General features: G+C 32.6%; 4 protein-coding genes and 3 long non-coding RNA genes across 15 annotated transcripts; 2 read left to right on the forward strand and 5 right to left on the reverse strand.

Annotated features, from left to right (window-relative positions):
- The first annotated feature begins 955 nt into the window (after nt 1-955).
- LOC144555430 (uncharacterized) lies at nt 956-2,319 on the forward strand. The gene is made up of 2 exons (XR_013512045.1): nt 956-1,319; nt 1,379-2,319. It is a non-coding gene; the product is annotated as an uncharacterized LOC144555430 (long non-coding RNA).
- Nucleotides 1,502-3,444, reverse strand: LOC144555429 (putative protein phosphatase 2C 32). Its single transcript, XM_078303751.1, has 3 exons — nt 2,957-3,444; nt 2,200-2,547; nt 1,502-2,102 (listed from the first exon to the last, which is right to left on the reverse strand). The coding sequence occupies exons 1-3, from the start codon at nt 3,344-3,346 to the stop codon at nt 1,755-1,757; spliced, it is 1,086 nt and encodes a 361-aa protein (XP_078159877.1). The 5' UTR covers nt 3,347-3,444; the 3' UTR covers nt 1,502-1,754.
- A 19,344-nt stretch (nt 3,445-22,788) lies between these two features.
- LOC144556135 (protein SYM1-like) lies at nt 22,789-27,055 on the reverse strand. The gene is made up of 8 exons (XM_078304626.1): nt 26,982-27,055; nt 25,517-26,775; nt 25,314-25,401; nt 24,805-24,899; nt 24,539-24,611; nt 24,361-24,453; nt 24,146-24,232; nt 22,789-23,262 (listed from the first exon to the last, which is right to left on the reverse strand). Exons 2-8 carry the CDS (start codon nt 25,867-25,869, stop codon nt 23,182-23,184), a joined length of 870 nt encoding a protein of 289 aa, XP_078160752.1. The 5' UTR covers nt 25,870-26,775; nt 26,982-27,055; the 3' UTR covers nt 22,789-23,181.
- A 267-nt stretch (nt 27,056-27,322) lies between these two features.
- LOC144556136 (uncharacterized) lies at nt 27,323-29,551 on the reverse strand. The gene is made up of 3 exons (XR_013512217.1): nt 29,133-29,551; nt 28,895-28,985; nt 27,323-28,110 (listed from the first exon to the last, which is right to left on the reverse strand). It is a non-coding gene; the product is annotated as an uncharacterized LOC144556136 (long non-coding RNA).
- Nucleotides 29,552-29,668: 117 nt separating this feature from the next.
- On the reverse strand, nt 29,669-33,982 carry LOC144555076 (uncharacterized). 7 transcript variants are annotated; one of them, XR_013511963.1, is made up of 4 exons: nt 33,801-33,982; nt 31,073-31,183; nt 30,596-30,684; nt 29,669-30,431 (listed from the first exon to the last, which is right to left on the reverse strand). It is a non-coding gene; the product is annotated as an uncharacterized LOC144555076 (long non-coding RNA). The 7 variants fall into 7 exon arrangements; XR_013511960.1 differs by having other exon boundaries at nt 31,073-33,729; XR_013511964.1 differs by having other exon boundaries at nt 33,577-33,982.
- Nucleotides 33,983-37,089: 3,107 nt separating this feature from the next.
- Nucleotides 37,090-45,792, forward strand: LOC144555445 (putative AMP deaminase). 3 transcript variants are annotated; one of them, XM_078303776.1, is made up of 21 exons: nt 37,090-37,691; nt 38,238-38,285; nt 38,418-38,596; nt 38,828-39,050; nt 39,144-39,322; nt 39,406-39,457; nt 39,725-39,852; nt 39,939-40,118; nt 40,199-40,266; nt 41,625-41,767; nt 41,851-41,912; nt 42,032-42,145; nt 42,227-42,367; nt 42,431-42,583; nt 42,680-42,733; nt 42,817-42,927; nt 44,172-44,345; nt 44,818-44,898; nt 45,028-45,126; nt 45,238-45,357; nt 45,456-45,792. In XM_078303776.1, exons 1-20 carry the CDS (start codon nt 37,385-37,387, stop codon nt 45,304-45,306), a joined length of 2,565 nt encoding a protein of 854 aa, XP_078159902.1. In that variant the 5' UTR covers nt 37,090-37,384; the 3' UTR covers nt 45,307-45,357; nt 45,456-45,792. The 3 variants fall into 3 exon arrangements, with proteins under 3 accessions (XP_078159902.1, XP_078159904.1, XP_078159903.1); XM_078303778.1 differs by having other exon boundaries at nt 37,273-37,691; nt 42,817-42,874; XM_078303777.1 differs by lacking the exon at nt 38,238-38,285 and having other exon boundaries at nt 37,281-37,691.
- Nucleotides 45,793-54,184: 8,392 nt separating this feature from the next.
- LOC144555537 (xylan O-acetyltransferase 6-like) lies at nt 54,185-59,021 on the reverse strand. The gene is made up of 6 exons (XM_078303916.1): nt 57,811-59,021; nt 57,598-57,677; nt 57,286-57,466; nt 56,659-56,858; nt 56,329-56,487; nt 54,185-54,672 (listed from the first exon to the last, which is right to left on the reverse strand). Exons 1-6 carry the CDS (start codon nt 58,726-58,728, stop codon nt 54,312-54,314), a joined length of 1,899 nt encoding a protein of 632 aa, XP_078160042.1. The 5' UTR covers nt 58,729-59,021; the 3' UTR covers nt 54,185-54,311.
- Nucleotides 59,022-72,089: the final 13,068 nt, after the last annotated feature.

A 72,089-nucleotide genomic window follows, 5' to 3' on the forward strand; every position in this document is an offset into this window, starting at 1 on the left:
GATTCGAGTCAAGTTAATTCGTTGAAATTTTTTAATTATCACTCTAAAAATTCATAATTCTAACATTCTCATCACTTTTTTTTTTTTTAATTCAAAAATTGTCACGCGCGCAAACTGGATATGTACATTATTTTTGACACATGCGCAGACTTGATCTGCATACCAAAAATATGTTGTTATGTGCAAACAAAGAATAGGACAAAAAAAACACCAAAATGGTGCGCAGCTCTGCGCACGCACAAAAAATGATGCGTATATTCAGGATGCGTTTATGTCAATTTATAAATTATTTCTAAAGCGGTGGTATTGTTAAAATTTTGAACTTTTAGGTGGTAACTACAAAAATATCGTGTTGATTCGTATTTGTGCCATAATGTCTTGGTTAGCCTCCAATTTCGAGTCAGTTGGATTGAAGAATAGTGTTGCATCGCAATCTAAAAGCATTTGTAAAGCATCCCACTAGATTCGTCTGCTTTGAGAATTTGAACTGTAATAGATTATAAATATTTTCCAAATAAATCAAGGACTGAGTCTAAGATTCGCATCAGGCTGACTTCGTCAGACCCAACTCGTGCTAACAGGGATCCGTATCCTCCCAGGTACCTCACTCAAGACAATTGAAAAGGACAGTCCAGATTTACTTTCAACGGTGCGTGTTCGGGATGACTGAGGGGGGCGGTATTATTTGTGCTTTGAGATTCATGCCAAGTTAAAAAGAATAAATTTGGGCTGTCCGATTCAATTGTACTCAGACCGGTAACATAATCCTTCTGCTAACAGAGCCCAGTTCCTGCTGGATGCACCCTGGTTGGGAAGGATTATGGGACCCTCTGTGGGGCTATGCGTAGAATATAACGAGGTGAACCGTTCTACCGAATAGAGAAAGAACAGTCTAGATTTAATTCCAGCCGGACCAAAAGAATTCGATGCGTATTTAAACATATGGGGGCGCTTTAAGATTCGTACTAGAGTAAAAGGAACGGTCTGATTTTCTTTATTTCACCTTAGGTAATCTCAGGGGATACGGATTCTGCTACCAGTGAATGACTGCTTTCCAGTCTTATTATATGCAGTGGCATTCTTTTTGTTTTAATTAGCTAACACAAAATTTGTTATCAGAGGAAAAAATTTGGATACTAATACCGTTAGCTAAAATTTTGATTCCTGTGCAGAGGCAAAATGGTATCCATTCATAATCTTACAGTAGATTTTCAGAGAAGAGAGATAGAGAAATGGAAAGAGGCAACTTGATCTATATTAATAAATTTGCTACAACATATTAAGGAATCATATTCCCCAGTATAGCATACAACAAATTAGTCTGACAAGGAACCAAAGAATGCTTAGTTAAATGAAGAATTAATTATAAGAATCACAGATAAATAGATCCTAATTAGTCTGATGATGAACCAAAGAATGTTTAGTTCCAAATGAATGAAGAATTAATTATAAGAACCCTAGATAATATATCCTAATTAGTCTGATGATGAACCAAAAAATGTTTAGTTACAAATGAATGAAGAATTAATTATAAGAATCATAAATAATTTTAGACAAAATGAATCAAAGAATCAGTAAAACCCTATACCCTCAATCTAATCAGACATAAACCCGACGCTTCAATCTATCACCCAACACTAAGCATCGCAAGCATGCTAAAAAGACCATTTGCGAAACCAGATCAGCATCTCAAGTCAGTGATCATGTCAGTAGGCAGTTGCTCCAAAATCAAGATTAAAGTAATTATAATAAGGTCAGGAAATAAAATGCTGAAGCTGAATTATCATAACGCTGATGTCATCCACCGATCCCCTTGCAATAGACAGTTCAACCAGCTTTTTACAGGCAGATGCAATGCTTCCTGTCTTGTGATTCTCAGTGAAAAAGGGATGCACTGTATCAACTGCTTCTTGATTGGTAACTTTGTCCCATAACCCGTCTGAGGCCAAAATTACAAATTCAGATTTGGAGCCGATTTGGAGTGTTTGGGTTTCGGGTTCTGGTATTACCCACTGTTTAAAATGTGAGTCTCCAATTCCTCTTGAGACAGCGAGAGAGCCTTGTACTCTCCATGTTCCATGGCAGTAGTGCACAAAACCACCCTGAAAAGCATTTTAAAGAAAAATATAAGCTGCTGTTTGTAAAACTTGTGGTTTGTAAAACAGCAAGTTACCATATATTGTGGTTTGTAAAACTTACAAGGTTCTCAATTCGGTCTCTTTCATCCTCTCTACTCGGCCGATGGTCTGACGTGATTGCCTCAGCCTTGCCATCTCTGCTCAAAACTGCACGGCAATCACCGGCATTTGAAATAAACAGATCACCATTTCGAATTACCGCGGTGACACAACAAGTGCCTCCACTGATATTTTCGCTTAAAAATTGTTCGTCAGTTCTCATGTAACCATATTTTATTGCCTCTTCTATTTCAACTGTGGTGGTTTCTTCTTGTTTTCTAATTTCTTCTGATAATAGCTCTCCCATTTTCACAGAGGTAAATTCAGCTGCTTGTTTTCCATTGTGGCCGTCAAATACACCAAAAAATGCCTGCAATTATGGAAAATTCATGAGTTTCGTGTGTTCGGATTTGGCTCAGGGCTAGTTAGCCAGGCAAAGTAGTCTACTTTGAGGTTTATTTTTTTAGTTTGGTACAGGCTTTAAAATCTATTCTTTCAATTGAAAACTTCTTTTTCTGTGAATTTCAACCATGTAACTTGGTTAGAGGCTTTCACTTACTTTATCTTTTCTATGCATTAAAGGATCTTTATTCTAGAAAAGTGACCCGGTCATGCTAAGAACATAATTGCTAATTAGTAAGTAAATTCATAAATTTAAGTTCTAATTAGTTCCTAAAATAACTTGCAACTCAGACATTTTAACTGGCTGCCCCGAAAAAAGTACTGCACTAATTAGACCAGAAAGAAAAAAAATCAACAGAAGTTACATCATATCATACCGTTTTAGAATCGCCACACAGATCAATTTTCGCCACATATCTATCTTCCATCTCTACCCGCTTCCTCCCTCTCTTGCAATAGACTGCGAATCCCTCTCTCTCCTCCTCTAATTCCTTACATCCATCTGATCCAGGCAAGTCCACAAACACCGTATCTGGTAAAGGTATATCGATTCGAACGGGTCGTTTTCTCTTCAAAAGTGACCCGCCAAGCCTTGACCCAAACCCGTTACTCGACAGTACTGGTCGATACGAAGGCGAAGAAGGAGCTGGTGAAGTAGAGGCCTCGGTAAGAGCTAGGGTTAGAGCTTCGGAGGAAGCCTTGCATGAGAGAGGAACCCTCGACGGGGAGAAAACGGGAGAATTCGCTATTGCGACGGAGCAAGACATTTTTTTCTCTTCTCTGTTCTTTCCTTTTCTTTCTTTTGTGTTCACTTGTTAGATTTGATCTATTCAGACTTGGGACTTTGGGATAGTAGCTTTATGAAAGTGTATTTATATCGCAGGGATCAAGTAGCGTGATTTAAGTTGTTCCCTCAGTACTAGTTTAACAAACACGGGAACAATAATGGGACAAAAGCTGAGGAAGTTGCTTGGAAGCAACTAGCTAGAGACAATATTAGCAAAGTGATCTGGACCTTTTATAATCTTATTAAATATTTATGTAAAATTAGTTATATTTTGTCTCAAGAATTATTGTGTAATAAAATTAGCAAAGTTATGATGTTTTATCTCGAGAATTTATAATCAGTGAAATTTATTTTACACAATATTTCAAGAACGGCAAATTATTTATATATAACTCCCCATTTTGTATAATGTGAAATTACTATCTTGCAAAAATTAAAAAATAAAATAACTACCAATGAAGAAAAGATAGAAGATAAGAATTTACACTCTTACACTCTTGCTTTTGGAAAAAATAAAGTTAGTTAAAAATATATAACGACAAAACTAAATACATAGTTTGTATCATTTGTCGCCAAAAGTTGTGTCGCACCATGAATACAAAACGATCCGAAATTCTCTCGCCTCAAAATTTTAATTTTAATAATAAATTTGGACCCCGGACATGTGATCTATATTTTTGAATATTAGGACTGAAATGTGTCTTCAATACACAATATAAATCGAGCTTTTATTTTGCAAAAAATGTGAATAAATTAATTTAATTATCAACTAACTTGCATTTCAAAATTAATTAGTTTAAATATAATTTTTTGGCAGATAAAAAATAAAAATAATTTAAATTGAAATAAAAAGTAAAAAAATCTTTTAATATTGAGATTACTAAAATTTAAAGAAGCCTATTATTTTGTTTGAAAGATGGTGATAATAATTTAATTGCGAAGGTACATCATATCATAGAGTACAAGATGACAGTCCGCTACACATGTAAGAATGAATTATTTTATATAACACAATCTTCGAAATAAAAGCAGCGTCATTTGTGTTTCCATCACCACTCAGGCCCCATGCTTTACCGTTCGGAAACCTGTGCGGTTGCATGGCGCGGCAACTGTTGCGTGGGTGTTTCTTTCCTGAGAAAAAATTGAGTCCGATGACTGTAGGAAACAAAATTGGGTCCAACGGACTTGGTATCCGTCGATGCACTTTAATATTTGCGGACACGAATATCAGACAAAGATCGTACGAATTTCAAAGTATAGCGCATGAATCATAAAGCACATCGGACGGATATCAAACCCGTTGGACCCAAATTGGGTTTTTTTTTTTTACTTCAAAATCTGTATAATCTAGAACGCTAGACCAACTTGATACGACTCCAGCGAGACAACCGTTGTGCGGCGTATTTTTTATTATTATTATTATTATTATTAAAGTATAAAATCCCGTAGGCAACTCTAACATTGCAACAGTGGATCCAAGGTTCCGGAATTTAAGTACAGGAAAGATTAAAGAACCTTAGAGAACTTTGTATATTAATTATTAAAACCCCGTTGTCAGAATCCACTCCATCCATTTCAAACCGACCGTTGGGCGACCGAATTATATGAACTAGCCGTTGGAGTGGAGCCGGTTCTTCAGTAGCCCGCTATCAGTAGCAACCGTGTAAACAATTGGCGGCGACCGTGGGAGGGGTGGGGACAACAAAACAGAGGGAATTTATAAGGAATAAAATGCTGTAGGCGACAAGGACCCGCTCCACGTGTAATCTTATCAGACGAATCTTAATATAAAAATTGTGACTTCCTAATGACCCGCCCCACGTGTCATCTTATTAGACGAATCCTAATATGAAAACTGTGACTTCCTAAGTTTTGGTACCAATTACCAAAAGAAGAAATTGTAACTTTCATTACCAAATGTCATACATATTTTTCGTTTTCTATTTTTAATAGTTTATTTATAAATATTATATATTTTAAAACATTTTATCAAACATTTACTACCAAATTTTAAGTTGAGCGTAAAAGAAATATGTGGACTAAATCAAAATGGGCTTTAACTCCGGGAACCTTTTATAATTTTATTTAAAACGAACATGCAACCCGGTTGGTGGCCGTGATCAATTTTTAATAAAAATGCGAATAGTTATATGTATAAAATTGAAAGCACCATAAACGAAAGCATGTCGACTTTCAAACGTTCACACGAAGAATATCATGTGGGTTTTCGACCAATAATTATACGCGTGCAGGGCTGTTGACTGGATAAAGCTGTCAAGTTCTAAGCCTAAAATATTTGTTTCAACGCGCAACTTGTTACCCAAACATTGGGAAGATTTCATTGGACAACAGTAGACATTCGGTCGGCTGAGATCATTTAAATCTTGACCCAATCCATAGTATTAACTGAGGAAAGCAATTGCAATTTGCCAATTTGTTAAACTTTCTGTAACTATATTATATATGTATAAGCATATTAAGTGGAGTTGAACTCTCAAGTTATGAGATTTTTAAATTATGAGATCAAATATAAATAAAAATTTATGTTGTTTATGAAAACAATTTTACAGTATTTTTATTCTAAATTTTATGAAAAATTAATCATATTAAACAAAAAAAATTGAAAAAAAATGATCCTCAATTGATCTTCATTATCTCTCACTAATCCGTTTCGGACTCTTTGAGCATATAAAAAAAAATTCAGACTTAGGTCGTGAAAACTTTTTGCTCTTTGCTTTATGACATATGCAATTAATTAACCCTCACAAACTTAATTTAGTAGTTAGTTATTTTTAAGAGTGTGGTTGCCCAGTGAAATAGTAGTAATTTAAGTATTTTAAAATTTAAATTATCAAACAAAAATTTGAAGGGATTTAAGATGAAGTTAAATTAACTTTATAGGTGTGTAGTTAAAGATTATCAAATTTGTTTAATTTTAATGCTTTTATTCTACTACTTCACTTGCTAACATTATTTATATAATTAAGGACAGTATAATTTTTTTATTCAAATTTTATTATTTCTTTACTAATATATTAAAGTTATTTCATATTTATTTATCAATTAAACACTTTATGTTCATTCTTAGCAGAACTGTCACAAACAGCCAAGCTTTGCACAGTTTATTTCATTATAAACTAAAACCGACGTCACAACTACGTAAAAAAGGGTCTTGATTCCAAACTGATTTATAAACATTGGTAGGAAAGGAAAGTCTTGAGAAGAGCTCAATAATGTGGCTTCCTTTTCGTTGATTTCTTCCTCCGACTTCTAGTTGACCTAGTCAGTTAATTATGATTTTGATTGATGTATACTTTAAGACAATTAGATAAATGATTAGAGTTTTTGCTTGTTCGGTAGATGTCCACGCGTCAATCCCTTGTGGATCCTAAGAAAATTGTTGATGTTGCTATCGATGGTGACACCGCTTTTGACTAGATATACTAATTCAAGCCTTAAAAATAAAAAATAAAAAATGATTTAATCAAGGAACGTTGGTTTGCCTGGTTTGAGTAGGAAAGTAGAATCTATAATGACTTGGGAATTAATTATTTACAAGTAATTAGAAAGCTCCCTTCGCTTTCAATCTTCATAGCAAGGAAATTGCAGTCAAGGATTGCAACGACCCCCTTCACATTTCTCTTTCAAAAAAGGATTGCAACGACCCGAACTAAATTGACTGACAGGAAGGAGCGGAACTAGAAATTTTCAACTGAGGAGTTAAAATTAAAAATGTATAATGTATGACGATATAAGCTATCATATTTTGAGAAGTAAAATCCATATTTTACTTTCCAACTGTTTTTTTATTTTATAATTTTAAATAGTCAATTTTAATATTTTAATATAATTTTCATATTAAAATATATTTGGAGATCAAATTTTATATATTTTTTTGAAAAAAAATTACTATATTTTTAGAATTTATAGAAATTTCTTTTTATTATAATTTTTTACTATTTTTTAATCATCTTAAAACAATGATTTCTAAAATTTCCAAAAAAAAGTATCATCTAAAAAAAAATATCAAATTAGATCTCCAAATACATTTTAATATGGAGATTATGCTCAATATTTCGGATCGACTATTTGAATTTTCAAAGTGAAAATATGGAAAGAAAGTAAAATATGGACTTTATTTTTAAAATTATGATATCCCACCTCAATATATGACTGAAACTTAAATTCAAATCTCCACAATAACAAAATAAAATTATAATTACTTGACTTTAAAAAAAAAAAACTCAATATATCTGATTAAAAGTTTTGAATTAATAAAGATGTCTAAGCATTCTAGACTATATGTAGACTTGCTCTCTATCTTTAAAGCCTATACAATGGAACTCTAGGCCTATGCAGGTTTGGAAAGGCTGCGGCCAGCACCGACCTTCCCTACCCACTGCCAACCCCCTATGAATAAAAAACTTAGATGCCTCCACCTTTGTATTGATGGTCGACTGATGCAACGGAGAGCAAGAAGGTGCAAGAAGAGAGTGATGACTGCTTGAAGATGATCTATTAAATGTTGTGTTTTTAGCGGATGTATTATGTTATTTAGATGTTAAAGTGTGTTTTAGATTTGTTATGCTGTTTGAATAAAGATGTGATGATATTGTGATGTTGGAATGTGAAATGATGGATGTAATTTTATTTTTATTTAATAAATAATTATACTTGATAATCACAGTTAAAGTTAAAAAAAAATCTTATTTTTTATTATCATTTTTGTATCATCTTATTTAGCGAATTGATTATTTTTCTTATCATCAAGCATGTTGCTCGTTACGAACTTGATTAATCAATTGGCATTTTGACCATATGTCTCTTTTTTGGTGTTTGATGATTAATTTAGGCGCTTTCTTCCCTATGCTCGATGATAATTTGATAAGTAAATTGGTTTAGTAGAGGTATATTAATTGAGCCGATTTTTTTATTTATATTAAAAAAATAAATAAAATTTAAAAAAATATCCCAATCCAGATTGAAATTCGAAATTTACCCAAACCGGTTATCCAATAATCGGATTTGGGACAAATGTCCGGTTAGTGGATTCCCGAACTCAAGAAATAAAACCGTTAACCACTAACTGGAAAGTTGTGTTTTTTTTTTTTTTTTTAACCGGTTAATCACTAACAGGAATTTTTTTTTTTTTAAAAACAGAAATTTCTAATTTTTTTATTTTTTGTATTAAAATATTAGAAATGTTGAATATATTTCTTTGAAAATAGATGGAATACAATATAATTTGATTTATTAGAAAGACTGCAATAAATAACCCGAATCAATATTTTTCAGGCCGAATTTTTCGCGGATGTAAGAAAAATTAATATATTTTTTTATGTGTTATTGGAAAAAAATAAAAATGTTTAGATTCTGAGTTATTGATCCCGGTTCAAAAGTCACTTCTAGGTAATCCAGAAAATATTGTGATCTTTCTATGACATTTAATTTATGAAAAGTTGTATCTATTTTTGAAAAAAAACAAAAACTTTAATTTATTTAATGATTGTTTTTCAAAAAGAATTCTCAAAATAGATACAACATTTCATAAATTAAATGTCCTAGAAAGATTACAATATTTTTTGGATTACCTAGAAGTGACTTTTGAACCGGGATCAATAACACAGAACCTAAACATTTTTATTTTTTTCCAATAACACATAAAGAAATATATTAATTTTTCTTACAGCAGCGAAAAATTCGGCCTGAAAAATATTGATCCGGATTATTTGTTGCAGTCTTTCTAATAAATCAAATTATATTGTATTGCATCTATTTTTAAAGAAATATATTCAACATTTCTAATATTTTAATACAAAAAATAAAAAATTTCTGTTTAAAAAAAAAAAATGCACAAATGCACAAATCCGATTAACCAATAACCGGACTCAAATCAAATTTCCGGTTAATGGTTAACCGGACTATTTCAACAGGTCCGGAAAATGGTTAACCGGAAATTTGATTTGAGTCCGGTTACTAGTTAACCGGTTTGGGTAGTTTTGCAATTTTAATAGCTAGTTGGTTATTTTTTAAAATTTTATTTATTTTTTGGATATATATAAAAAAATCGGCACATATTGTTAGAAAAATTAATAGAACATGGGCAATTGAGAAATTGAACTTTAGTAGTAGTTTTATAAATTGTTTTAAATTAAGTATATGTTGTTGACTTAATTTTTAAAACCAATGAGAGATGAAATATTTTTTTTCACTTTCGCGAAAGATTGAATGGAACCAGTAGAAAACTATACGGTCTTGGATTTTATGCGGTCGTGTTTTTAGGATTCATATCACCGATTTTTTTATTTATATCCAAAAATTAAATAAAATTAAAAAAAATATTCCAATCCCGACTGAAATTCGAAATTTACCCAAACCGGTTATCCAATAATCGGATTTGGGACAAATGTCCGGTTAGTGGATTCCCGAACTCAAGAAATAAAACCGGTTAACCACTAACCGGAAAGTTGTATTTTTGTTTTTTTTTTGTTTAACCGGTTAATCACTAACCGGAATTTTTTTTTTAAAAAAAAACAGAAATTTCTAATTTTTTTTATTTTTTGTATTAAAATATTAGAAATGTTGAATATATTTCTTTGAAAATAGATGGAATACAATATAATTTGATTTATTAGAAAGACTGCAACAAATAACCCAGACCAATATTTTTCAAGCCGAATCAATAACTCAGAACCTAAACATTTTTATTTTTTTCCAATAACACATAAAGAAATATATTGATCCGGGTTATTTGTTGCAGTCTTTCTAATAAATCAAATTATATTGTATTCCATCTATTTTCAAAGAATTATATTCAACATTTCTAATATTTTAATACAAAAAATAAAAAATTAGAAATTTCTGTTTTTTTTAAAAAAAAAATTCCGGTTAATGATTAACCGGTTAAATAAAAAAAAAAACACAACTTTTCGGTTAGTGGTTAACCGGTTTTATTTCTTGAGTTCGGGAATCCACTAACCGGACATTTGTCCCAAATCCAGTTATTGGATAACCGGTTTGGGTAAATTTCGAATTTCAGTCGGGATTGGGATATTTATTTAAATTTTATTTATTTTTTGAATACAAATAAAAAAATCGGGAATTGAGCCAATCAAGAAGATTCCAGAAATCCCTCTTGGTCTCCTTTTGTCTTTGACCAACTAATAAGAATTTCAGTAATTTGATTTCGAGATTTCTAAGGTCTAAAATACCCTTGTACTCAATGACGGTGATTAATTAGTCGAAAATTAACGACCGTGATTCAATTACAGTATCAGTATCACGGAGCGCGATGTGTTTCCTCTCCAGTTCTCTTGCAAATGAATCGCACACAGAAAGGAGAAATTACTGGAATTCACATCCTCTCAGGCACCTGACGAGAGAATCTTTCGCAATTAGTGGATCCCGGCCGTTCTTCTAAACTTTGCACGATCTCAAAGCCCAATAATATTGCCCCTGCGCTAGCCCGAATCCCAAAGCAACAGAGAGTGAATCACAAACTATAAATTATTTAGAGATAAAGCATGAATTCTAGAATATTTATGGGATAAGAACTGAGATAGGAACTGAGGCACAACGGAGATGAGAGTAGAAAGAATATGGTGTGAAATTCCAAGGAAACTCAGAACCGACGAGAAGCCGATTTTTTTAAAAATACCCAAAAACTTAAATATTTTATTAAAAATAACCAGGTTCTGAGTGAAATTTTAAAAATACCCAGGCCGCAGATTTTTTCTGTGCTCCGGAATTTTTGCGCCCCGAAATTTTTTTTTTTTTTTTTTTTTTTTTTAGAATTTTTAATCCCGATCGCAGATTTACATATATTATACATATACATATACATATATTACATATACATATACATATATTATATTATAGATACATATATTATACATATACATATACCAAACCATGGATTTTTCTCTCTCCAAACTCTAAAAAAAAAAAAAAAAAAAAAAAAAAAAAAAAAAATCCGGGCCGCAGAAAAAATCTGCGCTCGAAATTAAAAATTCTAAGAAAAAAAAATTTCGGGGCGCAAATTTTTTCTGCGCTCCGGAATAAAAATTCCGGAGCGCAGAAAAAATCTGCAGCCTGGGTATTTTTAAAATTTCAATCAAAACCTGGTTATTTTTAATAAAATATTTATTTTTTTGGATATTTTTAAAAAAATCGGGACGAGAAGCTCACAGATGTGGCAGAAAAAGGCGAGAGAAGAAAGTCGCGCACAGTGGCAGGTGAAAAAAGAAATTCATAGGGACAGAAAGAAAATAACTGAAATGGGCTCAACACGGAAATAATAGACACGATATGTTGATATAGGTGGTTACAGACTTTGACCGGGGGAATTTGATGGAGAATATAATATTTTTCTATTTATTAAAAAAGAGGAGTGATAGCTACATAAACATAATACATTTTTTTTAAGGTTAACATAATACATTTTTACACCCTGCTTGTATTTAAGATATATTTATGTTTTTTTCTGAAAAAATATTTATACCTTGCATTACTAACATCAATTTTTTTTTGAATATATGTTTATTTATCTAACAGAGTCTTTAATTTTTTTTTATTGATTAGTTAAATTTTTTTTACAAATAGTTTATATATAGGAGGAATCTAATTACACCTTTATTTGGTGACACATCTTGATACCATATTTTTACAAATTATTTTCACGATTTCAAAATTCAAATAGTCGATCCGAACCGTTCAACGTGATGTCCGTATTAAAATGTGCTTGGAGACCAAATTTTACATTTTTTTAAATTTTTTTAAATTTTTTTAGTATTTATTAAGATGTGTACAGTATTGTTGTTTTTAGGCAATTTTGGATCATTGAAAAACAACAATTTAAAAAATTCTAAATAAATTTTCAAAAAAATATAAAATTTGGTCTTCAAGCACATTTTAATATGGACATCACGTTGAACTGCTCGGATCGACTATTTTAATTTTGAAATTGCAAAAATGACTTATAAAAATATGATGTCAAGTTGTGTCACCCAAAAATGGTGTAATTGGATCCCTCCTCATCAAATATAAGTATGTTAGAATTATAAATAATTTTAACAATTAGTATATATACTCTTGAGATTCACATAACAAAAGTACAGAATATAAGATGCAAACTAATTTTTTATCAAATTATTGCTCGAAGTTTAAAGAAGCAAATTTTTTGTGAATATTAAATAATTAGATGACTTAACCTTCAACTTTAACTTAAAATAATGCTCAAAATCTAAATAAACCACTGAACCAGAAACTTTTTTTTTTTTGCCATCTTTAAAAAATAAACAAGTTAATCGCTTTTTTATTTTCGATTTTTATCCTGATCGTGATCTTATGTTATTCCTTCGGAATCAGTATAGTGGTTTCGCAAGTATAAACTAAGGGACCAAAAATATTTTGTAGGTTATAGCTGCGAGATCACTTTGTGGGTTCCACAGGTTATCCGGGATTCAAATTTGCTGAAATCCGAGGTCAGTACTGTTCACCCTGAAATCCCTACAATCTGAATCCAACCGTCGAACTGTTTCGAGATACGTGCAAGGAAAAACCAGTTGTTTTGAGATGCGTTCTCGAAAAAATTAAATGGCTGGATTTCGGATTGCAGGAATTTCAAGGTGAACAATACCCGATTTCAGAATTTCAGCTGATTTATTTCCAGTTATACGTGCGGAACTAATGAAAATCAATTTTCATCGTGATGTGGATCCCACTTTTATATATTAGAATTAAAACATACAAAAAAAAAATTTAGTTATTTTAGAGTTTGGACCGGAATCAATGATTTAGATCTAAACATTTTTAAGTTTTTCAACAACATATCATACCAAGTAACAATATGATAAATAAAAAATTCAGCCTAGAAAATATTTGAATTCAGATCATTTATTCCGGTTCAAATTTTGAATTTGAATCATTTATGGATGACCTTCTAGTACATTCAAATTCTAAAGGACTCTATCTATTGTTTTATAATATTTAATAGAGAAGGGTTTCACTACCTTATGCTTTTCATACCTCATCATGCCTCATATTTTATACCAAACGCTTTGGACAAAATTCCAAATTTACCCAATTCAGTTACCAAAAATAAGCCCTATGTTTGATAAATTATTCACTGGATTTGAAATTCTATTTCCGGTGAATAATTTTACCAGAAATCATCTTGTCGATAATTTATCGAAAATATAGTTTTCTGATTTTGCATTTTTATTAAATATAAGATGTTATTGAATTTATTAGAAATATTAGAAATATTATTTCATTGAAAATAGATGGAATACTATGCAATTGAATTTATTAGAAAGGCTGCGATAAATAACCCGGATCAACATTTTTCAGACTGGAATGTTTACGTCTGTAAGAAAAATTAAAATATTTCTTAGTGCGTTACTGTAATAAAATAAAAAAATTGGATCTAAGTTATTAATCCTGGTTCAAAAGTCACTTCTTGGTAAATAAAGAAATTATCGTGGTCCTTCTAGTACATTCAAATTCTGAGATACTCCATTTCGAAAAAAAAATTGATTTTGACATTTCGGCTCTATCGAATGATGTCAATTTTGTTTTTCAAAATAGATAGAGTACCTTAGAATTTGAATGTACTCGAAGGACCACGCTAATTTCTTTATTTATCCAGAAATAATTTTTGAACCGGAATCAATAACTCAGATCAAAAATATTTTCATTTCTTTTCCACTAACACATAAAGAAAAACTTTAATTTTTCTTACAGCCACAAAAAATCCAGCCTGAAAAATATTGATCCGGATTATTTTAGTTATATAGTATTCCATTTATTTTCAAAGAAATATAAAAATATTTCTAATATTTTAATAGAAAAAATAAAAAACTCATAGCAGCTTATATTTAATTAAAATAAAAAATCAGAAAATTCTATTTCTGGTGAATAATTCATCAAATATAAGGTTTCTTTCCTTATAATTTCGTTAAAACGGTGTAGATTTGAAAATTTGGTATTTTTTATTTTAATACAAATTTCCGTATTTTATTTCTTTGTTTTTAGAGTTCAAATTGTCAATCCGAACTGCTCAACATGATATCCATATTAAAATATAGTTGGCGACCAAATTTTATATTTTTTGAAAATCTTTTATATTTTTTAGATAGGTACAAAATCAATGTTTTTTTGAACGGCCCAGAAACAATGATTTAGTACCTATTTTAAAAAATAGTAAACTATTTTAAAAAATTATAAAATTTCGTCTCTAAGCATATTTTAGTATGGATATCATGTTGAGCTGTTCGGATCGGCATTTTGGACTCTGAAAACAAATATATTAAATACGAGGCATAATGAAGTATAAAAGGCATGACGTATTGGAACCCTCCTCTATTTAATAATAATTTTTAAAATTAAATGAATTTTTTATAGTACATTCAAATTGTAAGATATTACATCTATTTTTTTATATTATCTAATAATAATTTCTATAAATAAATGAAAATTTGGTTTATTTTGAAAGTTTTTTTTATCGAAGAGAGACTGTAGAACCAAAAAAATAAATGAAACTAGAAAACAGCCTCGCTGTTGAGTATTTTGGAGTTATGGAATTGTACTTGGATTATACTCTTTATGCCTTTAAATTTATTACATTTAATGCCCAAAGAAAGGTTTGTTGTAAGCGCACAACCGATCAATGTAATACTTAGGGTGTCGAATCACAAAGAGTATGGTATATACTTAGCTTAAACTTTATCCATTAATTTCAGAAAAATAAGAGAAAGTAAAGTGCAATAAAGTAGAATTGGGGGGGGGGGGGGGGGGGGTGTTCTAATAATCCTAATTTTGGGTTCAATACCCGAAAGTAAGGAGTTTTAAACAATAAATGAAAATAAAACAAAGAAAATAAAGATTGATTTGCTTTCAAATTGAGGAGATCTAGGGGCATTAAGTCTACAATTCCTTGCTAATTCTATCTATTCGTTTGATTATGACGAGGTTTCTAACTTGTGTCTTCCTTGGAATAAATATTGATGTCATTATCTTGGGTGGATGGTTTAATGTTTCTCAAATTCTAGGAGTTTTACCTTGCCTAGCGGGATATTTAATACACATGCTCCAAAACAAACATCAATATTTATTTTAAGAAAGCTTAAAAAATGGTTTATAACTTGTGTTAGCCTTTGGCACAAATATTGATACAAATACTTTGAGTGGATGGATTAATGTTCCTCGAATTCTAGGGCCGTCACTAACCTAGAGGGTTATTTAATACACATGCTCCAAAGTATATATCAATATTTGTTCTAAGGTGTCCTAATTAGGTTTTGACTTCAATTTAATACTTCACCAAACCCTAACCTTAATTTCTGAAAATCAGATTTAGATATCAAATTGGTCCTGAGATAAACAAAATCCTAAGATATATGTTTATGATTTCAATTAGTACTATCCTTACCTTGACCGATGCTAGAATTTAATAAACTAAAGAGGAAAGACATGATATAACATGATTTCAAGCTACTTCAATTCACTAAACCTAACCAGGTGAACTACAATTCAAGTACTAATGAAATTCATAAAGAATAAATCACATAAATTAACATCAAATCAAACAATCATCATAAAAACTAAAATCCGAATAAAATAGAATTAAACAAGTTATGCATTGACCTAAACACCTAGAGAGATTCATTATAAAGTTTGACAAAAATAAGAAGAAATGAAATAAAAAAATGATTACACCCTTTATCAAATCAAAAAGTCTCAATCTTACCAAAATATTGCTTGGATCTTCTTCTTCTCCTTCCTAGAAAAGCCTCCAGAACTTCGAGAATTTCTGCAGATTTTCCGCTGTATTTAATGGAAATAGACATGCACCAATGGGTGATGAGAGAGATGAGAATGATGCTTTGAATGGGAATGAACCCCCTCTTTTATAGCCAAATACCATGCCCAATTTAGAGGCCAGAATGTGGAGTTAGTGGGTGCTATCTTTGCATTATTTCCCAGACTGTCTTGTCTAAATTTGGCTCTTAAAACACGTCCCTGGTGTGCTAAAAATAGAAAACCTGTCGAAAATATGTATTTCTGGCTGTCTACGAGTCCAGTGCGGATGCTTTAGGCCGCACTGGAGGTGAGTGCGTCCGCATTAGGCTCGGACTTTTATTCTGTGAAGTGCTGAAATGGTGGAAATTTATCTAAGTACTGAGTGCGTCCACACTGGTACCCAAATTTCTATTTTTAGTTTCTCATGTTGTAGATCTTCTTGCTAACTTTCCGAAAGGTGTTCATATGCCCAAAACGGAGTTACGAGTCAAAATCTATAGTCGTTTTAAGTTCAAACTCCAGTTCTACGTTCTGCTACAGTGCGTCCGCACTAGGGCATTTTTCTTCGTTTTTCTTCATTTCGTGCAAAATAAAACTAAACAAACGTAGCAATTTGATTCTAAGTGTATTATATTCACTTTATATTCAAGAGAAATTTAGATATATACCCATCATAACTTCTTCAATTAGATATTTTCTCGTCAAAACTTCAAAATTAGTTATTTCCCCATCTAAATATAACTATATTATAAATATACCCATTATTCAATTAAATCAATTAAAAGCACTAATTAATAGTAATAGAGAAAAAAAGAACAATTATACCCTTACATTAAAAACATCTTGTTGATGAATCAAGGGTTACAGAGGTTCAGTAACGACAAAACAGTTCAGCCAAACAATGTTAATAAGAAAAGACACAAAGAAAATATGAGAAAAAAAGATAAAACAGAAACAAAATTCTAAGGAGTGGCCATCCTTGCGCTTGCTGTAGCCTGTATACGTAGCTTCTTCAGTTCGTATCTGACATAGAACTTCGTCTACCTGTTGCCTCATAACCTTTGATTCTTCTCAGAAAATTCACCACATCTCTCCCTCCAAACGGCGAATTGGGACGTTAGCAATATCCAGGGGCGGATTCAGGATTCTCGTCAAGGGGGGGCAAAAAATTATCGAATCGGGTTTAAATAGCTAATCGGGTTTAAATCCATTAACTACTTGAGTACTTGATAAAAAATAATACTTTGACTTATATTTTCTAATAATCTGACTTGTAATTTCTGATCGTCTAACTTATAATTCTAATTACCAATCATAATTTAAGAAAATTATTTTGATTTTAACCCTATATTTAACCCGAATTAGAAATTAAACGTCCAGAGAGGGGCAAAAAAATTTTCAGGGAGGGGCAGATTCGATCGAAATCGACAAATCACCACATAAATGTTTTGCTATGAAAGGACTTGATTTGTACAACGGGTAACCGATTCGAAATCCATTTTGCACATGATACTTCTATTGGGCAAGTATGAACCCCTTTTGCTAAGTTATCGATTGGTAATATTCTATTTAATAACAACCACCAGCCAAACACCTTCATTCGTGGCGGGGCATTGAGTGCCCATATTCTGTTGACAGTAAATGTTAATATTTGGTCCATTTTTTATAGCCGTGTATGCCGATTTCACCTTAAACTTCCTGTCTTGCTCCACCGCCACTGGATGACATCCTTGGCTTGTGTGGACAACGTTATCTGGGAGAGATTCATTAGAAGGAAAGCACGGAAATTGACCAATTTCTTCAGCTAGGCATTTCAACGAACACTTGAAGTGCATGGATATGTGTAGTTAACAAAATAAGAACGTATGGAGGGAGAAAAAAACCGGAAGGGTATTCTCTGTGGAGCCGTTATGTGCGGAGCTTTTAATCTGGTCCGTTCGTTTCAGTTCGGACGGATCAGATTAAAGGCTTCGCAATTTTTGAGAATTTTTTTTTTTGTTTCAATTTGGGCAAGATCTGATCTGTTCCGTCCGATCCAAAATGAACGGGCCAAATTAAAAGTTTAGCACGGAACGACTCCGCAGATGATAGCATCTCGAAAAAAACCAGCACCTTCAATTGCACAGTAAACAAAACCTTTACCGGTGCATGCTAACCATCTCTGACATTGTAATTTCTCTGTTAGATTCATTTCAACATTTTGCGTTTTTCTTAAATATTTGGAACACCAGTAACCTCGAGGACCATGTAATTTCTCAGAACACCAAGGACACAAGAAAAAGTAATGATACTACAAAAAAATCTAATATAACAAATTTGTTACAAATTCGATAGAGGACCAATCATTTTATATTGCAAATTCGATACAGGTCAAGCATAAAGACCATATAAGATCAAACATACATGATGTGTTTTTAATGTAAGGGTATAATTGTCCTTTTATTTCTCTATTACTATTAATTAGTGTTTTTAATTGATTTAATTAAATAATGGGTATATTTATAATATAGTTATATTTAGATGGGGAAATAACTCATTTTGAAGTTTTGATGGAGAAATATCTAATTGAAGAAGTTATGATAGGTATATATCTAAATTTCTCTAAAATACAAGATATTTAGTGTTATTTCATGATAAAAACTAGATCGAATGTATATATAATTTATGCCTATCTAATTCTCCCAAGCTTAAACATTGCTTGTTCCTAAGCAACATCTAAACTCGGACTACAATTCGATCTCAAATTCAACCATATATCAAGTATATTTCTCAATTGAAAAATTTGTATGATGTCAAAATTTAAAAATCTCAACGTAAATTTTTACAAATCTAAAATTCAACCCTTGGCTAATCATGCTTCACTCCATAATTTGATTACTCTAATTTTCATTTCCTTAAAGGCTTAGAATTTGTAAACTTCGGATATCTAAATTTGTTACAAAAAATGCATTTTTATTTGTGGAAATTCTTTTAAAAATCTCCCAAGCTTGGATCCAACTTAGGTTAGAAAGTCGCGGATTTCGTGTGTTGATATATGCAAAATTCTATTTTTCTTTTGTTGTTTTTATTTTATGCCAAATTTTTTATAAATACCCAAAAAAAAAAATTAAATTATCAAATCTACTCACCTTTTGAAAGTATTTTGATTTATACCCCTTCCGGTTACGGAGTAACCGGATTTGGAATAATTTTCTGGTCACTAAGTACTCGGATGAATGTAAATTGTTAGGTTACTGGGTAACCGGAAAGGCAGCATTTGTTGGGTTACTGAGTAACCGGAAATAGAGTTGGATTACTCAGTAACCGGAAAGGTAATTTTTTTTAATGATGATGCTAAGATGGCCCAATTTTTTATGAGATTTGAGTTGCGTCTTATGAAAATGGAAAAAATGTTTCCTCATCTATGAACTTAGTTTATTCAATAGGATCAAAAACATCCAATTACTAACTATTACCGAGTAACTTGCGCCAATTTACTTTTTATTGCAATGGTCTAACGTGATGTATTTCTATCATGTTTGATTTATATATGTTATGGATTTATTTTAATTTTTTGTTTGTTTGTATGTCTATTTTTAGTTCATAAGCAATATATGTTTTTAAATGATGCAAAAATTATAAATTACTTTTACTTGCATTTAATTATATGAACTTCTTATTTGAAAAATAAAACACACTGTTTTTTCATATCATTATGGACCATCTAAAAATTAGTAAAAAATTATAGAAATATAAATTTTGCTCTCCAAACACATTTTAAAATATAGATTACGTTGAGCGGTTCAGATCGACTGTTTGGACTATAAAATAAGAATGTGAGATATGATTAGAGCCTAACAACAATGGGACATTTTAACTTTAAAATTAAAATTATTAAATCATTAAATGAGGTATAGCTTATGAAAATTATAATATAAATAATTAGTTTAGGACAATTCAAAAAGATATAACCTTAATGAACAAAATCTTCTAATACTGAAGGAACAAAAATTATATAATTAATGAAGAGAGAGAATGTGTTATTTGAGAAACAATTAATTAAGCAGGGTATAATCGCCCACCTCCCAAAAAAATTGATTATTATTGTGTTCATAACACAAAATGTTCTATGAATATTAGCTTAAGTAATTTAGATACGAAAAAAAAAATTGCATGCATCCGGTTACCGAGTAACCCAACTCTATTTCCGATTACTCAGTAACCCAACAAATGCTGCCTTTTCGGTTACCCAGTAATCCAACAATTTGCATGCATCCAGATACCTAGTGACCGGAAAATTATTCCAAATTCGGTTACTCAGTAACCGGAAGGGGTATAAATCGAAATACTTTCAAAAGGTGAGTAGATTTGATAATTTTAATTTTTTTTTGGGTATTTATAAATTTTTTGGTATTTTATGACATTATAATTTTTTATCCTTAAAACAAAACCAATTAGTTATAGGTAACTAATCCATATTCAAGCGTTTTAATTCATATGCATTTACATGCTCTTGATTCAACCCTTCCATGTAGGGATGGCAAAAAAATTCGAGGTTCGTGATTCGATTCGGGTTTGATTCGAGTTTGATTCGAGTTTAATTCGATTCGAAATGGGTTCGAATTGAAACGAACCAAACCAGGTTCGGTTCGGAATTAATTCAAACCAAACCCAAACCTAGCCTGGTTCGATCATTTTTATGGTTCGAATCTCATAATAACATCGGCCGTCCATTTACCTGATGAAATTAAAATCCAAGATAGAGAGTCATAATTTAACGTAGCCGACACTCACTCGCTCTCAAATCTCAATAACCTAGTTCTCTCTCCACCTCTCCCTAACTCACTCTCCCTCTAGCTCTAAAATCTAGCTGACGCTCTCGGCGACTGGCTGTCTCTTCGGCTGTCACTCCTCTCTTCGGCCTAGATGACTGTCTCTCCTCTCTCTTTGGTCATCTCTCATAGTTCATACCAGGAAAGCCGTCTCTGATGTATTTTTTCATGAACAATTTTTTAACTTAAAAACACTCATTTAGTTTATACCGGTAAAAGGAAGCCATGTGAATTGTCCCGCGAGAAAAAATTAATGTATAAACTACCGGTATAACTAGGACTGCTAAAAAATAATTTAGTTCGTGATTTGATTCGGGTTCGATTCGAAAAATGTGTAGTTCGAAATGGGTTCGGTTCGAAATGGGTTCGGTTCGAAACGAATCAAACCAGGTTCAGTTCGAAATTAATTCAAACCTAAGGTAAGTTCGGTTCGGTTCGGTTCGTTGCCACCCCTACTTCCATGACACGAAAACACATGCACTTGATTCAAAAGTAATAGTTACACATTAAACAACAAAAACAAAAACAAAAACACATGTCAAGCAAGCGAGCTTACGTATGGAAACAAAATAAAGTACAACAACAATTAAGTTAGGAATACCTATGAGAGTTTCAATTTTCACGGTCCAAGTACAATAAATGTTGTATAATATTTATTGGTTGTTTTTTGAAGGTAGAATAAGCAAACATAGTTATTATATAGACATAGCTTTATCAAAATGATTTCAATTGTTCTCCACATGGAGACAATAAACAAAATATTGTTTACATGGATTAGCTTCATGACACAAATTACTATTTTTTTTTTTTTTTTGCTTTGTTGTCCTTATCACTGGAGGAATGAGGATACGACAAGTTCATCAGAAATAGAAACAAAGCACATGAGCATTATGCATATTTTTTGTTTATGATTTGGCAGCCAGCTATCATGTCTTTAAATTTTTTATATCTCGATGATAATAGGTTGTAAAATTGTGAGAAATTATTCAACAAGGATATCAATTCAGTTTTTCCATTAGACATCTATATAGTAGAAAACTGCAAAATGTTGTACAAAAAAACTTCATTAAAAAGTATCTCACATACCCATCCTCAATTTCATTCCTAAAACATAGTAGCCCCCATCACGCTTCAGTACTTCTACAAAATTTATAGAGAATTGGGAGACATTTTCGTTTTAAAGAAACTAAGAGTTGAGGCCAAATGACAATCAAATGGTTTAAAAGGGTGCACAATAATCCTTTAGTTTGTATGTACATGTCATTCTGATATATTGTAGGGGTATGTATGGAATCTAAAAGAAAACTGAGAAAGAAAAATAGATAATTAAGGTAATGGTACAATTATACGCCAAATGGTAAAATTTTAAATTAAGATAATTCTTGTTCAATACGGATCTACTAGTACGTCTAATCATTGGTATGATTATGAGGATCCTAATAATCACGGAGAAAATTTCACATATTTCTACATGACTTTCTTAGAACGAACAAAAATAAATCATGTACTGAACGAAATTTAAGCAATTTTCTCCATATGAACAGAATTATTACCCTATAATTGTTACTCTTCTAAAACAAGAAAAAAAATTTGGAAAAAAATAATGCATATATACCATTTGGCGTACAAGTGAACCTTGTCGGGCCCAAAATAACTTTTCTGGACTTATTTGTATTACATTATTAGTGCATTGGCATTGTACATTTTACAAAAATATTATTACTAGTTCTATTAGAAGTTTACTTCAAAACCAAAATTATAATACACTTAATATGCTGAGGATTACATGAACGTACAATCAAATTAAAAATATACATGAAAATTAAATTACCACAAAGAAATCCCTTTACAACAACATGAAAATTACAGTAATCTCTAGCAAGATATTACACACCGTACCAGTACAACACTAGCCAAAATTGGTACAGAGATGCATAACCTACAGAGGTGATAATTTACTACCCTTGCAGCACACATACAAATGTGGTCAATAGTTGCCCCAAGCCATGACTGATTCAATTTCAGTTCTACAAGAAAATTACAATTTAGCTATATGGAGAATGTTAATCCCAAAATGCTACATAGCCACACTAGAAGGGAAACAATATTACTCATCTGATGAGGTGCTTTTACTACAAGAAAATGAAGATATACCCCCATAAAATATCATATATAACGAGTTTTGAGCAGCAGCAAACTATACCTATTTTATAATTACTTCTTTGTGGGCTTTAAATGACAGTATCACATTCCAAGCAAGTGCAACAAAGTTAGCTGCAAGTACCTGGCAATAAATTTAAGTGTATAGTTTCAAGATATAATGGGAAATGTTCTCATACTGCCTTTGTCAACCCAAAGATACTAAAGAATCTGAAGAACAACCCAAGTATTCTTAATTTGGCTATATAAAACAATAAAACACAAAAATAAATGAAATGTATATCCTGCGAAATAATTAACTGCACCAACTGTTACCAACTGGCAACTGCTACACAGCATTATCGGACTTGACCTATGCAGTATAGCGGTACAACCCATTTCATTTTAATCAAATAGTTATTGGTAGGGGTGTAAACGGTCGGATACGGATCGGATAGTGGTCTTACCGTATCCGTATCCGTTATAATTTTTCGGATACGGATACGGATTCGGATAGTCTCGGATACGGATACGGATCGGATATTAAATGTTACGGATACGGATCGGATATCGGACGGATACGGATATTTTTCATAATTAGCTTGTTAGTTACAAAACATCTATTATATTATTAAAATATTAGTCACTAATTATGTCATAGTGTTATATTGTTCATCAAAATATATATCTATATGCAATTTAATAAATTATTCGTACAATATGCAATTTAATAAATCAATTTAAAAAACATATATCACATTTGTTGTGGTTTAAAATATAAACGGTCGGATACGGATAGTAAAATGTCTTACCGTATCCGTATCCGTTATAATTTTTCGGATACGGATACGGATACGGATAGTCTCGGATACGGATACGGATCGGATAATTTAAGTACTTTTCCGGATTCGGATTCGGACGAAATCGGATATTATCCGATCCGTTTACACCCCTAGTTATTGGTATACAGTACAGTATTGATTTGTAGTCACATTGTTTTTCTCATTGAACAATCGAATGAAAGGTACCTGGAATTTCTGTGGGACAAAGTAAAAGTTAAGAAACTGAAAGGGAACCCACAGCTGCCAATTCGCAATCACTGATGGAAACCATTCCTGGAATAGTATGACAGATAATTCAATAAATTAAAAGCATAAAAACAATTCCTTTTCACCATAAAATCAAAGCAACATCCCAGATGTAAAAACAAAAAAGAAAAGAAAAGGGAGAAGATGGGCATCACCTGTTTAAGCTTTGGCATGACAAGAGAAGGCTTCCCCTCTAAGGTAACGAGTAAACCCATGAAAACACCTATGAATACAGGGGAGAATAAGAACTGCACCCAATAAAATTGAGTTAAATTGCATGCATACAGCGTACCAAACACATTTAAAAAATAACAGATATTTCAAATTTGATACCTGATCAAGACAAAGGCGAACAACAGCACCAGATGCACCTTGCATTGTAACTAGCTTACTCAAATACAAGTACCTAAATATAAAGTATTACATTAGATAAAATACAACATATAACAAACACAAAGGCTGCAGGCAAAATCTGGCATTGTCATCCTTAGTTATCAATCCATTAATGAAATGAATATTTTGTTTTATACAATCAAATTCACAGGATAGAATGGTTGTGTGCGCGCGTGTAAAAAAGAAGAAAAAGGTATAGTAATTACCAAACATGTAGTGTTGGGCCAACAAGTGCAAGTCCCAAGAAAGTAAACACAAAAGTACGCTTCAAATCTAGCTTTGTCACCTTGTCGATCACAAACTGCCCAAATCACAAACAACAATCAATTAATTAATTATCTTCTGATCAACTAGTTAAATGGACAGCTAAAATATTAACCGAGTAAGTTTACCTTTGTATTATTTAAAAAGGGAAAAAAAATACTACTCTTCTAAGATTTGTGCTTATCTACCATAATGTAAAGAGTACACTAAATTCGAACACTACTCAGTTTGAAATTTGTAACAAATCACAGGTTCAGAAGAATTTCATCTCATATAACATATGTGCCAAGAAAGAAGCATTGATATAAATTTGCAATAATATTTGACTATAAGAATTGCAATTATTGTCTGTGAACTATTAGACATCCAACTTCCCATTAGCATATGGAAAAATCTACCAATTTCAGGCATGCGTTGGGATAATAAAGTGTCAAATAGATAGTGAAAGAACCTGGCATATTAGGTCTCCAATAAGAGTTAGAATGGCAGATGTTATGGCTTTAGTGATTATTGGATATTTATCCAGAGCCGACAGATACCTATACAAATATACATTATCAATCTGTTAGTACTTCTTCTAAATTGACAATAAAAATTGGGAGTCGTGTAAGGACTGACAGAAAGAGAGAGAAAAAAAATAATAGGGCATATTACCAGGAGAAAAATGATTCATCCTTCCCACTCTCTTCACCTCCACTTCCACTTCCACCTCCACCACCGCCGCCGCCGCTACCTCCTCCGCCAGTGCCGCTTCCACCTCCTCCAGAAGCACCATCAGATAGAGCTCCAAACCGAAAGTGATTCAAATTTCTCAGACCCCTATTATCGGATCCAGAGCTCAAAGAGGTGTTGGAGAAGTAGCGGGAAGAAGCTGGAAGCTGCATTTCAGGAAGGCATTTTCGCATGAGAGCTGGTCGGAAGGAACTTGTGCGGAATTGGGTTGTCTTTGGAGGAAATCGAAGAGACTCTATGGCTGTCATAGGAAGCTTGCTGAGGATTGACGCCATGACAGCGATGCCCCTGTCCAATGCGTTGATAGGGTTTTTCTGAGGGTTTAGGCCTTCCCAAAAAGAGAAAGGGTCTGAGACTGAGATAGGATGGGATGCTTCAGTTTGTTTTTACCCGAATCAAACTTATTTTTATAGAACAGTTTAGATGTCTGATTTATTTAATTCAATTCAAATATTAGCTTATAAATTTGTTTTTATCGTCTAACTTTATATTAAACTAGAAAACAGCCTCGCTTTGCTTCGGCAGTGGTTTAAGAACATATTATGCAAGTAATAGTTTACACATGAAACAAAAAAAACAAAAACACATGTCAAGCAAGCGAGCTTACGCATGGAAACAAAATAAAGTACAACAACAATTAAGTTAGGAATACCTTTGAGAGTTTCAATTTTCACGGTCCAAGTACAATAAATGTTGTATAATATTTATTGGTTGTTTTTTGAAGGTAGAATAAGCAAACATAGTTATTATATAGACATAGCTTTATCAAAATGATTTCAATTGTTCTCCACATGGAGACAATAAACAAAATATTGTTTACATGGATTAGCTTCATGACACAAATTACTATTTTTTTTTTGCTTTGTTGTCCTTATCACTGGAGGAATGAGGATACGACAAGTTCATCAGAAATAGAAACAAAGCACATGAGCATTATGCATATTTTTTGTTTATGATTTGGCCAGCTATCATGTCTTGCAATTTTTTATATCTCGATGATAATAGGTTGTAAAATTGTGAGAAATTATTCAACAAAGATATCAATTCAGTTTTTCCATTAGACATCTATATAGTAGAAAACTGCAAAATGTTGTACAAAAAACTTCATTAAAAAGTCTCTCACATACCCATCCTCAATTTCATTCCTAAAACATAGTAGCCCCCATCACGCTTCAGTACTTCTACAAAATTTATAGAGAATTGGGAGACATTTTCGTTTTAAAGAAACTAAGAGTTGAGGCCAAATGACAATCAAATGGTTTAAAAGGGTGCACAATAATCCTTTAGTTTGTATGTACATGTCATTCTGATATATTGTAGGGGTATGTATGGAATCTAAAAGAAAACTGAGAAAGAAAAATAGAGAGAGAGATAGAGAGAGGCAGACCTTGCTATCAGATGAAGCACTCTTTTTAGGTCGGAATATATTTTTTTGTTCCTTCAAGAAAAACACTCATAAGTAGGGGTGCAAACGGATCGGATATATATTAGATGGATACTTACGGATACGGATCAGATAGCGGATATCCGTAGATATACACATAAATATTTTCATAATTTATGGTAAACTATATGGTATATATCTACTATTTGGATATGGATAATTAAAATTCAAAACCATATCCGTATCCGTATCCGCACGGATATTCGGATATCGGATATCCGTATCTAATTTTCGAATACGGATATGCGGATACAGTCGGATAATATCCAACCCGTTTGCACCCCTACAGTCATAAGTGACACTTGATTTGAATCAATAATTGATTAATCAGGTGAAGATATTTTCATTTACTGGAAATTATTTAGCTAATAATTGGCGATTTCATATATTCATTTACATACATCTGACTTATTTTTACCAGCAATAAACAATGATACGAAACATCAGAAACCCAGAACAATATAGAAATTAAAACAATAAAGATCCTAAGTCAATACAAGGTCGCTTGGTGGGCACATATTTGTTAGGTGCAAAAAATGTAATACTTAAAAAGCACTGAACTTTGTAGAAATCAACATTCCTTAATCTTTCCTCGAAAAAAAAAAAACATTTCCTAATGGTATGAGACTGACAGCACTCTTAAAGCAGGGCTGGGGTTATGCAAGGAAAGTCAAATTAAGAAGAGATTGTATAATTGTGCAGGCAATGTTTTTTCATTTTCAAAGAGCATAAACTTCATGAGTATGAGCCTTTTGTAGCGACCAAGACTATTATACATAGATTGTGTAAGAAAATTAAGGTTTCATGACCTAATGAGATTAATGTGGTGACCTCTAACACTTTTCTAACTGAATTGTGCAAGAGTGGTGAAACATAGAGGCTGTTAAACTTTGTAGAAATCATAATTTCCAAATGACATAAGCCTGATATAGTAATGAGCCTATTGTAGTGATCTGTAATTGATGAGTATTTTAGAGATATGGAATTGTGCTTGATCTATACTCGTTTTGCCTTTAAATTTGTGTATTTCCGAAAAGAATCTTGTTACTGAGACCACGGTTACAACTCAAATCTGTGTACAAAAATAAGAGTAAATGGTTAGAAAGCTAAAATCCAAAGATTGCTTTGGAGGTGAATCAAAGAGTGTATCCGTATGCAAGTTATATATCCAAAAATTAGCAAGTTGTATAAGAATATTACAGTATTATAATATCAAGAAGGATTGGTAATAATCTAAATAATCACCAACTAAAATTGAGAAAAATAAGAAACTATTTCCGATAATAATAATAGCTAATTAAATATCTAGTTGAAGAGAGTGACAATGTCTACTGTTAGTTAGAAAGGCCAAAGTTTTTACAGTACTATAATATCAAGAAAGATTGGTAATAACCTAAATCATCATCAACTAAAATAGAGAAAAATAAGAAATTATTTTCAATAATGATAATAGCTGATTAAATATCTACTTCAAGAGAGTGACATTGTCTACTGTTAGAAAGGCTGAAGTTATTCCTTTGTTATTGATGTAAATATTGAAAAGTGTAAATCGAAACGTGACATATAGAACTGCTGTAATTTATTTTTCCCAAAGATATGAATTTGAATTGTGAATTTCTCATTGAAAGCATAACCGTGGAGGAAAAAAGAAAATAAAAGAATGAAAAAGGACATGACGAAAAATATTGAATGTCACTCAGAATGGAGCACAAAAAAAAATAAGAAGATAAATATTGAAACTCATAGAAGAACTAATAGAAGTTTCTTATCAACCTGTAACTCACTTGTCATGCATTGGGAAAAAAAATTGTAACTGCATAAGAACATCACAACCAGAGGAAAGAGAAGAATAATACCTCAATTTCTGTCAATGATGAAGGAAAGGTTCAAGTTCTTTTGCAGAAAGTCATCCTTCTGTGCATTTTCATAGCAATATCAATTTTCAAACTGCAAAAGGAAAAATAAAATAAAAAACGAACATGGAAGTATCAGTATGTGAACAATTATTGATAATTACTTAATTAGTGGTACAGATTAACCTACAATATAGTGTAAGAAGAGAAATTATTGAAATAATATCAAAACCTCCATTACCTACACTCTCCTTCTACTATCGATACCTACCCATTCAAACCTCCATTACCTACACTCTCCTTCTAGTATCGATACCTACCCATTCAAATCAGTCTACTATTGATACCTATCCACTCAGTCGTGTCAACGTCCGGTGCCTCAAACATACCCTTCATATCTATTCCATATTCTCTTCTTATCTTTCCTAGTTCTGAGCTAGAACAGAAATAGTTTTATTAAATAGTTTGATCGATGAATAAAATAGAAACTTTTGGGTGCATCGGGGTTTTGCAGAGGAAGTACAAATTAGCTAGGTTTAATGTAGACAAAATTGAATTATACTGAGTGGCATAGTTACGGGGTTTATTAATTTATTTAGAGTTAATTGCATAATTTGGGTTACATCATCAGCAATCCAAACTTTAAGGACTCCCCAACTCTCAAGCAGATCTGAACCACATAAAAGCATCACCTTGAGTGAACCTATAAAGGAATACTAGTATCGAGCCCGTGCGTTGCAACGGGAACATATTATAAAAGAACAATGAAAAAAAAAGTTATTAGAGGATAATTATTTTCATAAATAACATATCACTTTAAAAAAATAGATCAGAGAAGCACCTTTCTCTCTCAATCCCGTTCTCTTGTTTATTTTTCGTAATTGACAATTATTGTATCAACAGTATCAAATCAAACTCAAGTGCCTACCTATACAAGGACTCGGACAATAACATCAAATCAAAGTACTGTACCAGCCAAAGCCAAAGGAATAATACAATTTCAAGTTTCTCCATCTCACGTCTCGTAACCAACAACTATTTACAATTTTTATGTACATTGTTGTATCCAACCACAACTATTACAGCCCCACCTGACAAGTCAACCCTTCTTATACCAGCTAGAGTGGTACGGTTCTTGTTGTTGCCTTTGGTGGCTCCGCTCTTAGAAGTGGAGGTCTGACAGCTGGAGCTGTCAACGTCCTCTAATTATGATAAAACCTATTGAGAGTGTATTAAAAATCTTGTTACCAAGCATCAACTATATATGGATCTGAGTTGAGTCTCTGGCTCTCTAATTATCTCACTCAACTTCGCAATCTATAAAGCAACCACATTGAAAGAATATACATAATAAACATCACGAAACAAATCACGCAATTCATATACAGAACAAATACCTGAAACGCAATAAAATCAGTAAATCTATAAGCAGGTAGCAAGTTTATTAAATTAGTCAATTGAAATTATATTAGAAGACAAAACATATATCTACCCTTTTTGTTTCCATAGAGTGGAGATCAGCAATAGTCTTCTGCCTCGACTGTGTATAAGAAGAAAAAAAGAAGTCAATGGGGCTGTTTTAATAATCTATTCTATAAACACCCGAAATTTTTTAAATGATTAATTTTGACTGAAGGATACATGCACAAGTACATTTGTACCAGAAATACATTTTATGACTAAATCCTTAATTAAGAAACATACAACTGATTTGAGGCCTAGCGCTCCTAATAATGCATGTATCTTTCAAGGGAGTTATTCGCCATCTCTCTCCTTTTCTCAGTCTCATCATACTGCAAAAGGCAGAGTAAAATTATTTGTTTCCAAAATACCCCTTGTTCCTACAACTAATGTTTCTTTTTCAAAACAATAATATAGAAAGGAAAGTAGCATGTTTGATGAATGTTGCCACATTGGTAGGTGGACTTAGGATTGTCTCAACTTGGTTTCTGATTACCTGTGTTGCAACTTGATTGGATTTCAGATTGTTGAGTTGAAAAAGAGAATTGCCTTATATCAGGTCTGTTCAAGAGGCATGGGTCATGACAGATTGTTGTCATCTTTAATAGTAATATGTCTTGGACTCAAATATGTACAAAGTCCAATCCAACAATTAACAATAGATTAAGAACAAACAATCTATTCTTCTATCCAAAATTGTATAATTGATAATAAAGTTACCAGTAACAGTTCCCTGTCAACTACGGTCTCCTTCTCCTTCTCTGACGAAGAGTTTACTTCATTGGATAATGTTTTCTGAATGGCCTTCTTAGCATGGCTCTCCGGGAAATTCTAAGGCATCATCATATTAAGAATAAATGTTATATAATGCCAACAATGATTAATTATATTCCAAAGAACATATTAAGAATAAATGTTATATAATGCCAAAAATGATTAATTATATTCCAAAGAATACATAAAGCAAGAAATGTATTGTATATTAATCCTTACCGGTGGTTATTCTTGTGTCCAGATTCATTGCCAAATATTATATTAAAAATTTAAAACAAAAAATATATCAGATAAATGGAAGGATGAAGAAGTTGCTTGCTTGTCAAATCTCTTCAACTGTACACTCCAAAATCAGACCATTAATTAGTTAAAAAAGGGTCTCCTAATATCATACATTAAAGATTTTTAACTTGCAAGTATATAATTTCAATAGCTAAGGAAAAGATAGTAACAACAAAATATAACTTGGTTGGTTTATCGAAACTTCCACACATTGACCAAATCATACTCTTATGAAGTTGAAAATGAAAATTATAATTAGAAACTGGCCTCTACCAATTATTTCAAAAAAAAAGAAAATTATTAGAAACTGTAGCAAGGTTATCGAGATTAATTTAAGAGAAATCAAATTAACCAAAACTGAACTACCTTATGGTCTACCTTATCCTCTGACTCAGCTTACTCAGAACGACCGGAACTACAGACTCTTATATAAACACATAAGTGTTAAAGCACTGCGCAGATACAAATCTAATCATAAGACTACGAAAAGAAATGAAAAATGAAAAAGAAACAAAATCAAATATGAAATACATAAAGAAAAAAAAAACATAAAAAGAGACTACAAAAGTTCAAATATATATCATGACTAAATCGAACAGGACTATATTTTTCCTGAAAGTACAGTAAAATATACATATTCGTTCAGACATTTCAGTACTCATTTGTTTCAGTATTCCTCCATTGGTGTTCATGATGCTCGATTTTTTTTTCCTTTATGACATAAACAAAATTCTCTACAATTTCCCAAGTTTAAAACAATTTTGAATATGAATATATGGGTCATTCTACATTTATCAACAAAGGTATAAACCAAAATCACATAGAGACAACTATCACTAATAAATCAAATGGATACAGAATAGTAAAATTCATTCCCTGTGAATTTTGGCTTTCGTAAGAGAGAAGAAAATATCATAGAGGGAATAAGAATAAGAATAAATTCTAAGAAAAATTAGGAATTATAATGTCACATAACCGTTTTATAAACTGATAGCATTCATGCAATCGATTTCCTAGGTTAATATATTAAAAAATATGGTAAAGTTTTCTACTGATCAGTCTGAGCAGTCAAGCATTGTTCGTGAATTGATTGTGCCAATGATCAATCTACCAATATTTTGTGGATTTGGGTTACAACTAACTACAAGGAAGTCATTCTAGTAAAATCATCGGTATCTAGAAAATAAATAACAAAAAGTAACCATGGATCGGTATCTAGAGCAATGTGCAGAGCTTGATTTACGGTGGTGAAGAGATTAACTGACTTCCCATCCCTTGAGCTGGACGACTCCAGTTCGCCCGTACTGGAGACACCTCGCCTCCAGATTGAAACCCCACCCTCCCGATTTTTCTTAGAACCATGGCCATCTTCTCTGACCAGAACGGAGAGAGAGAGAGAGAGAGAGAGAGATGGCGGAGAGCTTTCAGGGATGGGAGAGAGGGAGAGATGGTAGGGCGCGGGTCCTAGGCGAGAGGGCTCGGAGAGAGATGGTTGGGCGTGGCGAGGCGATTAGGGTTTAGTTTTTCTTTGGAAGAAGGGATCGATCGGGGAGAGGACTGGGAGATGCGCCTCTAACGAGCTCTCCAGCGCGAAAAAATTGATTTCATCTACGCGATTTTTGATTCAGATCTAACAGTGCAGAATAAAAATATTTGTGACAATATGTGTGACAATACGTGTGGCGGGTATAATTTTCACTAAATTTAGACTTCTACACAGAAAAAGGGTGTATTTAATCAAAAGAAGGCAGATTATTTGTTTAGATGGTCCAGATTTAAATCCGAATTCTGTTGGATAAATCCCAGCCGCACGACTTTCTGTCATCCAAAGTAATTTAAGGTGCTTAATATAGAGGAGAGATATATAAATAGGTTACCCATACAAAAAAAAAGGAAAAGAATAAGCTATTACTGTGTTACTTCTAAAAAACCTCTACTAACAAAATGAGCAATAGAGAAAGTCTTAAATTAACTAAAGTTGAAGTAAGTTAAAATTACATGTTTTTATGCTAAATATATGAATGTTGGTTGATTTTCAATATATCGGTTTGATATCTGTGCATAATTCAATATTTTCAGAATTTCAAGGTAATCAGGTATCAATCAACATTCATTGAATAACGGTTAAGGTTACATCTTATCAGCATTTCTTAAAGTTCTCGATATACCTTGGAAAATATTATTGTTCCAACGGATTGTCTCCAGTGAACACCACATGCCTCTGAGTCTCACACCATTGTGTGTAGATCTCATGCATGACAAAAGAGAGACGATCTTGACACGAAAATTCAAGTTGGTACCCAACAATGGTACACCACAACCTGAACAACCCAACAATTAATGGTACCCATCTGATCTGATACGGCTTTGATATAACGGAGAAGAAAATTACCTGGAGAGAGGAGATAGGCAACGGAACAGCGGAGGAGGAGGGAGGCTGAGCAGAGAGGCGACGGCGGAGAGGCAACGCGACTAGGTTAGAGGCGATATCGCTAGGCTGAGTAGAGAGGCGACGGCGACTAGGTTAGAGGCGAAGGAAGAAAGAGAGAGAGAGATCGGACTCCATTAGAGACGATATCGCTAGGGTCTGTGACGCTGCTAATTCGATCTGTTCAAAACCTACTCAAACGGGCTGGCTCGAAACTGTCCAAATGGGCCGCTAAATGAACATAACCAAACTTTATTCAGGTCTCAGTGATTAAATTTATATTGAACCTGAACTGAACATTGAGTCCGTTCGTATTATAATTCGTCCGAACTTTGTTCAGCAATTGTTCAGTCCAGTTTGTTCATGGACAGCCTGTCCAATTAGCAACCCTAATGACAAGTGAGTTACTTATGCATAGTACCATAGGCTCACTCAAAAATAAATTCGGCTACTTAACTGCAATAAGTTGGGCCCAAACAAATACTATCAAAAAGCTGGTGGTGTCACGGCGTGAGTCGGCTCACTAAAGTTTCTTCTAGAAGGCCCAAAATCAATCTCTTCTCTCTTCCCTTTCATCGACTGAGCTTTCTCTCGCTTAATTCAATAGGGCCTTAGGAATTCGTATCCTCTGCATTAACTCAAAAGGAATCTTTCGAGTTATTGAATCTCAACCGTCCGATTTTTTTTAAGAGTCGTGCGAACTAGATCCGCACTAATATTATAGAGATCCTATATTATAGACAGAAATCAGATGAAATCCGTTTAAAATCAGATGGTTGAAATTTATTAACTCAAAATATTCCTATTTGAGTTAATGCAGATTATTCCTTAGTAGATAGGTTTCCATTCGGACAACTCGACCGCTTAAATCCGCTACACAACAGAATTCAACAAATGCAACCCTACCAAGTACTGACATGAAACCCTTTGGATTTATATTTCTCACATGGGCAGGCAAGATGCCACAGAGGTTATTTTGCTCCTGCATTTTCTATTCCCAAGTTGCAAATTGCAATTGTATCTTACCAAATAGGGGATGGGCCGGATGACTCTTGTTTAATTATCATTTTCCTTCAGTGCTAAGTACAGATGTGTGAAGTTAATGAGCCAACCAAATAGAATATTACATTATTACTAATCCCATGGCTTGGTAAGGAAAAGGTTTTGTTATCATGGGTTGTGATGTTGCTTTCTTTATATCTGCTCCAGAATAGTACTTAACAGACACCCCTTTGTGTTATCCAACAAAATGCATGATTTGTGTGTGAGGAGTGTTCTATGCGGGCCACACTTTTATTATTAAGGATACGACTACTATCCTATTTTGTTGCTGGTGCATTTTTTTTTATTATTATCTAATATTCTGAGCACGTTATATGTCAATCCTATTTCGGTTATGTATTAGTTTTGTATAAATTTTAATTTACACATTTTATGTGAAAAAAAAATACAAGATGACGTAGTGTGCTTTGATTAATGAGTGATCTGAAAACATTTTTTAAATTTTTTTTTGTATCTATGTATTAATTTTTATATAATTTAGAGCAAAATATCATAATTACTATAAATTGACTCTATTATTAGTATGAAAATTTTATGTGATTGACCTCTATAATTCGAAAATTTGACTCTGGTCCTATTAATGCACCTCTATTATTAATCATAGACGTGACTAGCTACAATAATTAAACATTGCTAATTTGCTATCACACACTCTGTGTTCGGATGTCACAGGATTATGGAATGGGAATGAGAATTCACTTTTGAAAAAGTGGGAATCCACGGGTACATAATGTACATGATTAATTATTGGAATATGAGAAAATGAGTGTTCGTTTATACCATGGGATTAATTGTGGGAAATCTTTATTTATTTTAAAATATGTATATTTATTTGATTGTTTTAGTTTAGTTTAGTTATAAATGACCTTTTATTTAATTATTTTTTGTGAATAGTATAGCATTATGTTCTGTATTGATTTTAATCAATTATGTTAAAGTCAGCTTAATATAAAAAAGTAATTAACTATAAAATTACAATGAAAAAAAATTGTCGTGCCGCCATCTATTTATTTAGACCAATAATATACTGTAAATTTAATATTTTAATGGGTTGTAAATTGTAATATTTGATAAACATAATTTTTTTAAAATTATATTAATGAAATTAGATAAAATTGATTAAATAATAATATTAAAAAGATGAACTATTTCTAATAAAAAATATTACTAGAATGGTACAAACAAAATAAGAAAATATTTAAAAAATAAGAAAACAACAATTAAAATCATTTAAAAAAATAAACATTCACCAAACAAAGTTTTAACAGTTTGTGATTTGTTTTACAAACAACTTATAAATTCAGCAATTGAAAAAAAGAAAAAAAAATCCGATTCCACAATTTGCTTAGTCCCACAATCAATTTTGAAGAAGAAGATGCATCATTTATATATACCAATCTCCCATGCACACGATGGAAAAATGAGAGAGGAGAGTAAAAAATTCATGTGTCACGTGGAGAAAGAGAAAGTATTTTAATTGAGGTCCATGTCAGCGGAGAAAGAGTAGATGGGAACAAAAAAAATGCACTCTGAGGTCAGGAATTTTGAGGCCCAAAAATGCATTGAAATGGAAAGAGTGGGATATTCCCTCAGAAAAAATTTGAATAAAAAAATGATCTGCCGAACACCCTTAAATCGAAATAACAGGAACATACAAAAATCCATGAAATTTCCTGTAGGAATTTGACATCCGAACGTGTCCTAAATTTCTTAAAACAAAGAGAATAATTATTCTTCCACAAAATAATGCCGGGGCCACCTAGTACAATCATACTCCACTCCAGACTCCAGAGGAGCATTTTGTATTTTTGTTGCACAACTAGGCACATCATGGACATTCAAAATGTGAGTAGAATTAAAAGCATGCAATTATAATTAATGAAGACAATTTAAACAAACAATAAACTAGAGATAAAAGAAATGATAATATCATGTTCGGTAGCTTACTGTTTACCGTGGAAAAAAAAAATTATTTAGACTGAATTTTTTTTCTACAGAGTAAAAATTAGTTCAAAATTTTTTATTTCTATTTTCATTTCTATTCCTGAACATGTCGGCATAAAAGCAGAAACCCTTTTCTAAACTCTTTGCAGAGAGAGAACAATCCCAGGTTCTCTTTTAAATTAAACCGGAGTATGCTTAAACCCCCTCCAGTTCAAAAGTAAAACGAGAGAATAATCGAAGGTTCCCATTCATCTCCATTGCTATGAAAATGGAGCAAGTGAGATTATTTTCCGACCAACGGAGTTGTTTATCAACGCCCTTTTCCCTCTCAATAAATTCCCACTCACACTCTGCAGTCTGCACTTCCGCCCTTTTGTCTGTCTTGATACACACACGCCTCTTCTCTCTCTCTAAAAAGCTTAGCAGAGGTTACCAAGGTTTTTTACTCTCTCTCTCTCTTCCTCTGTACGAACATTCAGAAATCTCTCTCTAACACTTCACACAAACGATCTCTCTCGCGCACTGTATTTTATCCTTCCAGAATGGATTCGTATCCCTTCCACCTGGCCATGGCGGCGCTACTCGGCGCCTCCTTTGCTGCCATCTCAGCGTACTACATGCATCATAAGACACTCTCCCAACTGATCGAGTTTACACAGTCAATCGATCGTAAGAAGGACAAAAAGAAGAGGCGCGACAGGTCCTATCAGCGACTGACCAAAGGTAGTAGCGGTACAGGTGATGATACCGACGAGGAAGTGGAGGGTGGATTGCTAGAGGAGGATGTGGCAGCCTTGCGGGCCCAGTATTTACCCTCGAGTCTCCCTCGACTTAATTTGATTCATCCAGGTATGGCATGAAGCTCTTTTTTGTGAGTGGTTTTGTTAGTTCGGATACATTAAGGAGAGATGTGTTAATTATTATGTACTTCGGGGAGAGGGTTTTGTGCTTTACTGGTACCGACATTGTACCAGTAAGCCTACGGGCAAGTTTAGTTCAATTATTCTGCTGATTTGTGCGTAATTGAGGCCCAATTGTAGTATTTCTCTGGAAATTACATGAAAAGAGCTCAACTGTACAATTTCTGAGATCAGAGGCAGAACCAGAAATTTCCTTGTGGGGGCCGAATTTGGTAAAGATAATATTCAGAAAGATATATTTAGAGTGGTGTATATTTGTTACTTTAATTAAACAAATGCTTTATTAATAGTGGGGGGGGGGGGGGGGGGGGGGGTATAGAATTTTATTAAAAATTACATAAATTACCCATGATTTACAACTTTTTTAATCATAGAGCCCCTTGACCCCATTTAAATCTGTCCCTGTATGAATTAGACTGATAAATAATTATTGAGTTATCACAGTACTTCTTTTGATTATTTTTTGTTTATTTAGGTCTGATTATTGAGTTAGTCTTTTTTGGAGTGCTACGGGATCCATATGGTTGGTACTGAGCCAGGCAATTTAGTTTCCGCCACTGTCTAGCTTTTGGACTGATGTTTTATGCTGATAATTCCTTTTTTTTATTTTTTATTTTTTCTGATAATTATATTATACTCTTCCTTTGTAAACTAGGGAATAGGCAGAGTATTGGTGCAAGCTCTAGCAAAAGCATTTCAAATCTGATCCGACCAGTCACTCCTAAATCACCAGCTTTGAGTGCCAGCTTTAATGAATCTGACGAAGACGAGACTTTTCTTGAAGATTCTAAGTTTGATGACAGCAATACCTACTTGCACACAAATGGCAATATGGTAAAGTTTATTCAATACATATCTTTAAGTTATGCATGTGAGGTGTTCCAAAATACTTATTCATATTTTGTTTGCACAAATCTAAAGTTTAGTTTTGCTATTTTTCTTCAATAACAATGTAATGGAGTTTGCAAATAATTTTGACTGCCAATGATATTATTGATATCTATCTGCCAATTTGCAAGAATAACAAATTTATACAAGAATTAAATAGAAGGCTATTTCTAATAGGGAATAGAAACAGATCAAAAGGGAAGAGAAGCAGTTCAGGAATCAGCAGCTAATGCAGTTATTGGAAGTGTTGAATTGAAGGAGTCCCAATCGAAGAGCTTAATCAGGAACCACAGTCAACCGGGCAATCTACATGGGGCACAACCAGACCCAGTAGCAGCTGATATACTTCGTAGACAACCTGAAGAAGACTCCTTTACCAGATTAAAGATAACACCAACTGGTATCACCTCACTTTATCATATATTTAATGCACGCTTAAAACAATAAGCCATAAGATAGTAAGAAATAAGTATAATTGTTATTTAATTTTCAGAGATGCCGACACCAGATGAAATTGAGGTGTACCGGGTTCTACAAAGATGCCTTGAGATGCGTGAGAGCTATGTATTTAGAGAAGAAGTTGCTCCATGGGAGAAGGAAGTCATAACAGATCCTAGCACCCCTAAGCCGAATCCAAACCCATTCGATTATGAAGCTGAGTCAAAAGCTGATGTGAGCAAAGGGTGCTTATTATGATGCTCTATTGCCCTTCTTTTCTGTTTATGTCTCTAATGATGTTGTTTGTTTTGTGGCAGCATTACTTCAAGATGGTTGATGGTGTTGTTCATGTGTATCCAAATAAAGAATGTAAGTGGCATCAATCTGCATTTGGTATTTGTTTAATATCAATTTGGGTCAGACTGTGCTCTATCAAATTTAGACTCTTTCTTTTTATATTGGTAGTCACTTTCTAAGGTTTTCTATCTTGCAATGCTTTTTTCTTCCAAGCAATCTCAAGTTTGTGGACTTCTATTAATAATGACACACGTGTTTCACATGGGCTAGCCATACAAAGGATTGTAGCATATATAGTTGTTTTTACTCACTATTTGTTTCTTGGTAATTTCTTTTCAGCGAAGGAGAGACTTTTCCCAGTTTCTGATGCAACCTCATTTTTCACTGATTTACATTTCATTCTTCGCGTAATTGCTGATGGGAACATCAGAACTGTGTGCCACCATCGATTGAATCTCCTAGAACAAGTATTTGATGAACTGAGTTCATTATCACACTTCATTACTTTCCTAAGATTATGGTTTGTATAATTATTTGTTTATATTTGGGGCAGAAATTTAATTTACACCTGATGATGAATGCCGATCTGGAACTTCTTGCACAGAAGAGTGCACCTCATCGTGACTTCTACAATGTAAGAAAGGTCGACACACATGTGCACCACTCAGCATGCATGAATCAGAAGCATCTGTTGAGATTTATCAAATCCAAATTGAGGAAAGAACCTGATGAGGTGGGTTCTGCTCCTTTTTTCCTTTCATTCTTTTAGTCTCCTAGACATTTAATTTAAAACATATTTGTTATACATTCCAGGTTGTAATTTTTAGAGATGGGACCTATTTGACTTTGAAGGAGGTCTTTGAGAGCTTGGACTTAACTGGGTAATTTTATTTTGGGGTGTTCATCGGTTCGGTTCGGTTCGGTTAAAACCAAATAAAAGTAGCTAAACTGAAGTTTTGTTCGGTTTTAAAAAGTTAAACCGAACCAACTGAATTAAACCAATGAACCGAACAAAAACCAAACTGAAATAACCGAAGTAAATTTCGGTTTGTTCGGTTGAGAACCGAAATAAGATATTAATTAATTCAAATTTCTGATTTTCGTTCAAGCCCCTCTGACAAGGGGTTATTACATGACTCATTGATTGAACAAATTTAGAAATTAGTTGTACAAGAGATATCCTTGCAATTTTTGTTCAAATCCAACACAAAACCTGTATGGAACTGGTACAGGTTTTCCCTTGAACAGCATATCAACTAAACCCAAGCAAATTTCCTAATAGCTAACAGTATATCAACTAAACCCAACTATGAAACTCATTAGAAAATAGCCACACCAGCACAATCTGGTACACAAAATCAGTACCAGTAGATCTGGTACCTGCCAACACAAAATCAGCACAATCCCTTGAATCCCAAGCTGGTACCTGTCTACACAAAGTCAGTACCAGTAAAACTTCCCAACCTGGTACTAGTAAGACAGCATACTTGTTCAAAAAAGAGAACAAAAAAAAGAAGAAACATTACAGAAAGGAGAAATAGATGACAAAAATACAACGAGGTAAAAAGAAGAAAGTAGATATCAAAGAGAAAGAAAATACAACGGGCTAGGGTAGAAAGAAAATAGATGACAAAAAGAAAGAATAGGCGGCAACCAGTTTGAAGAAAGGAGAAAGGGGAAGAAAGAAGGGGAAAGGGTAGAACAAGAACAAATTTATACTCACCACCAAATCCAAAACCCTAACTCAAAGGAGGAGAAGCAGAGAGCCCACAGGACGTCCAAGTGCGAAAACTGCAAGGATGGCCATGTGTGACCATTGCTGGTTCCCCTCTCCAGCCAAAGAGAAAAGAAGAAAAGGGTGTCAGAGAGAGCAGATCAAGGGAAGGGAAATAGTTTTGAGAAGGGTTTATAGAGAAAAGGACAAAAGGAATTTGGGGTTGCTGAGAGAGGGTTTATAGAACAGGGTTTATAGAGAGAGTAACGGAGTCGGTTTTGAAAAGTTTTAAACCGAACCAATTAACAGTAACCAAAATAAACAAAAATTTGAACCGAACCGGTCCATTTAAACTGAAAAACCAAACCAATCAGTCCAAACTTTTCCGGTTCGGTTAAATACCAAATAACCCGGACCCAATGAACACCCTTAACTTTATTTCATTTTAGCTTCTAATTTCTCTAGGTTTTATCTACCAACTACAACAGTAGGCTACATCCTTTTCATTTCTTGTCTCTCTTTCAGGTATGACTTAAATGTAGATTTGTTAGATGTGCATGCTGACAAGAGTACATTTCATCGATTCGACAAGTTTAATCTAAAATATAACCCATGTGGCCAAAGCCGTCTCAGAGAAATTTTCCTCAAACAAGATAATCTTATTCAAGGTGCTGGTTTCATTAATAAGTTTCCTATTATTTAAATTTCTCGTCCTTGTTTCCTCTTCTTAATATCTCTTCTGTTCCACTAGGTCGGTTTCTTGCCGAGCTGACTAAGGAGGTGTTTACTGAGCTTGTTGCCAGTAAATATCAGGTGATACTTCCTTCTTTCTTTTCCTTTTTTTTAAATTTTTTTTTTTTTCTGATTAAACATAATGCAATAGTACAATCTTATTCCGTTCCTTATATTTCTTTTTAAAAATATGGATTTAGATGGCCGAGTATAGAATCTCAATATATGGAAGGAAACAAAGTGAGTGGGACCAGCTTGCCAGCTGGATTGTCAACAACAATCTATACAGTCAAAATGTTGTTTGGCTAATCCAGGTACTAGTAAATTTGTTGTTTGTTATTAAATTTCCTACACTTTAAATTTACTGGTTAGTAATTATTTATTCATAATTTCAGCTACCAAGGATATATAATATATACAAGGAGATGGGGACAATCACGTCATTTCAAAACCTCCTTGATAATATATTCCTTCCACTTTTTGAAGTCACAGTTGATCCCGATTCACATCCCCAATTACACGTCTTCTTAAAACAGGTTTGACTAGATGTTATGTTCAGCAATATGTAAAATTCACAAGCTAACAGTTTGTTCATGAAGGTGGTTGGGTTAGATCTGGTGGATGATGAGAGTAAACCAGAGAGGAGGCCAACTAAGCATATGCCGACGCCTGAGCAGTGGGTCAATAAGTTTAATCCAGCGTTCTCGTATTATGCATACTACTGTTATGCAAATCTTTACACACTCAACAAGGTTCTGATTAGTATAATTGTAATTTTGTAATTTAAACAAACAATTTTAATTACTTTTTCATATATTATATTCTAATTGTGAAATGTGGGATGATAGCTGAGGGAGTCAAGGGGCATGACGACTATCAAATTTCGTCCACATTCTGGGGAGGTAATTGAAAAAGTGTAACTTTTCGAATAATTTGATGATAAATATGCATAAATTAATTTAATTAGATACTTGGTTATGCATAGGCTGGAGATATTGACCATCTGGCGACCACATTTTTGACGGCTCACAATATTGCACATGGTATTAATTTAAGAAAGTCTCCAGTTCTTCAATACCTGTACTATCTTGCTCAGGTGATCATATTCATCAATATTTTTTTAATAAAACTAGTATGTATATGCAGGTGACAGTCGTAGACTGAAGTTTATTGGTACAGCACGATTTCTTTTGTACTCTTCCTGTTATATGAACAAAGCATGTATTAATTGTTGCCGTAAAGATTCATTACCCAACCAGTCAAACTTGATGCCATTTTGGAATATAACTGAATGGTCCACCTCAGTATTGATGATGGATGAGGATTTCAATTTTGAAAACCATAATTCCTGCTAGTATATGCTGATGACATATCTGATTGTTTCTGGTACCTGTTGTATATAATATAAGCTTAGCTGAATGTAAGCAGCTGGGCTCCACCTTCCCTCTTTTTTTGATGAATGGACCCTAGAAGATTCGCCATCCTACCAATTTTTTCTTCTGAAGATACCCTTCCAATTAAATCTAGTCTTTGCCATTTGACTGTCTGATTGGAAGGTTCTTTTAGTTAATGAACTTGAAACCAAAAGAGGAAAGATAAGTAGGAGATTAAATTCATTGCCAATCTCCTCTCTCTCTCTCTTTTGAAACCTTGGCAGATGCTACCAACTGATATATTAAACGTAAAAAGAGTATTACAACCTGCATCATTACATCTCACAGAAATTTACACTACGACTGATTCCTGCTCAAATGAAAACCCTAAGAACAATTTAAACCCGTTCTAACTCTGTAGCACCACCCTGCCAGCTAATAGCCAAACCACACCCATTCAAAACTTAAACTAATGACAGTATTTGGTAGGAAGTGCACTTGAGGTTTCTAACAGTATTTGATCCATAATTCTCCATCTCAAATGTTTGTATGCAAGTTGAAGCGGTTGCAAGCTTCTTCCTCCAAACACGACTCCGTTACTCTCTCTCTTTAAATTTGGGGTTGCTGATGACCCCCTTCCTCATCCAACAAAAAGGAATAAAAAAAGCTAAAACAGAAGGCTTGTAAAACCACCATCCAAGGTCTCCGACACTAAAGGAGGAAATTTCAATGTTCCAGAAATATCTACTTCAAAAATAACCAACAAAAAAAGAAAAGAAGGGTAGATCTGAGTCAGAAGGGTATGTGTCTCAACATGTATGGTACCAAAATTTGAGACAGGTTGGTGCAGGAAAACACAATCAGCTTATGATAATATATCTGAGCTTTTGGTTAACTAATTTTTTTAACACTATTTCCCTTTAATTTGTTTTGGAATAATTTTTTTTGCTATTTTGTTTCTCAATAGATTGGGTTAGCGATGTCCCCTCTAAGTAACAACTCCCTATTCCTGGACTACCATCGCAACCCATTCCAGACTTTCTTCCTTCGAGGCTTGAATGTTTCTCTCTCTACTGATGATCCCTTGCAAATTCACCTGACGAAAGAGCCCCTGGTTGAAGAATACAGTATTGCTGCTGCAGTATGACTCTCTCTCTCTCTCTCTCTCTAATTGAAGTCAAATTAATTGCCCCTTAATTTTGCAATTAAGCCTTCAATTAAAAAGGTTAAGTTGAGGATTATAATGTTGCTGCAACATACAACTCTCTTATTTTTTGAAACCTTGGCAGATGCTGCCAAGTGATGCTATATATAACTCTCTCTCTAATTATAAGTCAAGTTGCCACTTGATTTTGCCATTTAAGCCTTTAATTAACTAATTCTTCGTAAAGTAGTTTTCTCTGTATTTTCCTCAATTTTGCAATGAAGCTTTTGATTTGAAACCCCATTTTTCTACTTTTAGTCTTCGACTAAATCTCATTTTCATGCATGCCCCAGTTTGTTCTCAAATGTGTAATTTAACACCAAAAATCTAAGAAGAGAAAAACCCTAGCAAAAATTAAATGGTCAGTACATTTACTGGATGTTAACCTTTGTTTATTTTCTCACTGCAGTTGTGGAAGATGAGTTCATGCGACCTCTGTGAAATTGCTAGGAACTCAGTTTACCAGTCGGGCTTTTCTCATGCTTGCAAGGTATACTTGTAAAGTGTGTTATTGTCTGTTGTATTTAATCTATGAAGGGTGTTATTGTTATGGTTCCCCTGAGCTCGTTTTTATTTTCTGTTTGCATAAATCTTTTGAATATATTTTTTATTTTGGCAGTCACACTGGATTGGTAGAAACTACTATAAGAGAGATCCTGACGGCAATGATATTCACAAAACAAATGTGCCTCGAATTAGGATTGAATTTCGTCATATGGTATGTCTTCTTCATTTCCCTTTAAAATGAACTCACCATCTTAGTTGACACAGAGAGAAATATGCCTTACTTTTTTTATCCTTCTACTACATTGTGATTATGGGATTATAGATATGGAGAGAAGAAATGCAACTTGTGTACTCGGGTAATGCAAGGTTACCCGAAGTAATTGACAAATGAGAATCTGAAAATACTATTTCTTCCTTTATGCTGACTCGGTCTCAATATGAGGTAAATTTTATTTGTTAAATGATTTCATGCATAAGTTATTGAGTTTGAAAATAATTGTCTGATTGTATGCTAATGTTTAAATTCATGATCTTTGGCAGGGCAGAAGGGGTGTTGTTGGCACTTCATACAAAATTTGATAAAATGGTAAGCTATTTTGAGCGTGCAATAATCAAATAAAAAACAACGGAGGATATATTTCAGAAAGCATAGGATAGTTAAAATATTAGCAGGGCTTAGAAATAATTATGGAAAAGAAAATCTGTGGAAGAATGGTGGGGTCTTCCTCTAAGATGGACATATCAATTGGCAACTTTGTGCACCTTTTTAGATGTCATTCTTTTATTTAATATTTGAAACTTATGATATTACAGGAAATTAAATCAAATATTTGTTCGTTTTGAATTTACAAATATCTTTCTCAGGGATGTGTGTTTATTTGCATGTGTTCCAAAGCAATGAAATTATAGAACTGTCCGAAACTAGAATAGTTAATTCAGCTAAGAGGTGATTATCTCAAGGAAACAGACAATTTAATTCTATCTTGATGGTAAAGTGGTGATGCAATTTAATCTAAAGATATACTAGTGTTAAATATCCCAAGAAGACCTACGTGTCAGAAGCCAAGACATTTCGAAGATTCTAGATTCTAGCTGTATATATGTGCTTTTCAGGTGAGTTGATCCAGCTCTTGCTGGTTGTCTATTTAATTGTTTTAGGCAATGTTATCATAACCGACATTGATTCGGTAAATCTACAGTTCAATGATTTACTGGTCAGATTAATGGATTAACCAAAACAATTATTAGTTTATTCAAATACAAACAAATATATATGAAATATGATGATTGTTATAAATCATTGTTAATATTGTATCCTTGAAAATTCACATATACATATTCAATAATATAGTATAAAAATCAAATAATATCTATATTTCAAAATTTAATATCTAAATAGAATGATAATACCGATTTTATTAAAAGTGATCTGACACTTTTCTTTGCAGGGAAAAATATAATCATTCAACTTTATTCATTTTTATTTGATAATTATTAAGATGAAATTTCGATAAATAGTTGTGCAAATTTTAATCAACAATAAAATAACAATAATTGTGTTTTCAAAAGAAACAAATATGCACAATACACATACTTCTCTGTAAAATATCTAAAACATTTGGTTTAATGTGCAAATCAAATACTAACTTAACTGTGTACCTTTTGAATTATCACAAGAAGCATGAGCGGTCACAGTACCCTACTAGTCTAGCTACCTACTTTTACTCTCGCTCTCTTCATTTAATGCATGAAAAAAGCACTAAAAAGTAAAAACAGTGTTGTAATAAACGTCCGTGACGGTCGATTATTGGTGATGGTGACTAAACTATCGCGTATATTCTTAACGGAAGTATGTTTGCAGTCAAAAACGTTTAATCGGTCATTTTATCAATTAATCAGTCAATTATTTTTATTTATTTCCGTTTATTTCAATTTATTTCAGTATTTTTTTCACATTAATTTTTTTTTGATAGTGTGAGATAATAAGTTTTATAAATCATGTATTGCAGTTTTGTTTGTGCTTAGAAATACATTCAATATTTTTTTATATATTTTTTCTTCTTACTTACTTTAAAATTAATTAATTCTCTTCTATTTATTTATCATATATTTTTCTTACTAATTACTGATGTAATTTTTTCAATTAGTACGATATATTAATTTATGAAACAAAATTATTATTATAAAGTAAATTTAGTAATTTTATGTTGGTATGTTTTATTTCTTTCACATAATATGTTATTAATATTTGAAAAAAGTTTAACTCTTGAATATATTTCTTCATTAAATAAAATGTGTTACTGACACATGTAAAGTGCTTATGCGTTAAAAAAAATAAGTGTAGTGCCATGTTATAATAATGAAATTAAGTTAAATTAAGTTTATTTGATAAGTTTAATGAGTTAAATAAATTATTTTTACTAAATTATGATATATATACATAAATTTAATAAACACGTTAAATTATTCGCATAATTCCGATTAATCGGTCGCATACCAATTAATCGCTTGGCGGTACCCCGTCCGTCCGATGACCGCATACTATTATTTACAACATTGTTAAAAACCAATCAGTTGAAAAAACAAAACAGTTTTTTTCTTTGAAATGAATTGCGGTTTTTTAGCCAAAATCAGGTTCATTAATCATTACGGGTTCAATAGCATATGTGGTATGTTAAACAAACCAAATCAGAAAAGGAGTCGGTGATACGTCCAAAAGGTATGGTAAAAAGCTTCAGTACAATGAGATGTACCTTTTAACTCTAAATACACTTTCGGTTCAGATTGCAAGTATACAATCCTATCGTGTAGTATATTATCGGGTATCGATCCACAGGGAGTGTGTTTAATTACTATGCTTAAACTTTAGTAATAAATTTCAGAAAATAAAATCAAGTAAAGTGCAATAAAAGTAAATTGGGGGTTGTATTCTAACGATTCCTAAGGTTGGGTTCAATATCCAAAAGAAATGAATTTGAAACAATAATTGTAAATAAAAGTAAAAGAAAGGAATTGATTTGCTTTCAAGATTTAGAGATCTAGGGGTCTTTGGTCTACAATCCCTTGCTAACTCTATTAATTCGGTATTTGTTTGAATTCATGTATGATTTGACGAGGTTTCTAACCTAATATGTTATTAAGGGTTGCTTTCGTAAATTAATAACATGCCTAGGTAATTCGGACTTCTCGATTAGGTCTCTCACCCTAGCTACCTAGACCCATTGAGCTATTGTTAGTCTCTCATCTCCTCAAATATTGGTACTTCACAATTAAGTCCATCATACCAATATCCGATTCGAATTGAGATGTCCTAATTAGGGTTTGACTTCACGGTTAGGTTCTTCACCAAGTTCCTAACCTTAATTTCTATAGTTCTGGCTTAGATTAAATTTGTTACAATCTTAATCTAAACCTAGGGTATTTGCATCCATAATTTGGTACTATCCTATTGATCACAGTCAATTTTGGTTCTTTCGAATCCAAAACGGGATACTACAATTCAAGTACTAACTATGTAATTAACACAAATTATTAAATCACAGAAATTAACAATCAAATCCCATAAAACAATCATAATAAAAACAAATAACCGAATAAAATAAAATTAAACAAGTTCATGTATTGACCTAAACCCCTAGAGAGAAAACTACTCTCTCTTAGAGAGATCCATTACAAAAAGTTGGCAAAGTAAGAAGAAATGAAATAAAGAAATGATTACACCCTTTATTAGATCAAAATCCTCAATCTTGCCGACTCTTGCTCAGGAAACCCTTATTTTCCTTGCTTGAAAGCTTTCCTTACTTCAGAATTTATCACTAAGTATTGTGTGTGTGGAGAGAGAGAGATGAGATAATGAATTGGATTGATGGATGTAATAAACCTCATCTTTTATAGCCAAGGATCATGCCCAATTAAGAGCCTAGGAAGTGGAGTTAGTTGGTGCTATATTTGGATTGTTTCCCAGGATGTTTTGTCCACATTTGGCTGTCAAAACGCGTCCTTGGTGCGCCAAAAATAGAAAAACTGTCAAAAACGTGCAATTTTGGCTTTCTGCAGGTCTAGTGCGGGTGCTCCGGGCCGCACTGCGTATGGTCTCACCCGCATTGGGAAAAATTTTGATTTTTAGTTTCTCATATTGTAGATCTTCTCGCTAGCTTTCCAAAAAGTGGTTACAAGCCTTAATCGGAGTTACGAGTCAAAAGTTATGGCCGTTTTAAGTTCAGACTCCATTTTTGACTGCTACAGTGCGTCCGCACTGTGTATGGTCTCACCCGCACTGCGGGTGGAACTGCGTCCGCACTAAGCTTGGACTTTTCCTGTGCGACCAGAGTGCGGCTGTATCGATATCCGTACGTCCGCATCGATATTCGTGCATCCGCACGGATTTTGATGTATAGCTTATTATAACTTTTTAAAATTGGCGTGTGTCCAGAAATCCATCTAAGTACTTATTGCGACCATATCGCAAACCGTGTGTCCGCACTGAGCATTTTTCTTCATTTCCTGCAAGTTAAAACCAAGCAAACACAATAACTTGATTCTAGGTGTATTCTATTCACTATATATTCAAAATACAAGATATTTGATGTTATTTTGTGATAAAAATTAGATCGAATGTGTATATAATTTAGATCTATCAGTCAGTTCCGATTTATTTCAGTCTGGTTTTAATAACAGTGGTTTTAGGTGTCCAAAATTTTATTATTTAATTAAGAAATGCGATCCAACCTTGCTGTAGCTAAATTTTATGAAAAAAAAATATGGACCTTCCTTTGACAAAAAATGTTTTATTATTTAGTTGTGTTAAAAAAGGGAGAATTTCATATATGCCACTCAAAAATTATGAAATTACGTATTTACCATTCAAATATTTGTAATTACATATTTACCATCTAAAAATTTAATAATTCTCAAATTTACCCAATATAACTTTAGTGTATATCAAATATATCCAAAACTTAGATTAATTATGTTTAATTTTCTTAAAACTATAATTAATCAAGTATTAACTTAGCACCCACTCTTTCTTTCTTTAGAACCGTTCTCCTTTATACTCAATATAAAATATTACAAATAAATATTCCAAATTGAACCAGTAATAAAACACAGATTCTCAAACTCAGTCACTACTTGATAACGGTTTGCATTAACAGCGTCGAATTCAATATGAGTTATTTTGTTGGAAAAGTTAGAATAGTTACATTGTTTTAGACGATCAAGCTGGAGTTGGAATCATTATATCCAAGTTTGTTGCCCTTTCTCTCCGAGTTTAACTGTGAGAGACAGGATGAGGAGAGAATTTAAGCGAAAATGAGAAGTTACGTCAAAAAAAACAGGAGGAAAATCTGTGCGTAAAAGAGGAAGGGGCAGAAAAAGAGAAGAGACTAAATAACTTATTAATTATATTTTATATAATCTTAAACTTAATTAATCTCATTTTTTGATTAATTGGGTAAATATGCGAGTTATTATATTTTTAGATAGTAAATATGTAATTATAAAAATTTGGATGGTAAATACTTAATTTCACAGTTTTTGAGTGGTATATATGAAATTCTCCCTAAAAAAGCCACATAGCCATATATCGGCAATTAGGGCTGGAAAAAAAATTCGAGGTTTGTGATTCGATTCGGGTTTGATTCGATTCGAAATGAGTTCGAATTGAAACGAACCAAACCAGGTTCGGTTCGGAATTAATTCAAACCAAACTCAAACCTAGTCTGGTTCGATCGAAATAGGTTCGTGATTTTTTTGTGGTTCGAATCTCATAAAATCACCGGACATCCATTTACCTGATGAAATTAAAATCCAAGATAGAGAGTCATAATTTAACTTAGCCGACACTCCCACGCTCTCAAATCTCAATAACTTAGTTCTCTCTCCACCTCTCCCTAACTCACTCTCCCTCTAGCTCTAAAATCTAGCCGATGCTCTCGGCGACTGGCTGTCTCTCCGACTGTCACTCATCTCTCTGGCCTAGATGACTGTCTCTCCTCTCTCTCCGGTCGTCTCTCATAGTTCATACCAGGAAAGCCGTCTCTGATGTATTTTTTCATGAACAATTTTTCAACTTAAAAACACTTATTTCATAGTTCATACCGGTAAAAGGAAGCCATGCGAATTTTGTCCCGCGAGAAAAAAATAATGTATAAACTACCAGTATAACTAGGGCTGCTAAAAAATAATTTAGTTCGTGATTCGATTCGGGTTCGATTCGAAAAATGTGTAGTTCGTAATTAATTCGATTCGAAATGGATTCGGTTCGAAACGAATCAAACCAGGTTCGGTTCGAAATTAATTCAAACCAAACTCAAACCTAAGGTAAATTCGGTTTGGTTCAGTTCGTTGCCACCCCTATCGGCAATGCCAAGCAATTGAAAAAAAAATCATAGAAAGAAAGAAAAAAAAAATTAAGATTGTTACCTTTAAAATTGGGCCGAAATAAGTTTTTAATAAATAAATAAAAATTCATTTTCTTTTCCAACATCCTTTCTTCATTTTAAGGGAATATCTTGTTGTTAAACGCAACCCGCCCCCGCCGCCTCATTTCTATTTACTATCTTCTGATTTTCTGTTGTTTTCCTTTGTTATTATTGTCTGCTACTAAAAAATAGTAGATTCTTTCCTACAAGCCTAAATTCTACCAAGTTAGAACCAACAAGCAATTTCCAAACTACTGACATATGTTTTTTTTCGACTGAACGAGCTCTTTGTCATTATTCGCATTATTGCTTTTTTCATTTAAATTTCTTCCCATTTGTTATTTGGTTTTACTTATCTATAATTTGGTGGCATTGGTCTTGCTCCCCTTAATTTTTTGTTATTTAATGCCGAAATCAAAATCATATTTTTTTTCATTTGAATCTAATCGGACACCTAATTTGTGTTTTTCCTCGGTCTCACTAATGGCTAATACACCAGACTTGCTTTTTTTTTTTGTCATATAGCAGTAGTTAGCGTTGAAACAAATTTATTTTGTTTGCTTACTGCAAAAGTAACCAATGCCATTCTCTGGCGTTTCTAGAACACAGCTCAATGGGCTTCCCCTAAAAAAAAAATAGAACACAGCTCAATCCACACTTCCTTCTCATTATTTTATTTTATTTTTATTCTTTGATACTGCAAATGTGTAATTCCATGATTCCCATAATGACATAATGACCAGTGTTTTGTTGTGCTCACGTTTTTATATGATTTGAGAAGGAAATCATTTTTATTGTGTGATATAGTAATTTATTTCATGACCTAGCTAGGAGGTAAGGTGTCACTGACAAATTTTTGTTTGTTTGTCAATTATCTCTTGCACTTTTTGATTTGTTAAATCATGCTAACTTATTCAGTGCACTTAATAAAGTAAATAATTATGCGACCTAGTAGTAATGGAACCCCTAGCTAATTTATCTCAACCAATTTAGACACTGATGTTTATATCAATTACTGTAAAGAATGATTCACCGCTCAGTAACTAATGATTATTATTCTCAACTCACTGTACTCATTTTTTAATGGATAGATAATTTTTGTTCACCTTATTACTTTGGTTAGAACTTCTTTTAACCTAGTATTCTAAAACAACTAACTATATATATACACCTCTTTTTGCACCAACTATTTTGGAGAAATTATTTTCCTCAAGTCGTTAGAAGCTTATTTGCTCGAGTCTTTTTTAGGACATTTACCTACTCTTTACCTTTCTCATTTAATCCTCACCTAAAAGCTGAGATGAACAATAAATATGAGAAAAGGAGACGAACGTTGAAGTCACTAAAACTAAACTACTAACTGTCGGTAAAAAAAGGTCAGATTCTTGTGCTTTGTTTATATTACTTTAACCAACTCCAATGAAAGCAGAATATCAGCCCAAAAAAAAAAAATCACTTTAACAAAATTATAAATTTTTAATCCAGAGTAAAAATTAAATCTGAATATTTGTATAGCAAAGGATTAGTTCTATAAATTAAGTCTTAAATTTGAGCCACCACAAGCACTGAATATAATTACGAAATTTGTGAATATATATTTCTATTTATTAAGATCAGTCTACCACCAAAGAAATGATATATTATTTTGAAAATACTGAAGTTTGCTTGAAATATGAATTGAAGTTGTATAATGTAAGCGAAAATTGGTAGAAGATAAACTGTGCACTAAGTCTACAGTTAGTAAATATGTAACAATAATTTTGCTGTTATTCCTACGTGCCATTCGTAAAAAAGAAAATTGCTGTTAGTTTTCTGATTGAAACTTTAATATCTGTATGGCCCAAACAGTTCATTTTACTACCTTTTATAAGTGCTTGCTTGCCACTTGCCATGCAGGTAACAATGCGGGCTCTAAGCATGTCTTGACTTGCTTGTCGGTTTGTGAATTAATTGGAGGAATATGAATTCCACTCGGATCAAATTTCTCTTTAAAAATGGACCATTTTGGTACCGTTATTTTGACAGACAGGGACATGCCCTGAGCAAGTTTCACATATTAATCTCTTATGGCAATAATTGAATAACCCAGAAATAAGATAAAAATTAATCACTGTTATAAACTATACATATACATGAGAGAGAGAAAAAAAACGATATAGACATTCAAACCATAAGCAGGTTTGAAGTTACTTAATTACAATTACTGTCACGCTTCATTTAAAATAAAATAAAATTTTAAATTGAGGTATATACTATTTAAATAGAATGCAACATTATTTTTGGCATGTTTGTATGCATTAATTGTTTGTCAGTTATTTTATTCATTCGTTACAAAGTATAAAATTAGTTTTGCCAATCCTTCAATTCCTAAATTTTACTTTTTGAAGTATTCCTATTAAGAAAAAGTGACATGTAAAACAATTAAAGAGAAAAGAGTTGTTAGTTGTTATCATGATGAAAAAGCGCATGACAAGACCTAATTAAGCTTGTTAGTTGTTAACTTCAACATGACCTCTTAACTAAAAGCATAAAAAGAGTAAAGAGTTAGTATGCACTTAAAGATAGTTAGTGACTAATGTCTAGTAATTATTATACACAATCTGTTTTCTTTAAAGACATGTACAGATATGCATCAACATTTCCTTTTTACATGCCTCATTGTGCTCTCTTCTTAACAATTTTTAATACAAGTTTCTTTGCATGTGCCAATATTCCTCTTTGACTGCCCAAAACCCAAAAGAAAAAAAATATATATATATATATATATGAAAAAGCTATTACAGAGCCTGCTTTTGAAAAAAAAAATTAAAAAAAAGGAAAAAAAAGGTAACGAATATCTCCTAATTGTGAGTGCCCAAAAAGCTTCTTTGAATTTTAAAAATCAAACAAAAGAATTATGAAGATCAGAAGTGACCGTTTCTGTGTATGTACCTATGTTTTGCACCATTATTTCCATTTCTAGCAAAATAAAATATCAGTCTCGCCAAGGAGCTGACACAATGCGAGCATAGAGAAAGAGATTCCACATATCTGGTAAACCAGGGAGGCACCAGTGGATGCAATCAGCGTAGGTTTGTGGATCAGTTTGTTGCTCTTTAGTTAGCAATTTTCCTTGCCGTAGTGTGTGTACCGATGTATGTGCATCCTTGCGAAATTCTGATAATCCTGTAATGTTTACGTAGTGAACTGGTACGCGTCTCATCATTCGTACCGTTTCCTTTGCCTCCCAATATAATCTCCAGTCTGTTCCTACTTCTAATGGCTGTGTCCAGTTTTGTACTGGCATTGTCTCCATTGCACATTTTATTCCTCCTGTGTTGCCCCACGCCTCCGGTCTGAAAAAAAAAATGATTTATTCATTATATAAAATTATAACATGCAACATGAATAATATCGTTACAGTATTAACAAGTATAGTATTCTCTGAATGTGTGTATTCAAAGAGATTGATCTTTGTTTAAACCGTTCAAAATTCGTGTGCACGAATCTCCAAACGAAGAGCGTATAAAATCTTGAATTGCATTAGATAATTCCAGTGTCATCAAATCCAAAAATAAACCAAAGCCCATCCGACCTCCACTGAATATTTATATGACCGTGTATTGAATGCATATTGCAATCATTGTACAATACAACTCAGTTCCAGGAGGTAGGGGCTTTCTAGTTTGTCATATTTTTAGGAATCTTGCTTTTATATGTGGACCCCACTTTTTCCCTTACCGGTGTTTCATTGCACCATGATTGGTTCCGGTCTAGAACTTAACATAATCTCATGCTAGAAATTCCAAATTGACAAACTAATTAAAATTATGAAATTATGAGCTGGTGTGTGACTTTAGAACAATGAACGGTTGAGAGTTGGTGGTTGCCACGTGCAATAGAATGGTCAATTTATCCTTAAAAGAGCGAGACAAATTAGACGTGGGTAACAAATAGATGCTAAAAATCTACTAGGTAACAAATGTTTTGTTAGGTTGCTTTCTTTTTTTTCTGAAATAGTTGACAGCGGCTGTCAAGCTTAGGTTGCTTTCTTTTTTAATTAAGTAAATTAACGATTACTAGCAAGGTCGCTATGTACTGTGTAGGTGGCACAACTAATAGAATAGTAAACTTGTGTGGCACTTAATTGGTGGTGACTGGGGGGTGGGGAATACCGCACAGAAGAATGCACAGATGAGCGCCACAGAAACCTAGAAGGCTCACCCAATCACGTTGCAATTAAAATGGGAACAATATTCCAGTATTTTTTTTAATAATTAACAATATGACAATATTGGTTTAGCTGGTTTGGACCCACATATCAAACTAACCTTGTAGGACCAAATTACAGCCACGACTAACTTATCGTTCTCTGTTTTCATAATTTATATGATCTTACAAATTTGAACTGCTTCTAGAAGAGGGAAACAGGGTGGAAGAAGAAGAAACAAAAAAATGAAGATGGAAAGAGGAGATTGAAATCAAGAGCTTATTTTTCTCAAAAAAATAAAAATAAAAAAATAAAAAATTAAGAGCTTACAAATAATTCTCATAACATTGTAGAAGTTATGTATATTGAGAAAGATATATTGGATGAACCAACTTAAAAGTGAAAACATAAATATACACTGACCACCATTCTTTATGTCACCGTTTTTTGTAGGCTCGAGTATATTTAATTATGGTTAATTTATTAATAAAACCTACTTTAGTGCAAGAAATTTAGTTTCTCAGAATCAAAATATAATTGAGACAATTAATCAATCAACACAAACAACTAAAGTACAATAATAATTGATATAATCATAAAATGAGCCGCGTGCTTACTAATAAATAAGGAACTCTGTACCAGATTATCAAGGCCATTATATGTTTTTTGTACTTATTAATTGTTTCATGTTGGGTGGGGTTCAAAACTAAATATATTTCTCCCGATTCAATAACAAAGCAATATTATTAATATTCATAAACAAATAATTAATTAATTAAGAGGGAGAGAAAAGAGAACTAACGTGATGTGGTTGGGAGACATGCCCATGAAAAAAACAGTGGTTTTGGACGGGTTAATGTTTCGCTCCACCCACCGTGCCCATGTATGCATCACTCTCCTGTACGCCACCGGTCTATCCACCTTTATGTACTTAGTTGATCCTCTGCTAAAGGAACCTCTCCTGTTACATCACCACAATCACCAACACATCAAAATATTAATTTCTCAATATAAACGTGCTTGATTATTATTTACTCAAAATTAAAGAACACTTTTGTTTCATCTGACAAATTTTTAAAATCAAATTACAAAAAAGAAAAAAGAAAAAAAAGAAGGCATGTGATTTACTTACAAGATGTTCATGTTCATGTTGTTAAGCCACCAAATGTAGGTGTTGAAGACTAAATAATCTACTCCAACCCAATTAATAGCATGCTTTTTAATTGATTTTGGCATGATGACACGGTGTTGAATGCTATGCACTTTTGGGTCATCAGAGTTAGATTCAACCAAAAATGGCGCCCAATAAAATTCCACTGTGGCGTTATATTCCTGTTAAATATATCGGCACAAATTAAGCTAGTGTTATTTATTAATCAAAAGTCAATCTAGAGATATAACTGTATAACAACAACACGGTTTGTATGCTGTAACGTGATAGCTTCCACAATATTAATTTTTGAAATAAAGCAAAAAAAGAAAAAGAAAAAAGAAAGAATCATTGTGGGCCCAGGTTTGACAATCTTGAAAGTTCAAAGAAAAGAATTTTGAAAATGCATCCCCCAGCAGAGAAACTTCTTTTAATACAGTACAAATTTAATTCTACAAATGAAAGCTTTACAAAATACAAGACAGGTCTCCAGGTGAAAATGTTCCACAAATAGTCCGGTTTTGACTAGTCTTAAATCCATAAATTAAAAATCTTGAAATATACCAGCAACAACAAAGTTGTACACAAATAAAATGCAGCTTTAATTACCTCAGCTCGGAAAACATTGAGGGAGCCACCATTGACAAATTTAGTAAGGGATTTTTTGCCAGGAGGGATTACAGATTGCACCAGACACACCATAGACTCCCATTGGTTGCGGTTCAGAGAATCTCCAACGAACATCAACCTCTTCCCCCTCAATCTCTCCAAGAGCAACCTCGCATCAAACCTATATATTCACCAATCACAACACCATCGATCGCCATTAATTTACCAAACACACGGTAATCAATGCTCCTAAAAGTCATATATCTAAAATATTCCTAAATAAGTACGCTTAACTAATTTTTTATTAATTACCTAGGTAGATTGCAGCCATGAGGTTGCCACCGCCATTTTTGGTAGCTGTCATCCTTCCTTCCATTTCTCATGCACGTGACCTAGGTCAAACATCAACAGCAAAGTTCTTGTCAACACTCATCAAAACTCAAACCAAAGGAAAATGAAAAGAAAAGATATTAACGAGGAAATTTTCTCCTTGATCAATTTGATCAAACCTATATGTATATATACCTGCTCTGTGAGAAATTCGCACTCGGATTCTTTATAAATTGGAAAATTCACGCTGTCGTAAACCCATTGACCGTCGTACAAGTCGCATGTTTCGGGCAAGTAGAGCACCGGGCGTTCAGGCGTAACGACTTGATCAATCATCTGAGCCGGTTTGTTGTTGGCACCGGTTTCGGGCTGAGTGTGAATTTCTTGTGCTGAATTTTCCTGATGAATTGTTGCTGGTACTGATTTAACCTCGGGTTTGACCTCGGTAAATCGGGTTGACTCCTCCTGCCTGTTCTCCTCGGTTACTTGCCTGATTGCAGCAGCTGCCGTTTCCTTTACTGATGGCAGTTGAACATCCCGGTCGTTTTCGCTCGGTAATTCTTTAGTTTCCATTCGTCGTTGTTCGATTCGGGATGATTCTGTCTGAACCTCTGCCTCAATTTTCTTCTTACCTTCATTTCCCTTGACTTGTTCGACCTCTACTTCTCTCTTTTCCACCTCTTGTTCTCCCTTGACTTCTTCTTGTACCGGCAATCGGGTAGGCTCGACGATGCGTACCACTGTCTCCTCTTCCTTCTTATTTTTAACCGCCTGATGATCTGTCGAGGCAACATCAATCAGTAGCAGCATCTCTTGTGCTTGTAGCTTTTGTGGCTTGTTACCAGTGCCCAGGTGATCATTAGTTTGAAATTGAATTGCGCGGCGATCTTCTTCCTGGATAGTAAGACGGTGCGACCGTGTGTGTGAAGTGAACGGATACTCGGCAATGGATTTGATGTCTTCGTTGTATAAAAATGTGGCAAAGAGAAAGACCGAGAAGACTAATGCTGCTAGGGAGAGATTTGCACCGCTTTTTCTCCCAGCGTTTAAGGCCACTTGCTTCACATCGAAAGGCGCAGAGGCAAAAACCGACTTGCGCCTTTGTTGCACCATGTCAGAAGTGGTGAATTATGCTGATGTGTGCTTAGAGAGAGGGAGAAGCAGGGAATTATAGAGGTGTAAGGTAACAATAAAAAGGAGAAAAGTAGAGGAAAGTAAAGGGGGGTGGTTGAAAGAGGTTTCTTTCTCTTGGAGCAAAGGCTCCTAATCTTCCTCTTGGTACTCTTTTTGAATTTGGTTTGGTTTAGAATTTAGTTTTGATTTAATGGGGCTGATGTGAAGGAACAAGAAAGGAAGAAGGTTTTGGTGGGTCAATGAGTAACATGTAAGATTAAGGCAGGGGAGAGGTTTTAAAAATAAATTATATATGTTTTTTTTGGCGTGGGATATTTGCATCCATCCCCAGAATTAAACTGTATTTTCAACCAAATCAAATAATACTTGTTGCATTCCATTTTGTACTTTGGTTTATATATGCTTAGAACTGTTGCAAAAGTAAATATTAAACAAATATGTTGCATAAATATATTCTCTATCAAGTATTTATTCTATTTAACAATTTTTTATGGTTTTGTTTACATCCTGTCCTGTTTAATCAAGTTACCAGGGCTTCCTTATTGTTTGACAATAACCATATATAAATACTACAATGCTTATAACTGAAAATAAAAAAAAATACTTTGTAAATACAATACATTGAAGGGTTGCTATTTAAGTAAAAGTTTCTTGGTATTTGTCATTTTTAATGGGTTGATGATAAAAATGTGTGATAATAGAGAGCGATGTATGAGAAGTAGGAGGGATGGGGAGTAGTTAAGCTGGAGCTTTCTGGCGCTTGTTGAGATGGCAAATGTGAAGTCTATTTCTTCATTTCTTTAACCATCAGTATATATATATATATTTTTCTATTAATAACCGAACATGTTACATTTATTGCTTGCCATTTTTCTCTCGCGTCGCTCGGTACTGCTGACACGTTCTCTCGGTTCGGTATACTTTTAATATTGTAACATTTTTTCTCCTCAATATGTTTTGGTAAATGGCAAAGCAGTCGGCAATATACATATTTTATTTGATTGTTTGGGAAAACAATGGTACTCATACTTTTCCGAGGACAACAGCAAATATAATAAACAAAACATCGAAACACAGCAATTAGATCCTTTTGACTGATTTTTTTATGCGGTCCTCAGACAAATTTTAAATTCAGAAAGAATTACACGATATCTAAATTACATTACTCAAATGTGAGACGGTGCGATTGGGAAACAATTAATTTAATTTGTTACAATGCATATAAGTATATTATACTTGTAAAATTTTAGAAAGAAAATAAAATCTGTATATTATATAAGCATAATTCGAAAATTTGTCAAGGCCAATATTATTTGTGCTTTGAGATTCGTGCAGTATTATTTATAACTACTCTGTGGAATTTGTAATGTCATTTTAATTTAGTACAGTGATAACAATCCCCGCAGGTTTATCCCCGCATTTATCCCCGCAGATATTGCCAAAAAAAACATGGGGGGACCGCTCAATCATTAATGAGCGTTTAAAAAACTGCGGATATTTAACTTAAAGCATTAAAGTATTTACCTTGAATTTGTCAGGTATTAAACCCTATGCAATGATCTCTATTTATGAAAGAATAAATCAATCCATTAATTGTCCCCGCACAAAATTTCCTTTTTTTTTTAATCGTCCCTGCACAACTGGGGACCATTAAACATGGGGGGACCGCTCAATCATTAATGAGCGTTTAAAAAATTGTTAGTATTTAACTTGAAGCATCAAAGTATTTAACTTGAATTTATCAGGTATTAAACCCTATGCAATGATCTCTATTTATGAAAGAATAAATCAATCCATTAATTGTTCCCGCACAAAATTTTTTTTTTTTTTGAATCGTCCCCGCACAACTAGAGACCATTAAATAAACAATCCTCTCACCCAATGATAAATACTCTGAGACATAATGATAAATACTTTATGTTACATGGGTAAATACTTTACATTATATGGATAAATATTTTATGTTACATGGATAAATACTTCTCAGGCATACTTGCAACTTTTAGTAAAACATCAATGATAAATACTCTCATGCATAATGATAAATACTTTATGTTACATGGATAAATACTTTGTATTGCATAGATAAATACTTCTCAGACATAATTGCAACTTACAGTAAAACATCAATGATAAATACTTTCAGACATAATGATAAATACTCTATGTTACATGAATGAATACTCTATGTTACAAGGGTAAATACTTCTCAGAAATAATGATAAATACTTTTTTGAACATCAATTAACAGATAAGCATTTATTAACAGTAATTGTTATTAGATAACAGTATAATTAATGCGCAGATTGTTTTTAAAGCAATAATTAACGCGGGAATTGTTATTAGAGGAATGCATAATTAATGCGGGGATGAGAGTGGGGGGTTTCTTATAATTAGTGGGGGGATAAAAGGAAACTTTTAGAAAAATTAGTGGGGGGATATATGGCAGTTAAGGAAGAGATAGAGTGCGGGGAAAATGGGGGGATGAGAGTGGGGGGTTTGTTATAATTATTCTTTAATTTAATAGGTCCGGATTAATTTGTCTTTCCAATTGTTTTTGTTGTTTTATATATATATATAAAATACTATTTTATTGTTTTTATTATGTAAGAGACTAATTTTATTACTTTTATTATGTAAGGAACTATTATATTTTTTTTTATTTAGTTTCCGATTAATTAATAGATTTGAACCTAATTTTTATCACATCATAACATAAATCCTTAATCTGCCTAGACAACGATATCAGCTATGATCCGGATTATATTACTTCTGTAAGGAACTATTATATTCTTTTTTATTTAGTTCCCGATTAATTAATAGATTTGAACCTAATTTTTTATCACATCGTAACATAAATCCTTAATCTGCCTAGACAACGATATCAGCTATGATCCGGATTATATTACTTCAGTTTGATTTATTTTAATTCTTTTTTTAACTATCAGAATTTTCTGATTTTTTACCCCCAACAAATAAAGCATATTTTCTGTTGCTCCTCAATTTTGATTTTTGGCACTTTCGGTTTGTTTTCTTTCATATTTTTATTAGAGTGAGTCTATGGTACTATGCATATTTCGGTTTGGCACCGTGCTACGGCTCTATATTTGAGTTGTCAAATCCTAACGGTCGATCCGAACCATTCTTGTTTTCCATATTAATATGTGTTTGAAGACCAAATTTTACATTTTTTGAAATTTTTTTACTATTTTTTTAGATATTTAGAAAATCACTTGATCTGAAAATTCTGGACCATCCAAAAACAGTGATTTTCAATAAATTTAAAAAAATAGTAAAAAAATTTCAAAAAAATGTAAAATTTGGTCTCCAAACACATATTAATATGAAGAACAAGATGAACGGTTCAGATCGACCGTTAGGATTTGAAAACTCAAATATAGAGCCGTAGCACGGTACCAAATCGTGATATGCATAGTACCATAGACTCACTCTTTTTATTATTATTAAATTGAGGAAGGTGAAGTTTGCAAGCCGAAGATGTGGGCCTGAGGCCCTGAAGACCAAAAGAAAAATTCTTGGCGTCTGCCGTTCATTCTTTTTTTTTTTCCCCATTTCTCTATTTTTTTATTTATATCCAAAAAATAAATAAAATTAAAAAAAATAACCCAATTGCGAGCGAAATTTGAAATTTATCCAAACCGGTTATCCAATAACCGGATTTGGGATAAATGTCCGGTTAGTGGTTCACCGAACTCAAGAAATAAAACCGGTTAACCACTAACCGAAAAGTTGGTTTTTGTTTTTTTTTTTAACCGGTTAATCACTAACCGGAATTTTTTTTTAAAAACAGAAATTTCTAATTTTTTTTATTAAAATATTAGAAATGTTGAATATATTTCTTTGAAAATAGATGAAATACAATATAATTTGATTTATTAGAAAGACTGCAACAAATAACCCGGATCAATATTTTTCAGGCCGGATTTTTCACGGCTGTAAGAAAAATTAATATATTTCTTTATGTGTTATTGGAAAAAAATAAAAATGTTTAGATTCTGAGTTATTGATCCCGATTCAAAAGTCACTTCTAGGTAATCTAGAAAATATTGTGATATTTCTAGTACATTTAATTTATAAAAAGTTGTATCTATTTTGAAAATTCTTTTTGAAAAACAATAATTAAATAAATTAAAGTTTTTATTTTTTTTCAAAAATAGATACAACTTTTCATAAATTAAATGTCCTAAAAATATTACAATATTTTCTGGATTACCTAGAAGTGACTTTTGAACCGGGATTAATAACTCAGAATCTAAATATTTTTAGATTAGAGAAAAGAAAAACACCAGCTACCGTCTCAACAGTAGAGGTTTATTACTCCCCCATTGCAGAATGATATGATTTAGACTCTTCGTGAACAGAGGAATCATCCACACCTATCACACCTTTTATAAAAGAGACTTCCTTTGAGAGAGAACGCAAGTGGATTGATTCCAATGGCCAACATACCGAGTCAGGAAGAAGATAGATTGGAATTACGATTTCCCTTCCTCTCAGGTCACCTGAACGGCTGAACCCCATGGCCTCATGGAACTCAAGTACATTGTCGCGTGGGCCATGGTAAACCACCTGGTCATCAGAGATAAGGATTATGTCATCAAAGAAATCATACGTCTCTGGTGCAGGCTGCAGAAGTGAGATCACGGCGGTCCTCCAATAACACATAAAGAAATATATTAATTTTTCTTACAGCTGCGAAAAATCCGGTCTGAAAAATATTGATCCGGGTTATTTGTTGCAGTCTTTCTAATAAATCAAATTATATTGTATTTCATCTATTTTCAAAGAAATATATTCAACATTTCTAATATTTTAATACAAAAAATAAAAAAAATTAGAAATTTTTGTTTAAAAAAAAAAAAAAAATTCCGGTTAGTGATTAACCGGTTAAAAAAAAAATAAAAACCAACTTTCCGGTTAGTGGTTAACCGGTTTTATTTCTTGAGTTCGGTGAACCACTAACCGGACATTTATCCCAAATCCGGTTATTGGATAACCGGTTTGGGTAAATTTCGAATTTCACTCGCAATTGGGTTATTTTTTAAAATTTTATTTATTTTTTGGATATAAATAAAAAAATCTGTTTCTCTAATTTCTACCTACCTAAAAAGTAGTAAAAAAATAAAAAAATTTGTAGTATATTTTAATATGGATATCATATTAAATAGTTCAGATCGATCATTTTAATTTAAAAATGGAGCCATAGTACGGATTGATCCATACATTGCAAAGTATCATAGATTCACTCAATTATATTTGTGTATATGTTAACTGAAAATATATATATTTGTCAATAATAAAAATGTATGTTAACTAGAAATGTACATATATATTTGTTAATAATAAAAATATTGCGAATCTATGTAAATCTATGCAGATAAGAAATTTTGTTTCATAAATTATTGTTAATATTTATGAAACTTTAATTGACATATTGATAATTAACATTAATAATAAACAAGTAAAAAGAAGATGAGTAGAAAAATTGTTGTACTATGAAAGAATTCACATTTGTGTGGGATTTTTGTCGAAAGAGGTTTGAACAAAGTTATATTCAAAATCAGACTTAAATCATTCGATTGATATGAAAATTTCCCCAGACAATTTCGTTTACACGACAGTTTAAATTTAATTCAATTCTAATCTATCGTACAAATCTCAACACCAGTGAGAAATAAAAAATGTTAGTGTTGTAAATAACGGTATGTGTTCATTCAACAAATAAGATACTATTAAATAATTAATTATAATCGGAAATAATGGACTAATTAGCTGAAAAAATATGTAACAATTTAATTGCCTCCAACGACTAATTAGCCTAAACAGCTGTTTTTTACAATTCTGCGAAGTATCCTCCTATTAAAACAATTATGTGGGACCTTCTGAATACCAGTGAGAAGCCACATTGTGTAGCTGTCTATACCCATAGTAGAGGATCAGGGCTTGATGGAGGCTAAATGATGCTAACAGTGCCATCTCATCAAATGATTCTTTTATATTTTTGACAGTAATCTAATGATTAGATTCTTCGTTCTTGGAGAATAAAGCAGCCAAGGATTAAGTTCTTTTTTATCTTTTGCTTTGTTATTTCATTTGTAGAATTCTTCTTGTGCCACCCCATTTGTCATTATTGTTCACACATTGGGTTTTATGAAGGCATGATTATGCCTTGATTGATTGAACTAATAATATGGTGCTGTTTTATTTTTATTTTTTCAACTAGTTGGTACCGTACCAGTTTACATTTTTTGTGGTAATATATATGCGATTATTGTGTAGTTGCGAAGAGATTAAATAAAGCTATTGTGATGTAACTATAACAAAAGCTAGTGTTTTTTTTATTGTAAAAAAATATATTTTTTTTCAAAATTATGTAAAATTATTTCTGAGTTTTTTTGGTAGAAATATGAACTTCACATATCCTCTCTCTCTATATATAAAGTAAGGCTACCATACATTGCAATGCATAGGCATTTTTGTGCATTGGGATATAAATCACCGGATTCAAAGTCCAAATAACCGATCCAAACATTCATCTTGTTCTCCATATTAATATGTGCTTGGAGACCAAATTTTACATTTTTTGGAATTTTTTTACTATTTATTAAGCCACTTTGAAAATCGTTGATCCAACGGTGCTTTTTGATTTTACTGTTACCGTTGGATCGGCGATTTTCAAAGTGGCTTAATAAATAGTAAAAAAATTACAAAAAATGTAAAATTTGGTCTCCAAGCACATATTAATATGGAAAACAAGATGAATGGTTTGGATCGGTCATTTGGACTTTGAATTTGGTGATTTATAGTCCAATGCACAAAAATGCTTATGCATTGCAATGTATGGTAGACTTACTCTATGTATGGTAGACTTACTCTATTTTAGAATTGATTGTCATTCATTAAATAGTTAAACTCTACCGTTAAAAATTTATATTGTTTGATGAAAAGCTAAATCTCTTTTAAATCAATCCAAATTTGATATGTGTGCTATTTAACAAAATCAAGCACACATTTATAAAAAAATTTAAATTGAATAATAATTTTGACACTTCAAAGAATGCAAGAAGTAGCAGAAGATTGAAAGAAGTAACATGGATTTCCTGGTTTACGTGTGTGACATGGCTAATCTGGAAGCAAATAAATGAGCGTGTTTTCAGAGGCAAAGCAATTCCCCCATGGATATTGTCAGGCAGAATTTTAGTAGAAGTTAATTTATGGCTTAAATACTGTTAAACAGTAAACATAAATTAAAAGAATGAATGTATTAGGGTTTAAATTACTGCTATGCATGTAAGTTGGCTGTAATACTGTATGATCGTGTATGTCTCAATTAAAGCATGAGACTGTTGTATAATGTTGATGGCTAATGCAAAAATTGGCAGCATCTGGCCAAGGATTTTCAAAAAAAAAAAAACAAAGAATTATCACATTTATGACAATCTATTTATTAGGACCACATTGTTTTCACAATTACTACACTTACTACAATGATGACTTGTTGCGGTCCTTACCATTTTACTGTATAATAGTGGCAACTTAATTTGTCATCACTAAAATGATATGTCGAAATTGTGAGGAACAAAATGTTCTAAAAATTAATGATCTTTCTAATGACAAACTTTTTTTTTTTTTGATAAACTTTTATATTGGAACTAATTTTGCATTTGTAGAGACTAGAGACATACAGTTAGTCAGTAGTACATTACTAGTAGTGATGACTTGTACTCATCACCATTCAAGTGGATATCGTGAAACTCAGTTTATCTTTATTAAGATAATAAATACTGATGAGTGTAAATTATGAGTATTGATTTGTTATTATAATTAATTAATGATCCTGTTTTGTGATCAGTTGTTTGCATGTAACCACCCTTATTAATCTACAGTTCTTGTGACTTTTTTTTTTTTTTTTTTTGTAGTGTACAAACTGGGAGAATGTATGAAAATTGGTTGATACTTGTTTTCTTACACAATTTCAACAATTATTTGTTGATTTAATTAAAATTCAATTCATATCATATCTTACTATATAATATCTAAATCCGCAGTTCATATGTTTTCCTGTAAATTGTAGCGAAGGTGATTAAATATCTATTATTTTTATTTTGCTCAATTGTGATTTTTTTTCTAGCTCTTCTAACAAATGCTTAATTAGTTATGTTATATTTGAAGGCGGTATATGGAAGTCATTAATGAATTTTTACTTATTTTCATGCTTATCATGTTCCACAAGCATGAGAAATCTTAATATAATTAAATCACTTACCAAGAATGAAAAATTATGTCTGAATTTAATTAAGTTCGGTGCAATTAACAAATCCTTCACTTCCCAAGATTAATAACTTGTGTCTAAATTTAATCAAACATGGTGCTTTGCATTATTATATTTAGTTTGTTATATATATGCATATTATATGGACAATAAACATGCCAACCTCATGTATGTATGTTTGACTCAAGTATGTGATAAGTAACATATAACGTTATATATAACTTGCGGTCCAGTTACAATAACTACTAGTTCCGATTCTTTCATTTAATGTATCCTGTTGTAAGTAAGTTCTATTCATCCTCTCGTAAGTCAACAATGTCCAATTATTTTTAAATAATAACAATTAATTTTGAAGCTAAATCGTAATTAGTAATTTAGAAACTAAAATTTAAATATAGAAAGAAGAATAATGTCATGCAAGTTGTAGGAGAGGCTCAGCAATAGGGATGTCAATGACACCCGTTTACCCTACCCGTATCGTATTCGAGAAGACGAGCATGGATAAGATTTTTTTTTGTTAACTTATTGGGTATGGGTATGGATAAGAATTTTTTTCGTTAAATAAACGAGAACGTATGGGTACGGGTAAAGGTTATTTCTTACCCGTTGGGTAACGGGTAATTACATAAAATAAATTGTATCAAAAGAAAAATATTATGCTAAACAATTTACTTTTTTATTTGAATGTTTTATTATTTAGTTAAGGAATTTAATTTGTTAGGAGAGATATTTGTGATTTTGATTTTTTTTGCTTAATAAAAAACTATTACTTAGAATTAATTGCATATTTATATTTTAATTTTATATTAGTAATTGTGATTGCATATGTATGACATGATAAGTTTTGATAGTTTATTTGTAAAAATAATAAAACTATTATATTTGTATTATTCGTTATTCGTCCACTACTGTTTCGTTATCTGCTAATTGTAAAGGGTATGGGTAGGGTAGGATAAGACAAATTTTTAACGGGCATGGATAAGGTCAATTCTTAGTGGATATGGATATGAAAATGGTTCCACCCTACCCGTATCATACCCATTGACACCCCTACTCAGCGATTCTAGGGTGATTTAAAAAAAACCCTAATGCAATAGCCGCCTCTCCTCATCTCACCCCACTATAGTTAGTTCCTCTCACTCTTTTTAGATATCACCAATAATGCAACATCCTCTTTCTCTCTCTTGACTTTATCTTCTCGAGTGGAGAAGAGAATGAGAGAGAGAGGAGAGGGACCATAATTGAGCGGAGCTGATCAGAGATGAAAGCGCGGTATCATCAGAGCTTGAAGTGTAAAATCTCTGTCTCAATTTTTTTGACTTCCAAACAAGTATTATGTAAGCAGTTTAAGCTCTATGTTAGAACAAATTCATGCCTCATTAATGAATTCAAATAACTGGGATCAAGTGATCCCTCCTTTTGAAAATATTTACTGCTTAATGGTAAATGCAATTTAGCATTCCTTTTATGGGGGAATTTTATGTATACCTTTCAAAAACTTTGAAATTATGTATTATTCCTTTTAAAATTCATAATATCGTATTCCATCTCAATCGGAGCACGGTGACGGTTGAAAAGAGCGGATCCGGTCATGGAAAAAGATGGAGATTAAGGTCACGGAGAAAGATGGAGATTAAGGTAATAGAATAATTAAGAGTGTTTGTATGTAGGATTATAATATTAGAGTAGTTTATAATGATTGAAAGAATTTCATGAAAAAAAAATAGATCTTGAAATTAGAGCTACTTTGACTCGTTTTAGATATGCTTTTTATCAATAGAATCATTACTAGGCACATAAAACCACTATTTTTTTTTAAAAAAAAGAGGAAAAATAATAATTTTTTCTGTTATCTATTTTTCCTCATGTCTGCATATTTTATATAAAATATAAAAAAAAATGCGAATCTTATTAGAAGAAATTGAATAGGGTTCAAATTGGTGATGTGTACACAGCAGAATAGTTGATAGTTCTCAGTATAGCATCAACACATGCAAAATTAAAAGATGAATGATTATTTTAATTAACTAGTAATTGTGTCCGTGCACAGCAACGGGAGCAAATTATGTAGTAGAAAACATTAAGCTCTTTAATAAGGATGAGAGATAATTTAAATCAAATTTGCAGAGAAAAATAGTTAAATACTATATTTATCTACAAGATAACACATGTGAACTCTAGTGTAGTGGTAAAATTTTTGGCACCGTCTTCAGCAGAAAAAAAGAAAAAGGGTGCGCGGTGCACACAGGTGCCGTGCGTGGTTCAGAGGCGCGGTCCACGGGTGCGGCGCACGGTCTACGGGCATTGGGAAATGCATACTTAAGTGTTGAAGCTCATAATTTGAAAAATTCATCTATGTGCGATCTGAAAATTCAACGGTTGAGTATTATTCCGAAAAAAAAACAGTAAATCAAGATCCTTGCAGGATCTAGACATTAAGCTCCTTAATAAGGGAGAGAGATTTGTGTGGTAGCTAAGTTAACGTAATTTGAGCTTTCTTATAATTAATTTTAAACCCTTTTGTCGTTCGTGATCAATGGGACCATGATATTTGCGTGAAAGAATCAAACTTAGGTTAACAGCACATTTCATTCTCATTTTTTTTTCTTTCACAATTTGAGTGTGGGTCCTCCCTGTCAGTAACGCTGGCGTCGTCCCCAAAAATTGAACTGTAATAATACATGAGAATATGAGATTGAGTTGTATGAATATAGTAACTTTATTTTATTAGTTACATAAATACCAGAAACACCGGGAATCTGGATCTAACATTTAATGCGGTGACAGTAGCACGTACAATACATTCAATAATTGTACTAATTATTTTACGTAGATTCTCTTACTTTTAGTTTCATTTGTTAAGCCAATTAAGTCAGCTGCTAACAATTTACCCTTTTAATTACCTTGATTTTGAGCTTTTGCATTTCATTTCAAACAATTGATTTCAAGCATTGCTTCTGATATTATTGTATCAGCAGCAGAGAGATTCACATTCCTTCTATAGTACAGCCTCCATGCACCTTCTTGAATAAACAGAATAAAAATAAAGAATCCTGGATGTATAATTATATAAAGACATATATGTTAGATGGAAACAAGCGAACCCTTCATTATATTTAATCTTTTGTTATATGTGGTCGGGTAGTTCTTCCAACGTTTGCAATTGCAAATTTGCAACTCGTACTAAATTAAATCTGGTGACGGTGCCACACCTACTGGTACCAGAAACTGTACCACATACTAAAATCTCCACCAAATTCTCTCTTCCTCAGTCATGGAATGAATCCTCAACGAATTCTCTGTTAAAATAACAATTGGTTGGAATCTACTTTTTCTTTTTCTTTTTCTTTTTCTTTTTCTTTTTTAAGGAAAAATGGATGTAATTTGTTTCACTTCTATGTTATGTTGTCCCCTAATTGCAACCCAGGAACAAAGAGGTTATATGAAGATGTTGTAAATTGTAACTCTTTAATAAACAAGGCTACAGCTGACATTAAAGGAATTTTAATGAGTTCTGTAGGTTGCACTTTCAATGATAAAACATTTTTTATTCAAATTTCACCATTTAACATGTATCTATCTAGACCTGAGTTAAGGAGCTATAGCGGTAGTATTTTAGAAAATAAAATAGCGACCATTTAACTTTGTGTTTCTAATATTATTCAAAAAATTTAATCATTTTTTTTATAAAAAAATAGCGGTAGTACCAGAGACATAAACGCAGTTTATTAATTTCCACGTGCCTTTTCAACAGTTAAGAACCAATTAAAAATATATTTTTCCAAAATAACCGACAATTGGAGATAAAGTTTGTAAGTATCCTCATTCCTCATTTATGAACAAAACTTTTTTAAATTTAATGAAAACGTTTATAAATTTTCCCCAACTGAGCTAGTCTTTGTGGGGAATCAGATCCTCTGATCCTCAGCCAGACAACAAGTGCGCATTGTCGAATCCAACAGTAAAAAATATTCTGAAATTTGTAGAACTTAGACTTTAATTTCTTGTCAAAATCTTCTCCCGAAATCCATGTGCGCTGCATGACTATCACACGGCTGAGGATAAACACGCAATCCAATATGATATTTAGTGAATCAAGTCTAATTTAGTAGATAAAACAGTGTTCTTCGTGTGAAAGATGGCATATTTAAAATTTAACATCTGCAATGAAATTAAAGGATTTGGATCCTTATTTAATGCTAAAATAACGATAATATGTTAAGATCATATCAAAGCATCGACTACTTTCGAAAATTTCATTTGATATGATGAATTGTAGGAATTTAACATTCTTTTTAAGGAAAGGGAGTAAGTAAGCCAGACAGTAGTGTAGTAGTAGTACATCAATTAATGAAATTAAGGTAGCTTTCCTAATAAATAAAGTGGACACAAAGCAAGCCATCAAATCCAAACTATGCACATATAATACACTTTTGTCTCTATATGTTTCTGTACAAAGACATTTCAATCGTTACCAAATCTCGGTGCATTTCCAAGCAAACTCAATGTTTTTTGGGTCAAGAATGGAGATATTTCCCTTTCTCTTAAGATGAGAGCAATCTTCCCTTTCTAACTGAACTTTTAGCTGAACAGCTCTTTTCTAAATAGGTGGGGCCTCTAGAATTCTTCCCGTACAATCTCCATTGAAATGTTCACGATTACCATAGACATATGAATAATAGAGAATACATAAAAACAAAATTTATGGAGATCCATAGGTCCGGATCAACTTTGTCGCATCTAAAATTTTATTTAACTCTCTCTGAAATTTTAATTGTAATTAGGATTAAATTTAGGGTTTAAATATGATAAATTTTTTGAGTTATGAGTGGTGGCTAGGATTAGAAGTTAGAGTATTGAAAAATTAGAAGTTAAAGTATTAAAAATTATAAGTTAGAGTATTGTTTTTTTATTTGGTAACCAATTAATTAATATATTTGAACTTGATTAGTTATTTAAAACGGATTCGTAATTTTCTTGCCCTCTCATGAAAATCCTGAATTCGCAAATGAACCATCCTCTTGTTCGTACTGTATTTGTTGAACCG

The sequence above is a fragment of the Carex rostrata genome, chromosome 6, assembly GCF_964058835.1.
Source record: "Carex rostrata chromosome 6, lpCarRost1.2, whole genome shotgun sequence".
NCBI classification, from domain to species: Eukaryota; Viridiplantae; Streptophyta; class Magnoliopsida; order Poales; family Cyperaceae; genus Carex; species Carex rostrata.

Excerpts from the sequence above, each read along its gene's own strand:
- LOC144555429 (XM_078303751.1), bottom strand. The coding sequence starts at position 3,346 with ATGTCTTGCTCCGTCGCAATAGCGAATTCTCCCGTTTTCTCCCCGTCG. Across the intron at positions 2,548-2,956 it reads TGTGTGGCGATTCTAAAACG|GCATTTTTTGGTGTATTTGA; the intron begins GTATGATATGAT and ends CCATAATTGCAG. Across the intron at positions 2,103-2,199 it reads GAGACCGAATTGAGAACCTT|GGTGGTTTTGTGCACTACTG; the intron begins GTAAGTTTTACA and ends AATGCTTTTCAG.
- LOC144556135 (XM_078304626.1), bottom strand. The coding sequence starts at position 25,869 with ATGGCGTCAATCCTCAGCAAGCTTCCTATGACAGCCATAGAGTCTCTT. Across the intron at positions 24,900-25,313 it reads TTGGAGACCTAATATGCCAG|TTTGTGATCGACAAGGTGAC; the intron begins GTTCTTTCACTA and ends TGATTTGGGCAG. Across the intron at positions 24,454-24,538 it reads TTCGCCTTTGTCTTGATCAG|TTCTTATTCTCCCCTGTATT; the intron begins GTATCAAATTTG and ends TATTGGGTGCAG.
- LOC144555445 (XM_078303776.1), top strand. The coding sequence starts at position 37,385 with ATGGATTCGTATCCCTTCCACCTGGCCATGGCGGCGCTACTCGGCGCC. Across the intron at positions 39,323-39,405 it reads AAGCTGAGTCAAAAGCTGAT|CATTACTTCAAGATGGTTGA; the intron begins GTGAGCAAAGGG and ends GTTTTGTGGCAG. Across the intron at positions 44,899-45,027 it reads GCTTTTCTCATGCTTGCAAG|TCACACTGGATTGGTAGAAA; the intron begins GTATACTTGTAA and ends TTATTTTGGCAG.
- LOC144555537 (XM_078303916.1), bottom strand. The coding sequence starts at position 58,728 with ATGGTGCAACAAAGGCGCAAGTCGGTTTTTGCCTCTGCGCCTTTCGAT. Across the intron at positions 56,488-56,658 it reads AACATGAACATGAACATCTT|GAGAGGTTCCTTTAGCAGAG; the intron begins GTAAGTAAATCA and ends GTGATGTAACAG. Across the intron at positions 54,673-56,328 it reads ATGTCTCCCAACCACATCAC|ACCGGAGGCGTGGGGCAACA; the intron begins GTTAGTTCTCTT and ends TTTTTTTTTCAG.